Source organism: Heloderma suspectum, chromosome 17 (genome assembly GCF_057233095.1).
Source record: "Heloderma suspectum isolate Gila_16-S chromosome 17, 16-S_ref, whole genome shotgun sequence".
NCBI classification, from domain to species: domain Eukaryota; kingdom Metazoa; phylum Chordata; class Lepidosauria; order Squamata; family Helodermatidae; genus Heloderma; species Heloderma suspectum.
The window spans coordinates 1385760-1445824 of record NC_139474.1 but is presented as its reverse complement, the minus strand read 5'-3'; the positions used below and the strand labels follow the sequence as shown (position 1 = coordinate 1445824).

Below are 60065 nucleotides of genomic sequence, written 5' to 3'. Positions count from 1 at the left end.
GGGGGTCCCAGCGGGCAGAGCCAAGGTGACACGTCGCCTAGCAGGAAGATGTTCCTCTAACACCAGCAAGATAAAAACGTCAACAGAATGGTTACTTCTGCTTCACAGTTAAGGGTTCTGCAACACCCTTTCAGAGAACTACAGCCCATCCTGGAAGATGAACCCCCTCTTGGAGACGTGAGGCACCCCATGCTGGCTTGCAGGCAGCCAGCTAACCTGGAGCAGCTGCTGGCCAAGGACAAAGCCTCCTCACTGGACTCAGAGCAAGGGGCCAGACCATGCAGTAAGCCTTAAGGCCGATGGTGCTCACTGATACGCACCAGCGATCACATACGTGGGCCCGTGAGGCTATCTGCTGCACCCAGGGCAAACGTGGCCGCACAGCACCGAACATTGTGTATTTGATCTCTTGCATCAAGTGCCCAAAAGCGCTGAACAGGACTGTCGTAAAGATATCAAAGGGGCACAAATCAGACATCAAGCATAACTGCATCAATAACCGTGTCAATTAACACTTGAACCTCCCTGGGCACCCCGTCAAGGACCTCAGGGTGAGAGTTCTAAAGAAATTAAAACCAAGGGCTCACTTGGAACATGGGATAGCAGAACAGGAGACGATAAAGAAATTTGGTTGTGCTAATCAGGGACACAATAGGGACTGTGGTTTGACTGGTTTCTATTCACATTATAAAGACTCTTAATGCCCCTTGTGGTTCTTAACTGTTGCTTTGAGAGACTGGAATGCTTGCTGCAGTTCTGCCCTGCTCAACTGTCTTTTCAGACTCAAAACCTCCAGTTCCACTTACAGCAACTGATGAAGTGGGTTGTGACCCACGAACACGCATGCGAATTTATTAAAATACCTGAACAACTGTAACAGTTAGTCTATGTGTGTGCTATACTTAACCCTTGAACAAAGTGGCACAGTCATCCACAGCAGCAATACATTGCACAGAAAAGGGAAGCCGAGGCAAATTAACTTTAAGATCATGCTGGCAAAGCACAGGGGTGGTGCGGAGTGCGGAGATCCACACAGCAACACACAAAAGCAGTTTTCTCAATCTGCAGTAGCAACCCATTGCGCGGAAAAGGGAAACTGAGGCAAGTAACTTTCAGATTATCAGTGTGACTCGAAGGAATCCACACAGAAACACAAAAACACTCCTTTGGACCCATGTTTTTCTCTTCCAGCAGCAATCCACATTGCACAGAAAAGCAAACTTGAGAAAATAAAATACGGGGGAAACAGAGGGGAAAATATTCACACACACGTTTACACTCTCTCTCCCTTCTCTGCTGTTCAGACAAGTAAAGGAAGGCGGCCCCAGGCTCACCATCTGCTCCACGGCACTCTCTCCCTGTTCTCCTCTCCGTGAGAGCGACAAGCATGAAAAGAGCAAAAGGAACTGACCAGTGGACAGGCAGGCGATTCTCTTAAAATAATGGAGTGCTAATGCTGGGGGAACGTTCTGAGCATGTGCACCCACTGCACATGCTCAGTAGGCAAGCCAACAAGTTTGCAGTGGAGAACAGGAGAAGAGCAGCATTACTGAGGAAGCAAGTGTGGCAGTAAAGTCATTTGCTGGAGAGGGGGGTGGGGGTCTTTAAGGTCTGGGAGAACCAGGAGAGCATGACGCTCCTGCAAATAGCATAGGGCCGCCTCTGTTTAAATCTTGGTTCTGCCTTGAACTCACCAAGTTCTACGGGCAAGCCACACTGCCTGAGCCTCAGCCCTTCTCTCCGCAATGTCAGGATAACAAAGGTGGCCTGCCTTACCAGGTTACAGATTACAGCAAGAAAAAGTTGCGCATGAAGCCTTTGAATGCTCAAAAGGGGTCTTTCCTACATGAGGAAGTCCCAATCAGGAAATGCAGTCTGATCTGGGAAGAAGCTTTCTGGGAAACTACAGGTCTACGCATTGTTTCCCCTCCTGATAGAATAAGGCAGGGATCTTCATTGGCGAAAGGAGGTGGGGGTATGGTCTGATACAGGAGCACAACAATAAACCTCAAAATTTCAAAACAAATGTTTGCCTTGTGTTCTCAGCGTGCTGTCAAGGCAAGGGTGGAACCACTAGGACTTAATGTTTGGAGAGAAAGTTGCATAGAGACATCACACTATTTGAACAGCAGGGCTGCTGTTCAAACAAAGAGTTTTCTCACCAGAGCTTCTGAGTTTACAGGACAAGCTGCAGGGGTACAGTACGCATTGGCTGGCTCCTGTGACATCAAGAACTCCCCTCCGCTGACAACCCCAGAGCAGTTTTGCTACTCTTTTAAAATCAATTGTGTTTATTTAATGTTAATGTGATGAGTGAATAAATGCACAGGCAGCACTTTAAAAGATTCAAAAGGAAGAGAGACTGCCCGAAGTATGCTGGGCAAGATCACTGAGTCTGATTTCGGATGACTGGAATGTCTGCCTTGTTTACATTGCAAAGGTGCTTGAAAAATCTGCTCTGTCTTCTGTTTTAAAGTCACACAGACATGCAAGCCAAAGCGCTGGGGGGCTGAGGCCCATGTGGAAACCTGCCATCGTCTGCACATCTTCGTTCTAAGCGTCTGGCGTAGTACTGCGCTGGCTCACTGCAAGGAGGAAGACACTCCACTCATCAGGGATGGGGAACCTCCAGGCCGTGGGCCTAATGCAGCCTGTGAGGCTCCCCAATCCGGCCCAAGGCGCTCTCCCAGGCTTCCCATCCACCGGCACAATCTTCATCCCCGTCTTGGATTTCTCTGGGAGCTTTTGGTGTATCTACCAAGACTGTTCTCTTGATTGGCAGGCGGTGCAAGTGGGGAGGAAAAGAGCTGGGAGGTGCTCTAGGGGATGGCTTGTCACATAGAAGATGTTTCCATCTGGAGTGGGACAGTTAACCACACATACTTCCCAAGTGCCTCTTTGGAGCCCACGTGTGGCTGACTTCTCCTTACAATGATACATTTAGATAAGAACTTAAGAAGAGCCCTGCTGGATCAGACCAAGGGTCCATCTAGTCCAGCATTCTGTTCATACAGTGGCCAAACAGCTGTCGACCAGGAACCCACAAGCAGGACACGAGTGCAACAGTGCCCTCCCACGTATGTTCCCCAGGAACTGGTGTACATAGGCTCACTGCTTCTGGCACTGCAGGTAGCACATAGCCATCAGGACTAGTAGCCATTGATAGCCTTCTCCTTCTTGAATTTGTCTTAACTCCGTTCCAAGCCTCCAAATTGGTGGCCGTCACTACATCCTGTGGTAGTGAATTCCATAGTTTGACTCTGCGCTGTGTGAAGACGTCCTTCCTTTTATCTGTCCTGAATCTCCCACCAATCAGCTTCATAGGGTGACTCTGGGTTCTAGTATTTTGAGACAGAGAGAGAGAAATGTCTCCCTATCCACATTCTCCACACTAGGCATAATTTTGTACACCTCTATCATGTCTGCCCCCCCTCGCCTTTTTTCCAAGCTAAACAATCCCAACTGTTGTAACCTCGTCTCATCGGGGAGATGCTCCAGCCCCTTGATCATCTTAGCTGCCCTTTTCTGCACCTTTTCCAGCTCTACAATATGTTTTTTAGGTGTGGTGACGAGAACTGTCCACAGTATTCCAAGTGTGGCTGTACCATAGACTCGTATAAAGGCAGTATAATATTGGCAATTTTATTCTCAATTCCCTTCCTAATTATGTCTAATACGGAGTTTGCCTTTTTCACAGCGGCTGCACACTGGGCTGACATTTGCATCGAGCTGTCCATTAAAACCCCGAGATCTCTTTCTTGGTTGGTCACTGCTAGCTCAGATCTCATCAGGTTATACTTGAAGTTGGGATTTTTTGTCCCCACATGCATCACTTTACACCTGCTTACACTGAACTGCATTTGCCAATTAGATGCCCATTCTCCCAGTTTGGAGAGATTCTTTTGGAGCTCCTCACAATCCTGTTTTGTTTTAACCACCCCAAATAATTTGGTGTCATCCACCAACTTGGCCACTTCACTGCTCTCTCCTAATTCCAGATCATTTATGAACAGGTTGAAAAGCATTGGACCTAATACAGATCCTTGTGAGGCCCCGCTGTTTACATCCCTCCATGGTGAGAATGTACTATTTATTCCTTCTCTCAGCTTTCTGTTCTTTAACCAGTGGCTGATCCATAACTGGACCTCTCCTCTTATTCCATGACTGCTAAGTTTACTCAGGAATCTTTGGTGAGGGATTTTGTCCAAAGCCTTTTGGAAATCCAAGTAAACAATTCAGTTGGATGTGCCTGATCTCATCTGATCTCGGACGCTAAACAGGGTCAGCCCTGGTTAGAACTTGGGTGGGGGACTGCCTGGGAACCAGGCTTCCTGCACTGAGCAGCGGGTTGGACTCAATGGTCTTGCAGGCCCTTTCTGACCCTGTGATTCTATGATAATGTCTACCGGATCACGCCAGTCTACATGTTCATTGACTCTCACAGAGAACTCTAAAAGGTTAGTGCGACAGGACTTACCTTTGCGGAAGCCGTGTTGATTCTTTTTCAGCAGGGCTTGTCCTTCTATATGCTTACTAATTTTATCTCTAAAAATGCTTTCAACCAATTTCCTCAGAACAGAGGAGATAGATTTCCCTCTCCTTGAAATGCCACGATAGTTGCATTTGCCAGAATCTTTTAAGTTTTTGTTTGGAGACTAGGCTGGCCACTGTGCTGTGTTGATACTTTCAGACCCAAATGTTTCTTGGAGCTGCACCCAAATAATATCCCTGTTAGGAATGTTATATTTCTATTTTCTGGCATCACTGCCCTTATCATAACATTTATTTATTTATTTATTTATTTCATTTCTATGCCGCCCAATAACCGAAGCTCTCTGGGCGGTTCACAAAAATTGAAACCAAACAATACACAATAAAACAATTTAAAATATATAGAACATTAAAACCACAATATAACAATACAACCACAATAAAACCTAGCAGCAGTGCAAGAGTTTAAAATACAGATTTAAAACAGCAAAGATAAAAATTTAGAAAGCTAAAATGCTAAAATGCCTGGGAAAATAAAAAGGTCTTCACCTGGCGCCGAAAGGAATACAATGTAGGCGCCAGGCGAACCTCACTAGGGAGCTCATTCCATTGAAAACGACTTATCAGGACAGGGGTCCTCATGTTCTAGAATGATTTCCTTTACCGTTGAAACATTAGTGAACACTCTGTGGAGAGTAGCAGCGGAGTCTGTGGGGAGCGTCTTGGGCAGAGGGAGAAGAAATGAGGATGCCGATCAGGGTCTGGTGTTCAAGGGGAGCCTGGACTATTCACTTTGCTTTTCACATTGTTATGAGTCACTTTTCACATCAGCTAACAGTACATCTTTGGCATCACTTGAATTTCTAAACTGCAAAACTATCCTTTTGGAATGGCACTCCTCCCTCCCCATCCCAGAACTGCACATTATGTGTCCGGTTAGACATTTTTAAAAACACTGCATCATTGGGGACCCGTTACTCTCACCCCACCAGGGATTCAGGGTCAGAAAAAGAAGAGCCACATTTTGGGCTTATGCCCCCTTCTGAAAGCTGAACAGCAACACGCTGGTGGCTTTCCAAGCAAGGAGACCAGTGGGTCCCAAATATTCTGCTGCTCCAAGTGGCTGCACTGGTTGATCCCAGAGGTGTACTGTGGAAAAATGAGAAGGGGCTCTTTACTCAGCTGTCCCAGTGCTGTTGAGCACTTGGTCAGACATGAGCTGCCCCCCCCCCCTCTCTTGCAGATCTGCAGTGAGTTTAAAAATAAATCAGGCCCAGCCACCACACTGAAGCGCTCGGGCCCCAAGTGAGTCAGAGGATCTCTTCTTGGTCTGCCGGCTCTTTGAGGTGGTTTCCTTAGCGACGACAGGGAAACCCCACAGCATCTGGTTTTCGATACAGCACATCACATGCTTCCCTAGAAGCGTCATGTGTTTGGGGAAGGAGTTGGGGGCCGAGGGGGACACGACACTGTCGCCAGACACTCTTGCATTCATTCACAGGCAAATGAGCTGCCCGGCTTTGCATCCCCGCCCCCCCCCCGCCCCCGCTTTGTGCGGCCGGCCCTTAGATTCTGGGAAGGAATATGCCAGCAGCAGCCCCTCCTGCTGCTCCGACGAAGATGGGGCACAATCCAGCAGGACGTTCTCCTGCACAGGCCTCGGTGGCTGAGCGGGAGAGGCACAAGACCACAGCTGTGTGCCAGGGGCATGCTGTGTCATTTCCGCACTGATTTAAGGGCAGCTGCCCACACCCAGCATCTGACGGAGGGGCGCGTTTGAGTCACTCCCTCAAAGGCCTTGGCTTGGCCCCGGGGCGCCAGGGAAGGCGGAACTGGGGCTCCAGGAGCAGCCTCCCCACCCGGGGCCCTCCAGATGGGCTGGACTGCAACTCCCATCATTCCCAGCCAGCATGGCCAATGGCTGGGGAGGGGGGGATATGCAGTCAGACACATCTGGAGGGCGCCAGGTTGGGGGACGTTTCAGAGCTGGAAGGGGAGGGAGAGCAGGAGATGCATTTCCAGCCACGCACATGCATCCTGCTGCTCCCATCAGTTTTGGGCAACTCCTGGAAACGAATCGCCGCTCTCTGCCGTCACCTACCAACGGCGAGAGGAGCGCGCTGTGTTGCCCAAACACCTGAGCAAGCCGAGCAGGCCCAGACCCGCGTGCGGAGGCGGCGCAAGCTCCTCATTCATCCCCTTTCCTGCGGATTGCTCAGCTGATTGCCACCCTTCTCTCACACAGAGGCTGCCCGGAGGATCTTCCGCCACGTGTCCGGCGGGCTCCAGATGCAGCTGCCTGCACCCCCACGCACCCGATGCCTGCGGAGCTGCTTGGGAGCCGCCCACCCCCGCGACCAGACCATCGCCTGCCCCCCGAGAAGCCGGGCTGGGGAACCCCGTGCCGCCTGGCTCAAGGCTAGTGGGGCTCACCATCCAAATTAATACCACTGAGCGTCTGTATTGCGGGGGGGGGGGGTCAAGCGCTTCACACGCGTCGTCTTGGGACTCTGAAGATGCAGACGCCATCACCACACTGCTTGCTTTCTTCTTTTTCTCCCCCCCCCCCACCTGTTTATGGAAGAGATCTGGAGATCTGGGAAGCCTGCACAGTATTTGTGATCTTTTGGTTGAGCTAATAAAGGGATCAATGTGGACTGGAGGATCATCTGATTGTGAGCCTGGGGTCACCCGCCGTTCTCGTCGGCCTGCTGAGACGGGGCGAAAGGCCGGGCCTCGCGGGGGCGCCCCTGGGTCCAGGGCGGCGGGGAGGCTCTGACCAGCGGCGTCCGGCTTCGAAGCGGGCCGCCGAGGCTGCTTCTGGGCACGGCGCGCGCTCGCCACGCCGCCGCCGCCGCTGCTACGCTCCGCCCGCGCACAGCGCCGGGCGGCCGTGGGCCTCGCTGCGCGGAGGACGGCGCTCGCCTTGCGGGCTGTCGGGGGCGGCTGGTCCGCGGCTTGGCGCTGTCCGCTGCTCGGAAGGGGCCTGGTCCACCGCCCGCAGAAGGCCGGCGGCCGGGAGCGCAGGCAGGGCCGCGCGGGCCCGGCCAGCGAGCAGCAGCGCCCGGGCAGCAGGCGGCGCGGCAGGCAGGCGGCTCCCCGGGCCTCCGCTCCCCGCCGCGGCCGCTCGCCAGTTGCGCGGCAGCCGTCCGCCCCGCGCGCGCCCCCCGTCGAAACCCGCGCGCGCGCGGCCCGCGAGGCCCCTCGGCGCGGCTCACGCCGCAGCCCTCCGGCAGCAGCCCGCGCCGCGCCGCGGCCGAAGCAGCGGCGAGCAAGGCCGCCATCTAGCGGGGCCGGGCCTTCCCGGGAAGCCAGCGGCCAGGCGCGCGCGGGGGAGGCCTCCTTATTCGGGCCGGCGCCTAGTTCGCGATCTCGCGGGAAAACCTGCGCGCGACGCAGAGCGCTTCTTCGCGCGAGCTGCTCCCAAACAGACCCAGCGAGGGAAAATGCGTTTTCGGGGGAGGGTGGCGCGTGAGAAACAGATGCCCTCAACGAATATTAGGTGGGACGATTGCAGACCTGCTTCCCTCGTGCCGGGTTCGCCTGCTGCTCTTCTCCGCCCCCCCGCTTAGACTCAAAGCAGACAGTGACTAGGCCAGCGCCCGTCCTTCCGGGATGCACAGAGAGAGGGGCCGGGGCGCTCTGCGTTCAGGGAGCTACACTCTGGCAACCTCCTGCTCGGATTCCTGCAATGATGGTATGTGGGGCTGCCTTAAAAACCGGGCCAGAAACTTCGTTTGGTACAGAATATGGGTGCTAGAGGACAAACTGGGACAAGGTGGCATGAACCTATTACGCTGGTCCATCTTTGTCCATTTCGAGGCCTAATTCAAAGTGCTGGTTCTGATCTTTAAAGCCCTTTACGGTTTGAGAGCTCAGGATCTGAAGTTGCCACTTCAGACATGTACCTGCCCAGACCTCGCGATTGTCACCTGAGGCCTTTCTCTGAGTGCCCCCATCCGGCGAGGTATAGCAGGTGCTTCAAAGTCTCTTTCCCTCTGCTCTCCATTTAAAAGCGATTTCTTGATTTTATGGTGATGCTGCATTTTATTGCCTTCTGGTGCTTTTCTTGATTTTAATGTTCCCTGTGTATTCTTTTAAGCTGCCCAGAGAACTCTCGTTATAAGGTATATAAACTGATTCTCCAAAGGCCTCAACTCTTTCCCTGGAGATCCTTCAAATTTGAGAATGCCATGGATTAAGCCTGGGAACTGTTATCATTACTATATTATTATTATTAATGATTTATACAGTACATATGACACTTTCCTGAGTTTCATAAGCAAAAGGCATACAGGTCCCTGCCTCCAAGAAGCTTACGACTTAAAATCAGGGAAAGCAACAAAGGGGCAAACAAGGAGAGCAAGAGATGAACAAGAAGAAATGAATGCTGGGATACAAAGTGCAAGGTCTATCGCTAAGCGATGCCGGCTCCCCCAGCCCTGCTATCCTTTCACTGGGGAGACCTGGGACTGAACTTGGAACGTTCTGGGTGCCAACCAAGCACCCTAGCACTGAACGTCCTTACTATTTTACTGGAAGTACCCCCCACCCCCTCACCCCGGTCTACTTACTTTTGGAACACCTTTGCTAGCAATAACGTGCCTTTTAACAAACACTGGAAAAAATTCTCCTCATTAGAGAAGTCAAATTGTCCTTGGGGTGGAATGACGTCTTGCAGGCTAAATTAGAACTGTTGCAGCAGGAGGGCACTGAAAGCGGTGGGAGGAGCCCTTGAGCTGAGCCCCAGAACTCTTGTATGAAACCTGATTTCTTTCCCGTTGCCCCTTTCAAAGGTCCCCACTAATGCTCAACATGTGCCCCCCGCAAGGGGCCCGCAGATGCCCTCTTCCGCCCACTGCCAGCCAGAGCCTCTCTTTGACTGCTTCAGGGGAAGTTGGGGGCACTGGAGAGTTGTGCAGCAGGACCCTGTACAACTGTTTTCCCCCTCCCTTCACCCCCCCACAACATGGACTCTGGAACACCAAGGGTCCCCCTGCACGATCAATCGGTTACATGCTAAAAATGTGTGTTTGTTTCCTATGCACTGCTCTGGGTCTACATGTTTTCCCCCAAAGCTGGAATTTTGTGCAAGGAAGACTGCGTCCAGGTCTACGCTGCAAACCTGTCATGGTTTTATACCTGTTTGACTGTCATGACTTCCACCAAACAATGCCGGGATCTGGAGTTTGTGAGTCCTCCATTGAGAGTCCCCCACTACTCCCGCCAGCATCACCTGTGGATGGGACTATGAAAGGGGAGGGCATCTTCACCTGAGCACTGAGGTGAATGAAGGGCAGCAGGGACATTCGGTAAAGAAATTAACATATCACATTCTAACCACGACTGGTGCTTCAGGCAGGCAACTGAACATACCCGATGAATTTACTCGGCTGCTGAGACCATCGTTGGGGCCCTGCTTCAGGCAGCCGGCAGAATTTAGGGTGTGGCACTGGAGGGCATTTTGGGTGGTTGCACCCCATCTGTGGAACTCCCTCCCGCAAGAGGTCTGCTTGGCGCCTTTTTTGTTTTCTTTTGGGTGCCCCGTGAAGGCCACCTCGGGGCTTTTACAATTTAGTTTACATGTATTGCTGTTTGTTTTTCCCCCTTGGTGCCTAGCTTGGTTTGGCAGGTATGCTGCTGGGATGGTTTTAATTTGTGGTGACTTTTTCTTAACCTGCAACTTAGTGCTGTGTTTATATTTCTTCTGCTGCTTGAGGGTGTCCAGCACACCGCCGAATCAAGTCGTGTTGGATGGATTTCAGTTGCGGAGAGCTGAGGATGTGAACTAGGGACTTGGCACGTTTGGCCAGCCACTTAGATGCTTGCCCTGCTTGACCTGTTATATCCAGTGGGGGGGGGATGTCCAGACGGGTCCAGTGGGGGGGTGTCCAGATGAGTCCAGGAGGTTGCAAATGCGTAAAATACATCCCCTCTGAGAGAGGGGATGATAACAGCCTCTTTAAAAGAGGCAGTAACCAGGCTGCTCCTGAAGAAACCTAACCAGGACCCAGAAGATGAAAACAATGAGCGCCTGGTCACTACCATCCCCTTCCTGGGCAAGTGGTTGCTGACCAACTCCAGGCTCTATGGGATGAAACCGGTTTTCTAGATCCATTTCAGGCCTGGATTTGGAATGGAAACTGCCTTGGCTGACCTGTGGGGTGACCTTTGCCGCGACAGGGACCGGGGGAGTGCGACCCCGCTGGCTTTCTTGGAGCTCTCGGCACCTTTTGATACCACCGACCATGGCATCCTTCTGGATAGGCCGTCTCAGTTGGGATGTGTGGGCACTGTACTGCAGCTGTTCCGCTCCTATAATTGCAGTGCGTTATATATGGGCTACCTTGGAAAATGACCCTGAAACCCCCTTAGGGCAAACTGGGCAGCAGGATTGCTAACTGGGAGTGGCCAGTGTGATCAGATTATGCCAGTACCTTGCTGTCTGCACTGGCTGCCAGCCTGTTTCCGGGCCCAATTCAAAGTGCTGGTTTTAACCTTTAAAGCTCTAAACCGCTTCTGGCCAGATTATCTGAGGGAGCGTCTCCTCCCATATTTACCTGCCCAGACACCAAGGCGTCCCTCCTTCAGGTGCCCCCATCAAATGAGGCAAGGCGAATGGCTTCAAGCCTTTCTACATAAGGCTGTTAATCGCTGTATCAACTTTCAGTTTCATCGCAGAATTAAAATCTGAGCTCAATACAAAGAGGTTTTCCTTTTCTTCTTTTCTACCACATAACCTCTAGGTGGCACTGTGCTATAGTGGAATATCACAATTACACAAGTAGGAAAATAACTTTTCTTTCCCTTTCAGAAACAATACCCCATTTCCCCTGCTTTTAAAAAAAATGTAAGCATTGTTTTCAGTGCTTTTAGATTAGGGTGGGCAACATCGGGGAGTGGCAATGCCCCCCCCAAACCCACTGGGGGCCACTCCCCACTCCCACTGAAATTACCCCTGCCAAATTTGTTGCTGAATTTGCTGTGGTAGCAGCAGTGGAAGCAAAAATTGTATTGATTTAACAAGGAAACAAGATATGTGGAGACCATACACTTTGTTTGCAAGCAGAATTGCGCTCCCAGAAGTCTCCTGGGAACTGATTCCCACACACGCAGTTTCCTTGCAAAATTGCTGTGATTTTTGCCACTGCTGTGGTGGCAAATTTGGCAGGGCAGGGGTGGGGGCTACAAAAACTACCATGGGGGCCACATGCATATGCTGCTCACCCCATGTTTTAGGTTCATTGCACGTTTATTCCACTGCTGGTTTTGTTTGAGTTTTATGAGCTGTAGTGTTTTTACTCTTTGCTGCTGGCTTTACCTTGGTTTTTTATGTGCTGTTTTTATTCACATTTTGTTATTTGTATTTTACGCTTGTATGTATTGTACACTGCCCAGAAAACATGGGATATTGGGCGGTTTGAAAATGCAGCCAATAAGCAGATAAATGTATAAAGAAACAGACTTGTTCGGCTTTGTGATTTTAATAATTCTGCTCCGATGGCTTCTTGTTAGCCACCTTGAGCGCCATTCAGGAGAGAGGGCAGCATGCAGATGTTTTCCAAAATAACTGAACCACTGTTTGGGGGCGTGGACTTGGCCCATGTTTGCCAGTTGCTGACCCTTAATTTAAAGAGAACCTGTTCTGTGCTCCTACACACCATTCTGTGTGTGCTGGGGGGGAGGTGTGCGCTCATCTAAGCCACCCCTTGAGGAAACCGGGAACGCGCCGAGGTCTCTCCGCTTTCAGCCTGACGAATGAAACGGGATCGCAGGGGAGGCGCGTTCGCCAGGCCACCAATGGCAGCCGCGCCAAGCCCCGCAGGAAGCCCAGGCTGCAGCCAAAGGGTCTCCAGTAACCTCAGCCAAGGGAGTGGGAGAGCAAGCGCTGGCCCTGGCCTTGAATGTCATTAGCATGACGCTCCCTCCCTGCTGCTCAGGGGCTGAGTCACCCTCAAGCTGGCGGAGGGGAGAACAGTTCAATTCACGCCTTCCCCTGGGCCAGCGGAGTGTGCCCTGTGCTGCCAGATGGCCTTTTGTTTCCAAGGGGGAAACACCCCTTCAGTTCAGAGCGCTGGAGGCCGCCGCCAGGGCCAAGCAGGGCCCACGGGTGTGCTTTACAAACGTGCCAGATGGACTCGCGAAATCTAATGAAGGGCTGGGCGGACTTGTGGCTTCTGCTTTTTCAAAAGTACATTGCAAGTCCATGTGGTTGGAGTGAAAATGGGTGCTGTCTAAATTGTGCCCCCAGCCAGGTGAAGGCAATCAAGTGACCACAAATCTCAGCTGGTGAAGGTTTTTGTGGGGAGGATCCTCTTTTTCACTATGCAGAGGCTCACCTGTACAATCGGACACATTTTCAATCTTTGTGATTAGAAATATCTGAATAGAAACAAAATAACAGGTCTGGACTCATCCTTCTAACTTGCAGGTGAAGATATTTAATGCTTACGTGGCACATGCATTCTTTGATTTGCAGCTCGCTTGTTGCAAACTTTCTTTCTCTTCGGGAGGTGGGGGCTCTACAAGCCAGGAGGTGGAGCCAGGGAATGCCCCCCCCCCACCAGTTTGGCCTCTAGCCATTAACTAGCATTGTGGCATGGCCTTGCTTTGCTCACAACAGCAAGTTGATACTACAGGTAGAAATGCTCTCAATGCTCTCTGTGTGCAGGCACAATGGCAGCTGGCTGGATTTCTGCCTGTTGGCAGCTGTTAAAGGCACAGGAGCCTTATGAGTTCAAGTCTGTAACTTGGAGCAGCAGACCTGGCAAAAGCCATGGCAGACCGTATCTCCCAGCAGCAACTGATACACCAGGAAGGGAGAGGGACTGTGAGATGACAGCGCAATTTTCACCCACCATTTATAAATCAATAAGACCAAGTGGGTGTGATTCATAACAAGTGCCAAATGCACAGGACCTGTAAAAGAGCTCTGTCTGTCTGTCTGTCTGTCTGTCTGTCTGTCAGTCTCTCTTTCCCTCTGTCCTTCCCTCCTCACAAGAGCTGGGGTAAGCTAGATAGGCCCAGGTATTTCCTGGGCACAATTCTTCAGAAGCATTATCACTACCTCTATCCCCACCATGCTGTAATTCAATTTACAAGAGCTTCCTTCACTTCTGCCTAAGAAAACTGATATTCCCTGCCCTTATAACTTGCAGGTGATGCTTTTGAAATGCTTAAATCTGTTTTGTACCCTATTTTATTTCTAAATAGGGTTTATTTCTAAATCCAACAATTTATTTCTAAATAGGGCCAAGTGGATGGAAAAAACTCCTACCTGCTCCTGTGCCTTTAGGAGAAGTTTGACTGAAGCTTTTCATCACCTGGAATTCAGCCTCATCACTGCTGCAGATCAAACTGCTGCTTGGCAACCTTATTTCTCAAAAAACAAGGTGGGGTCAAATTTATCTGGAAGTTGCACCCTCTGCCCTGGAAAATGTCCCATCTAGGATTGGCTGTGGTTGTGGAAATGGGCTCTGCACATGCTCAGAGGCACTCTAGCATCATTTCACAGCCAGATCCAATTAAGCTCCAGATGTCCTGCAGTACAGCTTAGCCCAGCACCCATAACTGGATCTTGAGGAGGTGGTCCAGGCCAAGCTCACAGATAAGCTGAATTCCCTGTTCTCCACTCTGAGGTTTAAGCTACTGCTGAGAACTTCCACAATAATAAGAGTCTCTAAAGAAAACATCAGGACAGAAAGAACAGACTCAAGAAAGGACATTTGCTCAATATTGGGCATGCATACCAAAGACAACGCAATAAGTCCGCCTAGATGTGTTCCTTTCATAACTCATGGTTCCCTCATTTTCATGTTATGCTAAAAAAAAAAAAGACAACCTTATTTTGTTGATGTGTTCTTATCAAATTTATAGTGCCCCTGAGGAAGGATCTTCCGAAACACATTGGGCCTACCTAGATCCTTCCCCACCCCCATTCTGGAGTTTCCTCCCTTCTTTGTTCCTGTTTGTGGTGCCATCCCATTGTTGTTGTTTATTAGATGTGTCTTTATTTAACAAGTCTTAATGTTTTAATTATAACTTAAGTGTAAGCTGCTAGCCTCATTATTCTTCTGGGTTTAGCTCCATCTTCAGTTTCTAGAAGTTAAATCTCTAAGTGGCAGATGGATGTATCTGTCTTTAGAGCACATGCGTGTCAGTGCAGATAATTATTATTATTGTTATTATCGTTGTTGTTATTATTTCCCACCTTTTTCCCAATACTGGGACTCAAGGCAGCTTTACAACATTAAAATTTGTACAGTTAAAACCTGTAAATAGAAGTATACCAAAGTTAAAAATATAATTAAATCATCAGTAATATTAAAATTGTATATCAAAATGTTTAAAGACAAGAAATATAACCATCGTATCCACCCGTCATATTCTCACAGGTCCAGACGAGCTATCCCCAGAGGCCTGCTGGAACAAAAACGGTTTTTGCATGCCTGCAAAAGCGAACCCTGAGGCACTGCGCAGTGTGTGCACAGCCTGCCATTCCACACACACTGTGGCTGTGTGACACGTTCGGGATGCCTGACAACTTATTGTAGGACAATGATGTTTTCTAGTATATCTGTAAACCGAAGAACAAGCCCCCTCTTAGCTTTTAAGCCAAGGGAGGACATGAGGCAGGTGCTGAAGATGTGGCGCTTCCAGACAGAGCCCTCCTGGCACTGCCCATCAGGAGGCCGTGTGCAGCTGCTCCTCCTTTTTCTCTTTCATGGATGTTCTGCAGTAAGAAACAAGGTGGAAGTAGTGCTGGAAAAATGCAGGAGGATGTCGAGTAGAGACAAAGTTGTCTGGACCCCCTGGAAAATTCCACGAATGAGGCAGTGTGATACAAGCCTCATCTGGAAGCACCCATGAATAGTGCATAAGCCCGGCCCTGAAGGGGCTCCATCAAGGTGTCCTCGGAGAGGAGGTGAAGCTTGTGAAGGCCTTTTTTGGGTACTGCCGCCTTCAGGGGTGCATTTGGCGGCAATGTGAGAGAGGGCCTTCTCGGTGCCTGCTCCCAGGCTCAGGAACTCCCTGCCGAGGGATGCTAGGCTGACCCCTGCTCTGCTGTCCTTCCACCCACAGTCATTTCTATCCAGGAGGCCTTTGGTGCAGAAGAGGTTCTGTTGGGTTGGGTGCTGTTTTTATTCTGCTCTTGTTGTGTTTTTAACTGTGTCTTGCTGAATTTGGTTTCTTACTGTTTTAGTCAGGTTTTATTTATCTGTGGTTGTAAGCCGCTTTGAGCGCCATTTTCTGGGTCGAAAGGCAGGGTACAAATCAAATAAATAAGCGATCTCTGATATGAGGACCACGATACGCAAGCAAGTCCCTATTTTCCTTTCTGAAATGTTGAAGGGAAAGTCACCCTTGATGATCAGAGGTACCCCCTTGATTCTGAGGCTCTTGACTTTCAAGGCAAAGCAGAAATGTTCCTCAAACTCATCCTGGTCCATGATTGTTACTCTAAATTTCTCTCTCTCCCTCCCTCTCGTGAATGGAGCCAGGATTAGTTGCTGGACAAGCCCAGGGTGGGAGGGCTGTTTCCCTCTCCCTCCACACTCCACTCCAGCCGCCCCGCCCCCCACCCTACATCTCCTCCTTTGTGCTTCTTATGCCTTGGCATGCAAGAGAATTGAGGGCTCCCTTTGCTCTTGCAAAGCAGTCCGCGGGTGTCCCTCACAGGAACATGACACCACCACACTCCCCCACGGCCCGTCTAGACTATAACTGCACACACCTTTCTGCTGGTACAATGGCAGGGAGAGAGGGGGCACGCAGGCAGAGATGGGGGCATACATCTCCTCCTTGCCTTTATTCGTGTGTGTGTGTGGGGGGGGCTGCATGGGTGTCTTTGTTCCTCAACCCTTTCTAAACACCTGTCTTTAGCATATCCACCCTCCTAGCAGCTGGGCCTGAAATACCATGGGGATCAGATTTATCCTACAGACAGAGGGGCTGCCAAGGTTAATCCCTCCCCCCATGAGCTCAGCCTCTTTGGAACAATGGCCTTCCTCTCCTCTGCCTCTTCTCCATCCCTTGCTATGAAGCGCCTTCCCACCAATTATGCACCGCATCTGAGCAACTCAACCTGAATGAATAGAAACATATCAGGAGGAGAAGGCAACCTGGTGCCCCCCAGATGTTTTGGACTAGAACTCCCACAGGCTCTGACCATGGGCTGGCTGGGGCTGATGGGGGTTGTAGTCCACCACATTTGGGGGGCACCAAGTTGCCTGTCCCTGAAATACATTGATGGACCTGATGACTGGGCCTGTCTGAGTGGAGGCACAGTCCTAGGGCCCAGCTCTTCCTTCCGGAGGGCAGTGAGTCCTCCTGAGAGTAACTTCTTTTCGCTCCCTCCGACGAGCTTGTTTCCCAAACTTGAAGGGGTGTATTTGAGATTCACCAGATCAAGAGAGAATGCAACAGCTTTCAGGACAGACCCTGCTCAGTGACAGATGTGGAAAACCTCTACCAATTGTTTAGGGCTTCTAGAATTAATATATATGGGTAGTGGTCCCTGAAATCTCTCTCAAGCCAGACAGCCAAATATGGTATTAAAGAATATATATGTATTGCTCAAATAGTCTAAGAGAATAACAAGCTTTAGCTAAAATGAGGCAGATTATAAACATCCCTAAATACACACAAGTTAGAATCGCTAAAAGTATAATGAAAATAATAGCGAGCAGATTTTCAACATAGTAAAACCTAGGTTCCTCTCAATCTAACAGTCAGTATCAAAGTTTAATATTTACCTAAATGGAAGGCACTGTGGGCGAAGCCAGCCTAAGCACGTATGGCAGGTTTCTCGTTCTTCCAGGATCTCTCTCCCAAACAAATCAAACCTTGGTCTTTTATAGCCCCCATGAAGTCGATGACTTCATCCTCAGTTTCAGGCCTGGTCTTACCACTATTCCTATTGTTCTCAATGTAACCGGGCCTGCCATTAACACCAGTAACACCTAGATGAAGGTGTCCCTGCTAAACGAAGCAGCTTGCTGCTTCCAGTACCTGACCGACCCACTCATGGCAACCTTCTTTCTATTCCAAGAATACATTCCATTACTCATAGTTATCTCACAACACACACACACGGAACTAGTCACATCTGCAAAGTACAATACATTCTTATCAATTCCACACAGTACAATGAATATTCTGCTACACTCCTAGGTCACTCTTTGTCCAGCTGCTGGGTGTCGCTCTATAGCCCAACAATCCCCCCCCCCAATATTTATTCCCCTCCCTTCCAGTGCAGAATGATACATTGCCTAGCAATCTCAGGACACGATCCGAACAGCAGCTTTCATGTGGCTTGGAGGTGGCATTGGGATGGAAATCACACCAAGGAAGGGAGAAGGGTGAAGACCAAGACGCAAACGCCAGCCCTGTGGGACCAGGAGCTCCTTAAACATAGTTAGCCACGGCATCTGAATCAGTGCTTAGCACTGTCCTTTCATCCCCCGGCTTCGAACCATGGGCTGCAGGTTAACGTTCACCACGGTTTGTCCAGTTTGGGAAGTCAGGCCCAGAAACAGGGAGTTGGAGTGCGAGAGGGGAGGACAGAGCATGCCAAATGTTCAAACCAGGCCTCAGCCTTCCGAGACTGATTCAGTTTAAAAACGGATTTTCATGACTCCAGATTTTCTCCTCCCATGGCACACATAGCCAAGTAACGCAATGTATACACCAGGGAAAAAAATGCTTTCTTGGGGCAAATCACATTCATTCAGGTATATGAGCGCAGAGTCCCATGACTAGAATGGAACGTCATCAACTATTGTGACACAATTAGTCCCACTCTATCATGTCACACACAGCTTAATGTTGGTATAAATGTTAAATCAGAATGATGAATCTTCCCTTTTCTTTCTTTTTTAAAAAAGTTGTTCTCCACGCATGGGCAGATGTGCATTTACATTTCCCTGCTTGGGGAAATGTTTCCCTGCTTAACTCGACCTAAGCTGATGTTGTCAGTTAAATTGTTCTAAGTTTTAATTGTAAGTCACCTTTGGGCACCTATTTGGGCCAAAAGGCAACTCATAAATTAATACATTAATAAATGAATAAAAGCTTCCACATCTGCAAAAGTCCAATTCTGTAGACCATAAAGTCTGTAAATCCTGCCTTTTAAAATTTATCCATGCTTGCACAAATTGTTTGGAAGGTGTGTTTTTGTGTGCACCTCCCCCCCCTCGAAAAATTTACAAATTTGTGTGCATTTTGTTTTCCTTGTGAATGGATGGGGAAATAAGCATATAGCAGGTGAGGAAGTACAGTTGTACAGAGAATAGAAAATATAGATTGCAGGACAGAAGGAGCTGGTTGCTGGCTTCCTGATACAGACTTGGTTTCAAAATGCTGATGTCCCCAGTCCAGCTAAAGTTTGTCCCACTGCAATTCATAAAAAAGTTAGTTGTGACTAACTTAGTGAGACTTGGAGATAGTTCAGACATAATGCCAAAGCATAGTTCGCAATGTCAGAATATGATTAGCCATAATCTCTGAACCATCCACCATCTGACAAACTAGGGTCTGTGAGTGGCCAAACCAGGATAAAACCATGAAACCTTGGTTTAAAGCTTGTTTGCAAAACACAGTTTAAGCAAACTGTTCAGATTTCTATCTGAACCGATAAGCCCCTAGTTAGGAAATTGCTCCACCCCCAGAGGCTGCTCTTTGGGAGAGTATCTGGAGAATTCAGGAAAGCAGAGGAAGAGGGAAAACTACACAAACTATAGTTTGCCTGGAAGTGTAGGGCACAAATCATGGTTTGGAGACTTAACAATAGTGCAAACCACAGTTTGGTGGTAACCAGCTTGAGTCACAACTAACTGCCACTGGGTTAGTTAGAGACAAACGTTTAGCTGATTTTGAGCACAGAATCATGTAGCTATGTTAAGAAAGCTGTGCATAATGTGTACACTAGTGGCAGAATGTAGAGTTTAGCAAAGGATCTTGCCCACCCATCTCAAGCAATCACATATCCCCCAGTTTTGTCTGTTTTACAGGAGCAGTGAGATGTAAACAGGCTATACTGTAAATAACAACGGAATCCCTCTTGTTGCAGAAAGCTGGTGCCTGCCGTTTGTTTTCTACGCGCCGGTTCCACCCCTGGCACCATGCAGCCCTCTGGGGCTCCTCTGGTGTCAGCCTCTTAATAAGCTGTCTCTAATCCAGACTCCCAGCAGGGACAATTCTGTCTGTGAGCACACAAGATGCTCCTAAGAACCTCTGGCCTTGTGAGGACCATCAGGTGCCTACCTGAAGGAATAAGCTGACTTGCTCCGAATATGAGGGAGATGATGAACAGAGACTAGAATCCACAGAGCCAAAGATTACAAGGATCAGAGATGTGGCTAGCAGCCTCCCGCATTTCTGCAGCCCACAGCCTCAGGCACCCCCTCTCTCTCTGCTCCCCCTCCTTTGGCGCTCCTCCTCTTGCCCCTATTCCCATGGACCACCCAGGAGCCTTTCGATCTGGCCCTGCCCCACATCGCATCCCTGTGCCAGGTTGCAGGGAGAAAGGGCTCCTCCCAGATGCTCTGCCCACCCAAGCAGCCCATTGGTCTTGCCTGACCTGGGGACGCTCCCCATCAGGCCCGCCCGCCCACTGCCTTCCACCTTCGTTGCCTGCCTGCTGGATTGCCCTCTGAGACTTGTGCCTCCTGCTCCCTGGCTGGACCGCCTGTGGCCCAGCATCCTCAGGACCACTCCCTTTCCCAACCCTCCTCTCCTATACCGTCTCCCCCTGCCCCGCCATCTTTCTTTAACCCACCCCTTCTCTCTGCCCCTGGACCAGAGAGCTCAGCCATCAGCAGCCTTTGCTGGCTATGTCTGCCTTGCCCATCCTTCCAGTCCCTCCCCACTGTCTCGTGTTAGACTGTAAGCACCTCAGGGGAGGGCCTTTTCCCTTTTCCCCTTGGTTGTAAATGGCCACATACATGGAGGACATGGGAATATTATCTTCCTGCAATCATTGCGCACGGAAGGGGGATTGGAGAAAACCCATTCTTTAGTCACCTTAGGATGGTGCATGCATGTACAGGCAACATGTGTTGAGGGGCGAGTGGGATCACACCCATGGGCTCCACCCACCCACACACTCAACGTGACTTCGTGCATGCAAGCTGCGAGCACACGGACTCTCCACAGGGGACCAGGGACCCTGTTTTTGACGGGCTCCCTGGCAGCGCAGACAGAGTGCATGTGCGAAAACTTTGTGTGAGTGTGCTCCCCTCCACAGGCCACGCCAAAGGCAGATAGGGGACAGGGGAGGCACCCAGGGGCAACCCCAGTAACCCCGTTACACACATGAACACGCATGTAACCTGTGAGAGAGTTCAGGGGTAAGAAATCCACATTCCAGAGCGTGCACCCTTAAACACAGGCACCAAGCACCCATACTCTTTGGCTCCCACAACTGTGTCTTCCTTGACAGCAACTTTGTTTCCAGAACCATCTATCAAAGGACACCCACCCCCTGGCTGTCTTGAGCCTGAAACATGAGCTTACCTGCGATACAAAGAGGACGACATCCCCTGGGATTACCGTGCCGGCGCTGGCACCCGCACTCCCACCAGCTTTGTTGTTTTGGCACATGCGGCCCTCTCCTGTGGTCTCGGCAGCTGCCGGGGGCCTGGCCGGCCTGCGGGCTGCCTTCCGCAAAGACAGGGGCCGTGCACGCTGTGTGCCAGCAGCCAGGGAGCGGCGGCGGGCCTGCCCAGACAGTTGCTCATGTGCTGCTCCTCTCCTCATCCCGCGGAAGGTCCCTTCTCAGCATGGCCAATCTCAAAAGCAAAGGAAACCTCAGAACAGACCCTGCGTCCTGCTCCCTTCGGGCCCTGGCTGGCAAAAGAGAACCCCGCAGAAAAGAAATGTTCGGAGACTTGCATGTTCCTTGTCAGCCCATAAGTGCTGTTCTTGTTGTCGTTTCGCCTTTCGCAGAAGCCCGTCTGGTGGCTCACCGCGTGAAGCGCTGGACCACAGAGGGGAGTGATGCTGAGGGCCCAGAGAGGGCCGCGCTCAGAGCTCAGCCCTAGGCAGATGTTAAGCGGGAGCCAGGAGATGGGAGCCGGGAGGGAGCCAGCACTCAAGGCCAGGCTCAGAGCTGGGAGGGCAGAACCAGAGGAAACACCAAGGGCCAGATCCAGGAAAGATGATAGTTGGCCGGGCAAAGGCCGGGCCTGAACAAGAAGTCTTTCCTGGCCAGGAGGACTGAGGGGCAGCCCGGATGCACCAGGTAACTCCAGGACCCTCAAAGCTTGCGTTGCCGGGAGCGGCCCCACTAGAACTGATGTCAGCAACTGGCCACCTTGGACAGCGGCTAGGCCCATGTGTCCCAGCCAGGCCAACATCTTGCCTGACAAAGAGATCTGGGGATCTTGAAAGTTTGCACATTTTTGGTGCTCTTTTGGTGGGCCTAGTAAAGGTATTACAGCAGCCTGGATTTTGTAAATGTTCTTATAGTCAGCATTTCTATTTTATTTTTTAAAGGCGGCACTCTTCCTGCATGAGCCGAGTGGGGGTGGGGGAGGCCAGATGGCAGGAGGGATCCGGCAGATGGGGGCCCATCAGCAAGCACCATGCCGAGGGCCCCCACAAGCCTGCTGCTGGCTCCAGCCTAGGGAGCTGCACCGACGGATAGTCCTGGCAGTCCGTCACACAGGGCAGCTGCGTGCAGAGCTGTGGCTTGCCCACGTCTGGCCCCAGCAGCTCTTGATGCCACCCCCCGCAGTTGTCCTAAAGGCTGGGCAGAGAGGAGGGGTGCATGCAAAGTACAGAAGGCCCCACTGAGATCTCGGGATGTGTTCGAACGTCTCAACATGTGCCGGGGGAGTGTGTGCTGCGTTGGCAGCATCTCTGAGTCCCCTGATCTGTTGCAAGGGCCTGTGGGAGGTGATCTCGCTCAATACAGGGCTTAGCCTCATCAGAAGCAGGTAACTCAGCCTTCCCCAACCCGATCCAGATGTGTTGGACTGCAACTCCCATCATTCCCAGCCAGCTTGGTGAAGGCTGAGATAACTAGAGGGTGGAAAGGAGCATTGCCTGCCACCAACCCAGACGGAATGCGCACCAAGGAAGACCCAAGGCAGTGGTTCACTGGTGCTCGAAGGTGACCCCTGCATGGCTTGGACCAGCCACAATCTCTCAGCCTAACCTACCTTGCAGGGGTTGTTGTGACAATAAAAAGGAGGACAACGTATGCCATGCTCAGCTCCTTGCAGGAAGGCCAGCGGGGAATGTAACAAGAAATAAAAACAGCACAGACATCTGATTCCAAGGTTATCTTTGTTGCTGCAGTGGCTTCATTGCCTGCCTATCAGATAGCACCCGTCTGCATAAGCACTGGGCACCTCCAAAAAGAAAGATTAGGCAAGCAAGCCCAAAGCGGCTGGTTTCAGAAGCCCCAGACCTATTAAGGGGCCCTCCTGGGTTCTCGCTTAGCAGGCACAGGGCCAGTCCCAGCTAAAGGCTGTGCTCTCTTCCCACAGTTGTTGGCCATCTCCAACCTGGCCAAGCCCAAAGACCCCTGCAACAGCTTCTGGGACTCTGGGAGCCAATCTCAGTTCAGGCCCAGACCGCACGGGGTGAGAATGCATCATGCCCTCGACATTCTCTCGCTTCTCGTGCCCACCCCCCTCTCTGACCCAATGTTCAGGAAAGCTAGGGGGCCCTCATAGGCCATGCGGCCCATGCTCCCCAGAAAAGCTGGAGCCAGCTCTGCATCCCAGCCACCCACCCTCAGAATTACCCCTGGTCTACAAGCAAGATAGCTTTCCAAGATATGGTTTCCATGTTTGCCTTTTGTTAACGGAAAAGAAAGTGGCTTCAGACCACCGGTCACTCGGAGGAAATTCTAGAGAGAGGCCATGTCTTAATATGCACCATGTGCAACTCTTTAAATCTAGTATGACTTTGGCACTACAATATTGAATATGGATGTTGATGCAGTATAACAAGCACTTGCACGCGAAAGTAGTGCTTAAAGTTCTGCTTAACTGTTGAATGAAAAAACTAATAACATTAAAAAAAATTACCCCTCCTCCCTCTTCCGTTCATTTGCATCCGTCCCTTTGTCATCATTCAGTGACCCTGAAGATGCAGATGAATTTTGCAGATGAAGAATTAGTAGCCTTATCCTGGACCCTGCTGACTAGGATTCTAGAGCCCCAATGTTAGATCCAGTCCCCGGGTCAGTACCTGCTGTGAGTGCTGAGTTTTTGCAGCTGTGTGTCAGCCACAAATCCATAGAATGTGATAATGGGCACAGAATTCAGCTTCCTCAGGATTTCAGCATTTGTGTTTCGTTTGTTTATTATTATTTTTTAAAGCAACTTTCTGTTCCTTAAAACTGTGACTCTCCTATGGTGGTTTCTCCACAGCCACCAGGAGGGAGTGTATGGCCATGCAGAGATGTGAGGTTCCGTTTTCCAGATTCAAGTCCAAAATGTGTATATATGGCCAAATTGTCATTATATAGGGCTACATATATTATGCTATACTGCAGCTAAGGAAAAACACACACATTCAAGTTTGCAGGGCAATCAATGAGGGTTAAAAGGAAAGAAGCATTTCTTAAAAGCCAGCTGGAACAAGGGCCACGTCACACATTTCAGAGCACCAAACGTGGGTCTGCCAACAGGTATACACTCAGCTGGGAGCCGTGGCTAATCTTGGTTCCCTCTGCATATGTGTGCATGACACGTACGTATGTCCAGAAATGCATATTTGGCACATGCATGCATTACAGATTTATCAGGACACATCAGATATTTGATGTGTACCTTCCCTCCCCACCTGGTTGCCTCCCCTGATCTCAACATATGCATTGTATGTTCAATGGACCTGTAACTTTTACGTTATTCCATAAAGTGCCATGTATTTGGATGATGTAACAACAACAATACCTGTACAAACAGCTGCAGCACATACAGGTGCCTTTGGACCTCTTGTGAGAATGCCATCACTTTCCAGTACTGATCAGATCGGTATTGGCATTTGACGTCATTCTACACTAAACAGGTTGCCTGACCAAGCAATTTCAGATATCCAGAAGTGATATGCTGCATGCTATCCATGGAGACCCTTTGCTTCTTCTTTCAGGGGGGTTGCTGTGTTAGTCTGTTGCAGCAGAAACAGCAAAGAGCCTTGCTGCACCTGAAAGAAGTACAGATTTATCTGTTTATTTGTGCTTCTTTAAGGTGTCATAAGACCTTTGCTGGCTTTTCTATAACGTTTGGCACCAAGGCCAGCTGGGAAAAAAGGAAGCTTTTCTCCTTTCCTAAACCATCCAGGAAAAAAGTTGCACCCGGAGAGACAGAGAAAGAGAGAGTGAGTTACTCGTAACAGTGCCTTACCTCCTTGAATGAAAGAGTGTCTGCTTAAGCCCCTCGCAACGGCAGAATCAACAAGAAGGCAAGAGAGGATCTGCTGAAGAAAAAGCGCGTGAAATTTACAAGGCTGGTAGGTTCTTCTCAGTCAACAACATAACACTCTTAACTCTTTTTCCATCCCTCCCTCCTGATCTAGAGGAAGAAGCTGGTCAGGGTTGATCCAACCAGAAGCTGCAGCACACAGGGACTCTCAATGGGGGCCTTCCTTCCTTCTCCCTCTCTCTTTGTCCCTCATTCTCTCTCCCTCTCCTCCATGAGCTCATACAATCTCATTTCATGGGAAAGACATCTGTTTTGACTCAAAGAGGAGCGGAAAGGGGGAGCCTTCCAGCTACAACAAAAGGCCCTCCCACCCTTGAGTCACCCCCTCATTTCAATAAGAAAAAAATGTGTTGGCTTCTTCTCCCCCCCCCCCCGCGCTCCTGCCCCAACCCTTCCCAGATCTCTGCATTTGGAAAGAGGAGCAAACCTACACTTTGTTCCCTTTCTCCTCCACCCCCAACCCCACTCCTCCTTGTTCATGCTAGAAAGGCAACTGGTGGAGTTGGGAAAGACCAAGCCAGACTAGAGGGTCCCTTTCAGACTGGAATTGTTCTACAGTGGTCTTGCATGTTTCTCTCACATACTCACACACACACACGCACACACTCACCCATCATTTCTGGGCTCTCTGTTCCTCTGTGAATTTTGCCCATTACCACCACGTCTTCTGACAAAGGCTCAGAAAGGTTCAGAGGTGGGAGCATTTGTCTTCCTGTATAGCCTATTAGTTAGAAGAACTGCATAGGGAACCCACTGGCATATTGCAGGCTTGTTTCCTTGGAAAGGAGCTTGAACGCCCTCCGAAATCCCACACCAGTGGCAGATAGCTGTCATGTGCTGTAAGTGTAGGCATGAATAGGGTGGCCATGTGTCCTCTTTTTACAGAGGACAGCCCTCTACTTGAAGGGCTGCCAGAAGAGCATCCTCGATTTGAAGGCACTGTCTGTTTGAAAGGCTGTCCTGTTGAATCCCAGTCTAAAGACAAAGCATCGTCATCAGAGTATACTGCGCCTGGGCAGCACACTGAACAGTCAGTCAACAGGGCACCGGCTGACAGTCTTCCACACTATGCTGAGATGTACTGTATTTGTATTTAAATTATAATTATTTCTAAATTTGCATTTATACATATAAATCAGCATATGCAATTATTATGCAAATCATCTTTTTTGGATTAGTTTCCTCTTTTTTGGTGATTCATAGGCGGCCACCCTAAATCCACAGCATGGGCAGGGCTCATAACGCAATGACGTGACAGCCCACCGTGGGTTATTTAATCTTGAAATTTTTCTGACCCAAGCACCAAAATGTCTCGTGCCAGCTCTGCCTCTCCTTTACTTATCCCTGTCCTCCTCCTCACCTTTGCCTTGTCTTCTTGAAAGCAATCCCAGACATCAGCCCAGCTCTAGTCATAAATGAAGTGGGTACAGCAGGAAGAAAAGTGAATCACTACAAACTGGCTACTCACAGGTTAGGCTCAAAGTCAGTGGTTACGCTCCAGTTTTGTGTACAGTGATACCGATGCTGGTACCTCCCAATCACCAATGCATTTAATCAGGGAACGCCTAGATGCCCCCCCCCCCCAGCAGTGCTGTAGTGCTGGGAGTTGTGGTCCAATGCATCTGGGGAGAATCAGGTTGGAGAAGGCTGGAACAGGTGCACTATTGGAGAAGATGGTGCTAGACATGAGCTTAGATGTACTGATTTCCCTGTGGTACCAACCGCCCATGCTTCTTATGCCCTTGCAAACTGACCTGTTTGACTCCTTATGGGCCCTTTGCTTTTGAAGGGCAAAAGACAATACCGTGGGGCCACGGTGCCATTGGAAGCTACCGAAGACCAAGCCAGACCAGGAGTCCCTCTAGTCCCGGGGGGAGGGGACATGACACACGGGACCTGCTGGCCACCACACTGCCAAAATAGCACCATGTTGGCAGAGGGGGGAATCCCTCCTTTAAACGGAAAATCAGTGGTCTGCCACCAAACTTCAGTGGTGCAGCAGCGGTGGCAAAAATGCAGATGTTTGAAAGCAAAATAGCCCCTTTTGCTGCAGCCACCACTGAACTGCTGAAATTCAGTGGCAACCTGATTATCCTTTAAAAGGGATTTTTTCTCTTTGCTGCTGCATCACTGAATTTTGGCTGTGGGAGGCATCATGGCAAGTTGGGGCAGGGGTGTGGCCTCCCCTGGGGTCTGCGGGGGGCACACAATGTGGCACCCTGACCCCTGGAAGCTGCCCACCCCTGATCTAGCGCAACAGTGTCTACTCCAATTGGCATGGGGTTGCCAAGGTCCCAGGAAGAAAAAGCTCTTTCTCGGCCCTGCTACAGGAGATCCTTTTGTTCTAGCCACTGAGCTCTGGCCCTCCCATATAGAAAGCTTCGATTTGAAAGTAGGGCTTGGTTTTGGTGTGTGTGTGCTTTCACTGGTTAGAAGATATGAAGAGCCCAGCAGCTGCATCAGACCAAAGGTCCAATTCTGTTTCACATGGCAACCAACCAGATGCCTCCAGGCAGCCATGCAGACAACAGTCTTCTCCTCTTGAAGGTCTAGAGCAGGGGTGGCAGTGCGTGGCCCTCCAGATGTTTTGGCCTATCATCCTTCACCGTTGCTATGCTGGCTAGGCTGGTGGGAGTTGTAGGCTGAAACATCTGGAGGGCCACAAGTTGCTCACCTCTGTGTCTAATACATCATTCTTCCCCACCAATGCCAACTGACAGTGCTAAACACACACTGGCCCGAAGCGTGAGCCCTGGCAGATTGCTCAGAGTCAGGTGGTGTGCTGCGCAGATACACAGGAGGCTCAAACAAGTGGCAAAGTCAGGATTTGAGCTGAGAAGTCAGTGGTTGGAACCAGGCATATCTGAGGTATCACGGCCACCTCAGGCAGTCTGGTTGTCTGGTGGACAGGAAGACTCCTTCCAGCAACAACAGCTGCCCAGACTGTGCAAGCCAGCAGCCCTGAGTCTTTAGATTTGCTGATGGCACCGGACTGGCCCTCCCATAGCACTTGATTTCTCGGACCAAGGGGATTGTTGTTGTTGTTCAGTCGTGTCCGACTCTTCGTGACCCCGTGGACCATAGCACGCCAGGCCTTCCTGTCCTGCGCTCTCTCCTGGAGTGTGCTCAAGTTCATACCAACGGGATTAGGGGCTGCTATATGATCCAAACTAGACAATACATCAAATCCATGATTGTATTTTACATCTTTCTTTCTGTGTGTGTTTTCAAATAGCAGCTGCACGGGTCTCAAGATCAGGACTGGGATCATGATATGTGGAAAAGGGGGTAACATGCACTCCCACTAAAATGCCCCCTGAAGCGGGGGTGTTGTTGTCAGGACTGTGCCATGGGGGGGAAAGGTTAAACACCCTCCCTATATGTGTCATCCTCAATCCTGATTCCCCACCCTCATCCCTACGGCTGCTTTAAATAAACCATCAGATATATGAAATGCGACCACAAGTTTCATGTCTTGTCTGGCCTGGCCCTGAATCTCCCCGCTAGAAGCACTTACAGTTCTTCCCCCTCCTCCAGCCAACACACCCAGAGGTGCACAGAGCCGGCTCCTGACACCCAGCACCCCCAGTCCGAGACCTGTGGAGGGGGACTGGCAATGGGAGGGCAGACTGGGAGGGGGTGGAGATAAATAGGGAGAAGCACCTGCAGGGAGACCGGGCAGCCACACAAGCAAGGCCCCAAACTGGGTTTTATTTGGGCCTGACCAAGAAGCATCCCTCGCCAACGCCAGAGGGTAATCATGGGCTCCCTCCTTTGGAAGGGAAGCCTTGTGGGCCCCGAATGAACTTGCTGCCTCTCTTTCTCGGTGTGAAAGCAACCAAGAGTCTTACGGCACTGTAAAGACTAGCACATTTGTTATGGCGGAAGCTTTCATGGACACCGCCAAGGGGTTCGTGATTGGAGTCCCACATTGATCCGGACGAGTCTCTCGGTGGCAAATTGTATTATTGTTTTTCTAAAAACATGGTGGCCCCATTACCTCATGATGAAGTTAGTCTGGGGCCAAGGGGCGCGTGTGAGAGCGAGTGAGTTTGACGCAGACACCGGCCCTAGTCCCTTTCTGAAAGATCCTGAAGAGCAGCAGTTCTCGGAAGGTCCACACCGCGTGTTCACCACACTGGGCCCTTGCCCTCTAGATGACCATGGGAACGTTTAAAAGGAACCAACATTACAAGAATGCTCGGAACCAGAACGCAACATGGCACAGATGGGTGGCGTCCTAAGGGAAGAACGAGAAACAGGCCTTTTCTGTGGGGGCTTCCCGGCAAGGCTTTCGTGGCGCCCTGCCCCCTTCAAGGAATTCTACAGCGGGTCCAGACGACGTCGCCCTCCTCTCATACCCCCCCCCCTTTCCCCAGCACTTCTTCCATCTCTTGTCTTGCAGAACATCCACTACGGGCGGGAAAGGCGGAGGAGCTGCACGAGGCCTTCTCGTCGGTAGCGCCAGGAGCGCTCCGTGTGGAAGCAGCCCCAGCCTTTCCGTGAGGCGTTTACTTGAAGATGTGACGTGTCCGGGAATCGGCCGCTGGGGAAGAACCCGCCGCCTTCGCCGAAGCGGCACCGACGGGCGCCTCCCCGGCGGACGGCGCGGCCGCGCACCCGGCGCCGCGCTCTGCCCGCCCTCGCGTGGGCTGCACGCGCGGCGGGCTCTCCGGGGGAGGCGCGCGCCCCGCTGGGGCGCCTCCGCCGCGCGCGTGCCGAGGGGTGCTGCCCGGACCCCCTCGCTGCCCCTGCCCGCGCCAGGCCTCTCCGCGGGCCTCTGTGCCGAGGGGCCGCGAACGACGGCGCGCGCCCCTCCCGCCAGGGCCCGACTGCGCCGCGCCCGCCGGCCGGCTGGCCTCCCCCGGGCGGCCGCTTCCTCTGCGCTTCCCTCCTCGCGCCCCGACGCGCTTCCCTTTGTTTCCTTCCGCCTCTCGCCCCGTCCTCGCGCTCCCCCCCCCCGCTGCCCCGCGAGCGCGCGCGCTCGGTCCGCCGCAGCGGGGAGCGAGAAGGGGGTGTGTGCGCCAGCCCACGAGACTACATCCCCCATCAGCCCCCGGGCCTCTTCCGGAGTGTCAGTTTCACGCTGCAGCCAGGGAGTTTAAAACAAAAGAGGCCCCCCCGCCTGCTGCTGGGCGGCCGCGGTCGGCTCCCCTTCTCCTCCGCGCCTTCCTCGCCGCGCCTCCGCGGCCCCGCCGCTTTTCTGTTTCGCACGCGCGGGGGGCGGCGGCGGCGGCGGCTCGGTCGGTTTTCCGTTTGGCCGGATTTTTTCCTGCTGCTGCTGCTCTCTCCATCTCCACACCCCCTTCGGCAGCCAGGCGGGGTCTGGGAGAGCAGCGAGAGCATTTAAAAAGAAAGAGAGAGAGAGAGAAAGGGAGGAGGGAGGGAGGGAGGGAGGGAGGGAGAAAGAGGGGAGATCTTTGTGCGCCTCGTTCCACGCTGGGCAGAAGGATCGGGTTTCAGAGAGGGGACCGAGAGAGAACGGGAGACAGCTAGATCGGCAAGACCGAAGCGAGAGAAGGGGAGAGGAGCGGCGGGGAAAGGGGCTTGGCCAGCGGGGGAACGCGGGGAGGTGGGCGGGGGTCTCCCCCGCTGGTCTCCCCCCACCTCTCTGTGCCTCCCCCTCCTCTCCCGCAGGCTCTTTGTTCCCCTCCCCCTCCCCTCCCCTCCCCGGAGCAGCAGCAGCAGCAGCAGCCCAGGCAGCAGCAGCCCCTCATCACCATCCCGCCGCCGCCGCCGCGCCCCCCACCCCTCTCCCCCCAGCCTTTGTTAGCCATGCCTAGCCTGGTAGTGTCAGGGATAATGGAAAGGAACGGGGGCTTCGGGGATCTGGGCTGCTTCCCGGGGAGCAGCAAGGACAGGGCGCTGCTGGAGGATGACCGGGCGCTGCAGCTGGCCCTGGACCAGCTCTGCTTGCTGGGCTTGGGGGAGCCTTCGGCCGCCGCCGCCGCCGCGCCCTCCGCCGCCGCCGCCTCGGCCCTGGGGGGCGGGGGGGCGGCGGACGACAGCAGCAGCAACGGCGGCGGCGGCAACCAGCCGGCGCAGCCCCCTCCGCCGCAGCCGCCCCAGCAGCCCGCGCCGCCGCCGCCGCCGCCGCCGCCGCCAGCCTCAGCCCAGCAGCCGCAGCCCCCGCCGCAGGCGGCCCCCAAAGGCTCCGCGGCGGCGGCGGCGGCGATCCCCCCGCCGCCGCCGCCGCCGCCGCCCGCGCCTCCGGCCGGCGCCGCCGAGGCCGGCAAGCTCTGCGTCCTGTACAAAGAAGCCGAGCTGCGCCTCAAGAGCAGCTCCAACACCACCGAGTGCGTCCCGGTGCCCAGCTCCGAGCACGTGGCCGAGATCGTGGGCAGGCAAGGTGAGCGCCGCGCCGCGCCGCGCCGGGCCGGGCCGGGCCGGGCGCGCGGGGCGGGCGAGGGGCCGCGCTCGGCGCCCGCGTCGCCCATTGTCTGCGCCATGGCGCGCCGGCACGCCCGCCCGCCCGCCCGCCGTCGAGCCCCCTTCGTCGAGCCCCCCGTCTGCCGAGCCGCGCTTTCCTCCTTCGCCACGGGGTCTTTCTGCCTTCGCTCCCGCTGTCCGCCGCGCTCCTTTGTCCCGAGCCCCGCCGCTCGACCCCCCTTCCTCCCTTTGTGCCTCCGATGAGTCCGCTCCTGCTGCACTTGTTTTGCTGGCTTTCCAGCGCCCCGCTCCTCTTCCCTCCGCCACCTATTTCCAGCACTTCTCCCTTTCCTGCATCCCGTTTTCCGAGCCCTCCATCCCGCACCCCGCTTCTCCCCACCCCGCTTTCCTGCGACGGTGTTTTGCCCTTCTCGTTCTGTTCCCTTTCTTCTTCTCTCTCTCTCCCTCCCTCCCTCTCTCTCTCTCTCTCTCTCGACGTCTTCTGGCCTTTCAGCTTCTCCCGTACCCCCTTCTTCTCTTCCCCACCCTCGTGTTTCTTTAAGTCTTCCCTTACATCACCCCCTTTCCCTCTCCTCACCTCCATCCGCCCCCCCCAAAGTTAAAACTCTGCTGGCATCACAAAACCACCCGTTGTTTGCTCCTGCTGGGCTGCCTTAACTTCCCTTATGTTGTCCTGCGGTGGAAGAGGGGCCCGTGAACGAAACCGGTGTCCAGAGTTAAACGGTGTCTCCCCCCTTTCACTCACTCACTCACCTTGCAGCCTTCTATGCTTTGTACAAATAATTTCTAGGGCCATTTGCTAAATTTCCCATCCCACGCTTAAGATGAATAATAGCCACTCCGGGGGGTGGAAATGGGAGGTGGGGTCCTTCGCTATCAGGCATCATTTCCTAGCACAAAGTCAATGACTACCTTTCAAGAAAGGGTTGGAAATCCATGCTTTTTACTAGCCCCACCATGTGCCGTGGGTATAACACAGATCTGCGGCTCTTGCTCTCTTAACTGAATATAAAATAAAATTATTTTATAGGAGGGAAAATGGTACAAAGTTGGTCGATCTCATACACACACACACACACAGAGAGAGAGAGAGAGAGTTCAGCAATTGGAGATGCAAAAGCTGAAGTCTTAAGTCTCTGTGGGAACACGCCTGTTACTTTTAATTGCATCCAGATCTATATTTTGTGTCTCTGGTGTTGCAAATACTGTATTCTTCATCTTGAGGATTTGGTGCACGCACTCTTTTCAGTGGGCCAGTACTAGGGAAATCGTGGGAGAGGCTGAGAAAATCCCCCCTTTTGTTGGGTGCATTTCTGGAAGCAAAAGGGGGTGTGGTTCTCTGGACTGTAACAGTGGCTGTGGGGGGGGGGTACAGAAAGGAGGTGAGAGCTTGGAGCCTATGAAGGATTCAAGAACAGATTAATTAAAGTTGAACTCGTTATAGAATCATGTGATTGGGGAGGGGGAGAATGACCCTTGGAACAGCCTGGATTCTAAAATTCCTGCCTTGGCTTTATTTACGCACACTTTTCTTTCCTGTGGGTTTTTTGTTTTTTTTGTGTTTTTTAGCTTAATGCTTTTGTGTCCTTGCTGCATTATGGACAACAGCTGAGGGCCTTCAGAAAAAAAATGTATACACCCCCCCTGCATGTTTTAAGTCCTCTCTGTACCCCAGGATCAATCATCTTGAGAGGAGCTGTGGTGAGGAAGGTGGCCAGGAAATTGTCTCTGCCCTCCTCTCCATCAACAGAAGAATGCCAGAAAGAGCTAAAGTTACCTTGTTTAAAAAGCAGAGGGTTGCCACACAGAGCTGTTGTTGTTGTTGTTGTAAATAATTACCCCCATGCTGGTATCCTGACATCCTTGGAAATGTGGTTGCAATTCCCAATTTAGCTGTGCCATGTAAGGGAGACTTTTATGGTGCCTATGGGAAGAGGGTGGGGGAGAAAGGAAATTGGGGATCAGATTCTGTGACTGAATAATGCTGTTGAATTGTGGCAGGAGAATCAGAGTAGAGGAGTAAAGTCGGAATGATTCACTGTTAAGACCAGAAGCATGTTATTAGAACAATGGAACCGGAGATGGCGGGTCTTCCTCCCGTGAAGGAGTGCACTGTTGCGGGCTTTGGGGCCTGTGCTCCTGCAGCATGCAGAGGACCCTTTCCCCCTGCCCCCCATCCACGGGAAGCAACATCTTTCTGAGGCTGCATCAGCACTGACCTGGTTGTGAAGGCCCCCCGCCAACCTTCCCTCTGTTCCCAAAGTCACTTAGAGTTCATTCACAACCTCTGCAAAGAAAAATGAAGGAAGAGTGCACAGAATAGCACATGGAGGGGCTATGCATGCCACCACTGAAGGCATACACCTCCCTTCCACCTTGTTTTTCATTGTCCACACTGACACACAAATATGAGTCCTGTTTCTGCCCAGGCACACCACACTGGCGCAGGCAGAGAACTCGCAAGGTGCACTGCAGCGAAAGACAGGCCTCTCTTTGTTTAATTATGCCGGATTCTTGGGGGTGTGTGGAAAGGGTGGCTGGTTTGTTTTTTTTAAAGAAAGCAACCTTTTAAGCCAGATCTAAAATGGAAGTGTTGCATGGCTGCAAAACAAGATGCTGCTATTGTGTTCTCTGGGGTAACCCTGCTGACCCACGCTCGGCAGGCGAAGGGGGTGTGCGTTATCAGCATGGTGTACAGCAGCGCATTTAGAAAGGGCTGGCAGAGAAGAATGGCTGTTCCTCAGCAGGGGAGATGGAATTCCTCCCACTGGTTAGAACCCTAATAAATACGTAAGGGGCAGATCCTCCGTGCATGTGGATCGGCACTGTTCATATCTTCATTTTTGATTTCCCATGGAGATTGTTTTTTGGGGGATTGTTTTTTGCACTACCCAAAAACCTGGAACTCAAGAGACATGAATTGACAAGGCCCCAAATGGAAGTACTGGTGCCTGCATCACTTGGGAAAGGTTAGTTTCCTGAAGGCTTGCTCTGAAAAGGTCTCTGCAACATCCCCTCACCTCAACAAAGGAAGAGTTCCCGGCCCCATTGTTCTCTATGGGGCCTGCTCTTGGGTGTCTTTGGAAAATCCAACCAATCCGTTTTGCCAGATGCAGAGAACACTAGTTCTCTCTCAGACCCTTGTCAGTGCATCTCTCTTGAGTTCCAGGTTTTGGGGTAGTGTAAAAACGATCCCACTCCATGAGATACCAAAAAGAAAAAGGTTCGAACACTGCTGATGTACATACACTGAGGACCTAGCCATCAGATATTAATTATGATTCTAACCAGCGGGAGGAAACTCATCCCCCCTCTTGAGGAACAGCCATTCTTTTCTGTCAGCCTTTTCTAAGTGCATGATGTCGATAACACCCCCCCCCCTTCGCCTGTTGGGTGTGGGTCGACAGGGTTACTTCAGGGAACACAATAGCAGCATCTTGTTTTGCAACTATGCAACACTTCCATTTTGGATGTCTCTCCAGAACAGAGGATTTCTAGAGCATCCACATACTTGGGAATTTTACACTTCTTGGCAGGGTGTGTTCATAGGTACAAAAGGGGGCATGACTTAGCTGAGGGAGAAGATGGGGGCCTTTTGAAAACATCTTGGGGAAATAAAAATACAAATATTCTGCTTGCTCCAAATGAATGTTTGGCCTGCATTAATCCAGTCCCCATTTAAATACAAGCGTATGTTTCCTCTGGTTTAAGTCGCTTTCTTCAACAATCAAGGCACATTGGTGTATTGGCTAGAGAGTTGGACTGGGAGTCGGGAGATCCGGGTTTAGTCCCTGCTTGTCCATGGAAGCTCACTGGGTAACTTTGCGCCAGTCACAGACTCTCAGTCCAACCCACCTCACAGGGTTGTTGTGAGGATAAAATGGAGGAGGAGGATTATGTACGCCGTCTGGGGTTCCATAAGGAGGAAAAGAGGCAGGATATAAATGTAATAAATAAATAAAAATACCATGTATATTAAAGGGGGTGATTCAGTGACATTGCTAAAGACCCATTTTAATCAGCAGGGGCTACACTAGCATAATACCCACTGATTTTCCTCTAATGCCCTTCAAGGTATGGTGACAATATACATGATTTCAACCCCCCGCCCCACCGCCTACATCTTGGGCTATAGGAATAAAGTCAAGGAACCTCCACTCCAGAACATAAAATTGAAATTCAGGTTCAAATAAATGTGGCTCATGTAAAAATTGTTATCCTCCCTGCGCCCCCTCCTTTTTTTCCAGAGGTGTATAAGAATGGATCTGGTTTGCGGAAAGATGCCATGAGAAATTAAGTTGTGCTTGGACGGTATGCATGTTCTACGGGAACTATGTTCTAAAAAGAGCTGCGTGCATGCTCTTGACTTAATCACTGTGGAGCAAAACAACCTGGCTCTTCAAGTTACGGGGTTTTACAAGTGATGTAAGATCAGTTCATGTCCTGACCTCAGGCATCTGTCAAGGCTTCTTTATATAATTATTAATTATTTAATTATACATCTTGACCTCCAAGCCTAATTATTTAATTATATATGTTGATCTGCATCCTGAGGGCTCATGGGAGGGAATAGCACATAAGAAAAACACTACATAAGATAAAGATACCGAGATATAAAATACAGTATGCAAAAACAGATTTAATTAACCCTATACCTGGTTAAAAGTTCTGTTGAGAAAAACCAGGCCAAACAGGAAGGTTTCTGCAAAAAAATACTTAGGTGCAGGCTTTGGGTGCTTCCAGGTGAATCTTTTATCGGGCAATCACCCAGTGCCCAATTCTTATTCAAAGAATTCTGCTGGTGGGCTGGGCGCATGAGGTCCAGATGACTGTCTTCCACTTGTAAACCTCCTGTGTTTTCTCTCCACTTCTGAGTTTTTTCTTTCTGTAAAAAAATCTATTAAGGAGGAAAAGGGAGAAAAATAGCTGTACCACGTCTTTTGATTGGTAGCACTGGGAGCTGTCCGTCTGGAAGCACCCTTTGATGAGTCTCCAGAGAAAAACAATTCCACAGTAGTGGGACAGCTTCCACATGTCCTTTCTGTTTAGCTTTGGTGCATGGATAATGGGTGCACTGGGTTGGTCTGGAAACTTGTGATGGGATGTAAGGGAGAAGGCGGTGTCTAAGAGCTGTTAGGAGTTTCATGTGGTATAATCCAGTGTCACTTCAGAATGCAGCTGGTGAATCATGAGTGCTATCTCATGTAAAAATTCCCTGCCTGTGGAAATGTAGCACATAATGGAAAAAGGTTCCTTGCGTTCTCTTTGACATGCTAGTTTTCTATAGGCAGGGCGTGTTTTATTTTTACATTTCCAAACATTCAGTCATGAGATTCTCCCTACATTATGAAACAGCACAGCGCCCTTAGGAGTGTAGCACATGATTTTTCCGAATGCATAGATCATCTTGTAGATTCTGTGGGTTGGATCCAGACTTAGTCATGCTTATTAAAATCAATAGGACAAGGAAGTCATGACTAATGGCTCTGCTCTAAGCATGACTAAGTCTGGATACAACCTTGTAAGATTCGATGCCTCAGTAGCAAGGACTCTTGGAGCTATCATGAGAAGGGTCTTGTGGGTGCTGGATGCAAGAGGATGTCATGAAAGCGGCAATAGCTCCATCTACATAATGTTGATGATGTGACGATAGTATCATGTAACATAGGTAGGACTTTTCCTGCTAAAGTGGGTGAAGTTACATGGGAAGTCATCGCCCCACCCACCCAGCAGGAACCACATTGGGCAATGCAGTTACGCCCCTTGGCATCGAGGGCGAGAGCGGCAGAAGCCCTGCCCGCTCTGCATCACAGGGGAGCATCTGGCCAGAACGTGGGTGAAGCTTTAGCCAGGGCCTGCGCCTGGCTTTTGTCACATGCCCAAGTCGTTCACGTGCCGCTTCCCAAGTGTGACAGGAGCTACTTTCTCAGCAGTTGTGTCGTATGGCCATGAACCGGCCATAGCTGTCATTGTGGCACAAGTCACAGAAACTGCCCAGTCTGGCCCCAAACCAGAGGATATCCTGGGAGAAACCCCACTGAACACAGTGGGAGTTGCTTCTGAGTAAACATAAATAGGACTGACAGTGCTTCAGGGAAAATGTTTAACAAACCCCAGTTCAGGATTTGGGTATGTGGGATCTCATTTAACAGGGCAAAGGTTGGAAAAGATGGTCAACTGTAAACTTTATAGCGCTATGATCTGCTTCACACGTAATTTTTAAGTGTATGCTCAAGATTTTTTTTTTAAGTGTACACCAATAAATGCAGCCTCTTGAAAGATAACAAGCGCTAAAAAGCTGGTTTTTCTGAGAGCCGGTTGGGATGGAGACCCTCTAAGGCCCATCCTCCACATTCTGAGAATTCTGGGGGCCTCTTCATATAGTGAAGTAGCAACTCCCAGCTGACATTCAAGGGTTTGCCCTTCCCCCAAATCCTGTTCATCACTTGATAAACTACAAAATCAAGCGATGACTCGCATGTGTAAATGGGTCATCTCAGACAGAATTTTGCCTCACACCATCTGCAAACATAATCCTCAGCTGCCAGTCTTCAAGTGTACAGTAATCACATGGAAATTATGTTCACACATGTGTGAAGCAGGCATGTGCATGTGACACTTGTGTTGGCAAAGCTGGGTTTGTTGCACACACTTTGCATTCATCACATGTACACTTCCAACTGCAGTGGGGAACCTTTGGCCTGTGGGCTGGATTTGGCCCGCCAGCCCTCTATCCACCACGTTGCTTCTTGAGCAGGGGAGGGGAAAGGGGGGGTTAAACCTCCCCTCCCCATGACGCCCCCCATCTGTTTCCACTCAGGAAACAGCTGAGAAGCAGGGAGAGAGAGCTGTACGTGTGGGACTGACTGTGTATGAACAGGTATTAGGTGCGTGAATGAGAGAGAGTGAGAGAGAAGGCGGTGGCCTTACCCACTTCTAAATTTGGCCCTGGCCATTAGTGGCAAGCAGCCCCTGGAAGATTAGCCAAGAGGAAGGAACAGTAGCCCTCTGGCTGAAATTTTTTTCCCACCCCTGACTTGAAATATCCCAGGGGGAAGGTTGCACATTTAAAGTTGTGAACTGCCCAGAGAGTGTTGGCTACTGAGCAGTCTAGAAATGTAATTAATTAATTAATTAAAATAAATAACTGCAGAGGAAGCACTCAGAACAAGGCACGTTTGAACCACTTCTGCACCATACTTAATGTGTAACATCGTTCTTCACCCTTAGGTACATACCTAACGACACATCATGTGTGAAGAGTGCGAGGGGATTCTGAGGAAGAATTTGGAGGGAGGATTAGTTGGTCCTCCTCAGCCTCAACCAGGCTTCTGCTATGGCATGTTGCTACGTTAATTATCTTATCTCCAGTCCTTTCCGTGGCCCTTCTTCACACACACACACACAAACACCCCACCCTTATATTCAGTGCTCTTCCCGTTCTCTGCACAGCTGTGCCCTGAGGAGGTGTTGACAACAAGAGCCCGGGAACAATTTTGTCCTCACTGTTTTACTTCAGGTGGACGCACCGCTGCCTCAGATGCTGGGTCACAAATCTCCCTTCTGGGTGTTCTGAAGCGCCAAGCCTCTCAGCATCGCCCTCGAGACATGGAGGGCCTTAAGGGGCTCTGCTTCCTGGTTGGCTCTGTAGCATGTCTGTATCAGGAAACCTGACAGAAACCAGCTTTCCCTGAGGGGCTGGCCTCTTTCGTACATTCATCTGGGCAAAATGAACACGTGGGAGTGGGGTCAGGGTTGCACCCCCTGACCTCCACAAGTTCAGAAGTACTGTTTGCAGGAGCCTACGCATTTACATCTGAACACATGTTGAAATGATCCAGTACTCTGGAAAATGGAGGGTCCCCCAACCCTCCAATCATGTGTTCAGGAGCTTATATACATCCGGGTACAAGTCGGTAGGCTCCCTGCAAATGGTGCACTTGAAAAGGGCTCTTCTGATCCTCACAGGGGTTGTGGAAGAGGTTTCAGACAAGAAGCCCTATTGGGATCTTTCAAGGGTCTCCAAGGGATGCCCTGTGGCACACCTAGCACTCAAATGACGGAACTATTTCTGGAGCTGAGAAGCAGATGCCTTTAGTTGGGAAAAGGGGCAGCACGGGCAGTGGTCGCAGCAGCACAGCACGGCATTGGCCGCTCTCCTCTCCCCGCCCACCATGTCCTCATTTTCACACCAAGACCCGCCTTTAACGTTAATCTGCAACAAGGGGTCCACCTTTCATTCTTTTACTATACAAACTTCCCCTCGTCTCTCATGATGCCCCCTCACATCTCTTTCTCCTTGTCCCTCTTGTGCCCACTCCCTGTTTTTTAAGCCCATGACAAAGACAAGAGAAAATGACAGCTGTGCTTAGCTGCTGCCTCAAGTCTGGCAAGAGTTGGAGAGTAGAATACTGTACGCTGGTGGCTCAGGATAGCGCCAGGTTTGGGGGGTGGGCAGCAGGACGCAATGACTGGGCTTCGCCATGGTGTGGCTGTCGCCCGGAGAGCAGCAAGCAAGCCAACAGGGGGCAGGGAAGACAAGAAGCAGCCGCCAGTTGCTCGCTCACCTGCCTCCCCCTCGGTGGCTTGGTGGCAGGAATTGGGCGTGGGGGCCCCCGTGCGCGCCAGCACCCAAAGGGGCAGAGCAGCTGAGCAAGTGGGGGAGGTGGCAGCAGCTGCAGTTGCCCCTTGCTGCAGCCGAATGGGTGGGCAAGTGGGGCTGGAGGTCAGCAGTGGGGCGTCAAGAGTGTTGGCCACTGCCCAAGGATGCCTGCTCCCGAGCTTTGCCCAGTCAATGGCCTCCAGCCTTTTCAGACCTCGTTCCCACCTTCAGCCCCAGGTTGCAGCATGGGACCCACTTTGGTAGCCTGCTGCTATGCATGTTTACTTGGAAGGAAGTAGTTCAGTGGGACGCATGGGATTGTAGCCAGAATGTGCAAGTCCTTCTCTGTGTGCGTTCTACTTCCTTGTCTCTCTTCTTTCTTTTCTGCTCTGTCTTCTCTTAAAAACAAAACATCTCTGTTATTTATTTATTTATTTATTTATTTATTTTTCTATACCACCCCATAGCCAAAGCTCTCTGGGTGGTTTACAGAAGTTAAAACATTAAATACAATATAAAAAGTTTAAAAGCTATTTACATAAAAGCACACAGACAATATACACAAACAACATATAACTAAAAACGACTTTGAACTCTCAGTCATAACTAGGGACACATCCAGGACCAATTAAAACTCATCATGTGCTGCCAAATGCCTAGGAAAAGAGATAGGTCTTAACCTGGCACCAAAAAGATAATAATGTTGGCGCCAGGTGGACCTCATCAGGGAGCTTGTTCCACAGATGGGGGGCCACCACTGAGAAGGCCCTCTCCCCCGTTGCTGCCTTCTGAGCTTCCCTTGGAGGAGGCACTCGGAGGAGGACCTTAGATGCAGAGCAAAGCGTATGGATTGGTTCATTTCAGGAGAGGTGCTCCATCAGGTATTGCGGTCCCAAGCCATGTAGGGCTTTATAGGTTAGAACCAGCACCTTGAATTGAGCTTGGAATTGAGGCAGCCAGTGCAAGCGGGCCAGGGTCGGTCTTATATGTTCAGACCTTCTTGTCCCTGTTACCAATCTGCCTGCTGCATTTTGCACAAGCTGCAGCTTCCAAACCATCTTCAAAGGCAGCCCCACATAGAGCGCATTGCAGTAATCTAACTTGGAGATTACCAGAGCATAGACAACTGAAGCCAGGCTATCCCTGTCCAGGTGGGGCATAGCTAGTCCACCAACTGAAGGTGGTAGAAGGCACCCTGTGCCACTGAGGCCACCTGAGCCTCAAGTGACAAAGACGGTTCCAGGAGGACCCCCAAGCTATGGACCTGCTCCTTCAGGGGGAGTGCAACCCCACGCAGAACAGGTTGAGCACCCCCATCCAGTCAGCAGAACCACCCACCAACAGCATCTCAGTCTTGTCTGGATTGAGTTTCAGTTTATTAGCCCTCATCCAGTCCATTGTCGCAGACAGGCACTGATTCAGCACATCCACAGCCTCACCTGGAGATGAAAAGGAGAAATAGAGCTGCGGGTCATCAGCATACTGATGACAGCACACTCCAAAACTCCAGATGGTTTCATATAGATGTTGAACAGCATAGGGGACAAAGCGACCCCTGTGGAACCCCATAGAATCCATGGGGCCAAGCAGTGTTCCCCAAGCACCACCTTCTGGAGCCGGCCCTCCAAGTAGGAGCAAAACCACTGCAATGCAGTGCCTCCCACTCCCAGCTCAGAGAGCCATCTCAGAAAGATACCATGGTCGATGGTATCGAAAGCTGCCAAGAAATCAAGTAGAATCAACGGGGTCATATTCCCCCTGTCTTTCTCCCAACATAGGTCATAATCAGTCTCATCCAAGAGTGACTGGAGCTGGTTGGCAACCACTCGCTCAAGGACCTTGCCCAGGAATGGAACATTTACAACTGGTCTATAATGATTAAGGTTTTCCAGGTCTAGGCAGGATACCAAAATAAAAGCAAAGAACATGATATGGTCCAGCCTAGGCCAGAGAGTGACCCATTTGAGGGTACCAAACCACCAAACGAAGACCAATGCAATCAGTTATTAAGAACAGGTAACATGCCAGAGTTTGGCAGTATCTGTTTTCCCCTTCCCTAAACTTTATCCAGTTTTATGAAGTAAGGATTGTTAACCCTCTTCAGATCAAACCAGGCTGGCCTGGGGGCATGGGGGGGTGCAGTCTGGGGGAGCAGGCCCTAGGAATGAGCTCGAGGGTAGTGGCCTGTCATTTTTAGTGAATTGGGAGAGGCAGAAGACAGTGCAGAAAAGATCCTTCTAGATCAAAAAATAGAAATCAAATATCAATCAATCAATCAAAGCTGTCTATAACATTCAGGTTTTTTAATGAGGGGGTAACTGAGTGACAGCAACTGGTCAGTTGGTCAACCTAAATGGGAGTGAGATTGATAGTTTAATATAGAACTCCAGTGGAATTGACATTTTTGGTGGGGGGGAAAAGGCCTGGCCTCGAGGCATCTGTGCAGTGAATGGCTTGGCCCTCCAACCCATTTGCAACAAACCAGTGTTTTAAAACACTGGTATCATACAGGTATAGTCACCACAGAGCCAGATTGGCAGCAGCTGTTACATGAACACAGACTCAGTGGCAACCCTGGTTATTTTGCCTCTTGAGATGTGAATCTGCCAAATGTTCTATAAACAATCATCCTTGTTTGGGTCGCAGAGGTTGTGGTTTGATTTCCTGGAGAACATAAGGCCAGGGCTCTGCGTAGCCTGTGCTGCAAATATATATGATATGTATATCAAAATTCTGCACCACAGAATCCTGCAGTTCTGTGCCAAGAAAGGCTGCATTCTGCAATCTGACTGAGTTTTGCAAATTAAGTGACTGGCGCGATCCATTTTGCATGATTTATTTCGCAGTTTTACTGTTATGCATTCTGCTTCTACTAATCATGGGGAGGGGGAAGGAGCTATAGAGGACCCTGAAGCCTCCCAACCTCTTAGCACCGTAAATCTTATCCAGCAACTCCGTTGGCTCCCGCAGAAACTTGCTTTTAAAAAAGAGTGAGAGAGTGAGAGCACTCAGATACTTAGGACGCTTCTGCACCCAATACCGTATACAGCACTTTTGGAGAATCCTTGTGTGCAAATCCCATGGTGGTAAATCCCACGGTGAGGACTCTGTGAGAGAATCGGACCCAGTCTGTGCTCCAGCACGTCCTTTCGGCTTCGAAATCGCCCAAGGGAGGCTCCCCCGCTGAGGCGGCTCAGCTCCTCTGGTGGCTTTTCCCTGCGATGCCGAAGGACTTGAGCCAACGGAGACTGCCGACCCGACCCGAGTGGCTCTTAGCGACGCAAGCAAAACCGTACAGCAAGCAAGAACAGAGAAAAGGAGAAGCTGCTGAGAGGGCATGGAAAGGCTAGGAAGCCCAGCATCTCTCCGCTGCCGCGGCTGCCCAACGAACCTCGCCGCTGCAGATCAGCCGGCAGGGAATCTAGGGCAGTAGGGCATGCGGCTGCAAGGCTCAACTTAATTTGACTTCCTCCTTCCCTGTCCTTGCCCTCCCACCCCCCAATGCCTTTGTCTCCGGGCCCCTCCCCTACACTTCGCACCTGCCTGAGCCTCCTTCCCTGTTCTCTCCCCTTCCTGAGAGCACACAGAAAACACGTGTCTGGCGACCATCCGACAGCGACACACCCACTTGATTCTGTGTTATGTTCTGCTGCTCTTCAAGGTCTGCGCCTCACTGCTGCCTCTGCTGCCGGGGCTGCCGTTTCGAACGTAACAACAGCTTACGTTGGGAATGCAGTCGGCCACAGATGTCCTGATGGTCAGCTGGCCCTCTCTGATGCATGCTTGCTTTTTAAATCTCAGTTTTAAAAACAAAGCCTGCATTTAACACATCAATTGGTATATAACCTTTCTCTTTACATACCTGGAAGCTCTTTGTAGTCCTTTGCAATTGTATTTTTTACAGTATTTGTACCAGCACAATATAGTTTTTTTTTTCCCTGCATAAATATCCCTGTCATTCAGAAAAAAAATTTAAATAACTGCTATTCAGTCTGTGTTGCAAGCCAGGATTTAGGTTTTCAAAATGCCTGATTCTGTCTGGCCAAGTAAAGACATCTTTATTCCTCTTCACACATTACACTTCTGAGATCTGAGGTTTCTATTTCACTTCTGAGATCTCTATTTGAACACTTAAAAATGTGAGCCATGAATATGACAAACAGGTGTTTGAAAACTTGTCAATTGTATACGTACACTCCTTAAAACATGGAGTTGTATATGGCTTTCCTGCTGAAATCTGGGTTTGTTGCAGTGTGACACATGAAGCAATCCACAATGTAAATCAAGAAACAGATTTCTGCCCTCCTCACCTTAAAAAGAAAACTTTGTGGAAGTCATCTTGACAGAGTAGCCTTGGCCAGATTATAAGTGATAAGCTGTAACTGCTTTAAACCTGTTGACAACAAGATCTTTAGAGCGCTCATCCAGGGACCCTCTGTGCAACATGGGATCCCACCAATGATTTGTTTTGTTGATTATTTCTATGGACATCTGAAGCTCCCTAATGCCAAGCCAGGCCCATCTAGCTCAGTGCTGTCTCCTCTGATGGGTACTGACTCACCAGGGCCACAGAAAGAAGTCTTTCCTTTCCCTCTTACTACGATTCTTTGAACAGGAGATGCCAGAGACTGAAGCTAGGACCTTCTTCACCACCACAGCAAATGCTCTGCCCCTGAGCTGTGGCCCTATCAAACTGGTAGCATGCTCCCCATGTGTCTTCTTCTCTTCCTCTGTCCAATCTTGTCCTTGCTCTCCATCTTTGTACCTTATGGAATGCTTCCACTCCTGTTGTCCTTCCCACCTATCTACCCTAATTTCTGTCCAGAAGTCCTTGCTCCATGTTCCTCCCTTCTCAGAAGCGAGGTAGGTTGGGGCAGGGCCATTGTGGCACCCACTCTTTGGAACTCACTGCTCAGGGAAATCCACCTAGATAATTCCTTTGTTCTCCTTCCACAGACCCTTTTATGTACAAAAGCTGTCCCTGGTTACTTGCCATCAATGGTGGGTTTGTAATCTTGGTTTGGCTGGTGTGCTTTTAAAATGAGCTTTAGTCATGAGTTATATATAGATTGCACACCCTCTAACATGCCACAAATGAAAATAGGGATGTACCTTCATAATTATAACACCCTTGTTCTCACACCAAGGGTCACTGCATTACACATTTTCCTTACTGTACATTAAACTGATCATAATACTTTAGTTTTAGAGATTTAAGAATATTAAACAGAATGCTTAATCTCACAGTTGCTCTGGTTGCACTTATAAAATAGCTGCCACCGGCTGCTTGTGTCCATGTGCATGTATTGTCAGAACATGCATGTGCACTTGTTAAACTGCAACTACTGAGAATCCTAACTTCTAGAGACCAGGGAGGGCAGAGAAATACGCGACAGATTCAAATGGGTTCGGAGTTCTGTGAATCCAACCTATGGATTCCTCAGCAGACCGGCTTTTTCAAGTTGCATGGATTCCACAGACTTGCGGATCAGTTTTTTATTTGGCGTGGCTGGGATTTGCACAAGTGCGCATTAGCGCAAATGTGCATTTGCAAACAGGGATGAAATTCTCATACTTGCCATATATATATGATTCCATCAGTGAGTGGATGACGGAACAAAAGACAGCAGACAACCTGTGAAACACAGACAGAATAGATTTAATAACATCTGTACATCCCTACTAGAGACCCAACATCTTCCTTAAGGTCAAAATAGGGAGAGCAAGTACCAGAAAACAGGGGAAATAGGGACTGTTTGGAGTGCATTGCATTGTTTTTCGATATTTTATTTATTTATTTACAATACTTCTATACAGCTTCATATAATAAAATCTCTAAGTGGGTCAAACTAAAATGCACATATAATACAATATAAAATAATAATGAAAAACACACAGCAAAAACAACAATAAAACAGAGCAGTGTCATAATCTATTACCGGTCAGGGAAAGCTGTGTACAAATGCGTTTTTAGGAGGTGCTTGAAGCTTGCAAGTTGCCACAGGTTCTGCCTCTTGAACCACACATGGGAGAGTGTTCCAGGGGGTAAATGCCACTGCTGAGAGGGCCCAGTTGTGTTCTTTTACCTAGCAACATCCTGTTGGATGTGGAATGACCAATAAGGCCTCCTCCGAAGATCTCGCGGTGGAGGCGGTCAGCGGTATCCTGGTGCCGAGTTATTTGGGGCTTTGTCAACAACAAAACCTTGAGCATAGCGTGGGAGCTAATGTGTAGCCAGTGTACTTCTTTTAGCATAGGTATAGTGCGTGTGCACACACGTGCCAGGGCGGCCATTAGGCAGCAGCACGGACAGTACATCAATAGCATCCCCAATCTGCTTCTATGGCCCAACGCAAGGCACAGGACCTCATAGTCTCTCCCAGGATGGAGGGGTTTCTAGAGAGCAAGCTGGAACTTCTGTCATGGGGACTCTCCCACCACCAACCTTCTGGCCTGGCCTGATGCTGCACCATGTCTCCAGGTGGGCAAAGCTGGGTCAGTTGTACAGCACCCAGCTTGTCCACCCAGCTCTTGGTAACGCATGAGATATCTCCTATGGCATTCTGTCTTGAAGAGTTGCAAAGCAACTTATTGATTCATAAAGCTTGGTTCACTTGCTTACTTGGCTGCCCTGGAGCTGTTTCCTCTTCAGGCACCTGTATGCGCTGCTCTGCCAACTATGGTCTGAACTGTGGCTGTTAATTTGGTGCATGGATGCTCTTATCTTTTGGGGGGGGGGCTAGGAGAGCCAGCATGTCAGCATCTCCTAACTCTTCAGTTCCGGAATTCCAAATTAAATAAGCAATAACATCAGCCCAACAGTCTGTCGTCTTCGGAAGCCTTTAACAAGAGAGAATATAGGCAAGCGCATTCCCTAGTACTAATAGCTTGCAGGGATATGGCAGAGAGGCACGGAGCCATTCAGGAATCCACAAACTTTAGGTCACCAGGGTGCTGTCCCTTCCCAAAGGGGGAGGGAAACAGTCTTATACCTGACGTCACATTGAGTTATGGAGGATCTCAAAGTGCTTCAGTGTAATATGAAGTTATGGGCAGCTTCTGGCTCATCTCCAGTCTTGGGAGGAGGGCTGGAGCCTGTCCACGAGGCACTGCGCTGATGAGCCAATCGCAGCATGACTGCAGGGACAATTCCACACACACAGACCAGGCTTCAAACCTTGGAGGAGGGCTGGACTCCGCATTCTCTTTCCGGGGAGAGGGGTGCTCCCCACGGCACAAACTCACTTGTGCAGCCCTTGGCCAGTCTCTTTGCTAGTCGATAGAGGTCTGCTTCTCACTGAGATGGGTCAACCCGTGTTTAAAGCTGTGCCACTTTGGACTGCAAGTGGTGGGCCTACATGATGGAATCTTCCTCCATAGCAAATAACTAAACCCCTGCACATAAAAACTGCTGCGTGAAGCAGAAGGGTCTTAGCTCAGATTCCTCCGTGGCATGCTAGTTTTCTTTATGCAGGAAAGATTCTTGCTTTTTTGTTTTTGCATGGAGAAGAATTCGATCTCATGACCTCCAGTCTGAAGTGGTACAACTCAGACACAGGTTGACCACCTAAGTTCGAGCCAGACTTGATGAGGCCTGGCACTGCTCCATACTCAAGCCACATAGAAGGAAGGGGAGCCAGTTTTTAAACATGAAAGGTGCTCATAGGCAAGAGGAGTTGAATCATCACCTCACCCCAACAGCTTACCGCCCTGCAGCCTCCTTCCCCAAGTGCTTTTCTCTCTGGGCTCTCCTCCAGCATTGGAGGCTCACTGGCAGAAGCTGCAGGTGAGGAGAGTTCAGCTCCCCAGATCTGTGTGCTCCATTTGCTTTTAAAATCACGTATTTATTATTTTATTTATTATTTATTATATTTATTTATATCCCTCCTTTTCCACAGTACTGGGACTCAAGGCGTCCTTACAACGTTAAAACTTCTACAATTAAAACCTATGAACAGAAATATAAATACAACTGTACAAAAGTTAAAAATATAATTAAATCATCAATATTAAAATTGTAAAAATATTAAAACATTAAAAGACAACCACCAGAACAAAAATAATATCCATACGTCACATTTTCACAGGTCCAGACTAGTTATCCCCAAAGGCCTGCTGGAACAAAAATGTTTTTATATGCCTACGAAAACGTATCAAGGAGGGTTCCACTCTTGCCTCCCTGGGAAGGGAGTTCCAGAGCCTTGGGGCAGCCACCGAGAAGGCCCTCTCCCGCGTTCCCACCAGGCGTGCCTGTGATGATGGCGGGATGGCGAGAAGGGCTTCCCCTGAAGATCTCGGGGCACAAGTAGGCTCATAGGGGAGAATACGTACACACACAAACACACACTGGATAAATGTCTGGGGCAGTTCAGGGTTTAAACACATGACACTTGTCATTGCATCTAGATTGGCCCAAGAACCACGCCTAATATTGCAAGTTTTATGATCATTTGGGATATGCACGTGTGCGCGCACGCACACACACACACACGGCTTCTCTTGCTTGTGTGTGATTCTGGAATTCTGTTCTCCTTTTGGCATGCTTGAAATCAAACAGCTTTGCTTTATGGGTGGTTTTTCTTAATTGTAGCTGGAGATGAGAAGATTTAATTGTTTAGAAATGTGAAAATATCCCTGGGTTTCACTTGAGATGGAGAGTACATATACACTACCAACATGTATACATTTTATGCCAACTCAACCGTCTTGTTTTCTCCCAAAGAATCCTGGGAGTTGTAGTTTGGTAAAAGAGCTCAGAAAGTTTTGAAGAAATCCCAAACACTATTCTCAGAACTGCAGTCCCCTGGAAACTGGAAATTACTATTAAATCAGTATGTACCGCAGATATATTCTGAGTGTATAATGAGTAGGACAGGTGACAAAACCCAGTCACCAACCCAAACAATTCAGTCCAAATTCACAGCGGGGTAAAACAAGCTCAGAATCTATTGCATTACCAAAATTCAGTTATGTTAGTACTGTGTACCACATTGCAAGTGTGCAATTCTTTTTTCCAGTCTTCTGGGGAGGATTTCAGCACAGCAAACGTGCTTTGGCAAGTACTCTGCTATTATGAAGTCAATATCACAGTTTCCCACACTACTAATTCCACTTTGAGACAATTTCCTGGGACATGGCAAGCCACATTAATGACACAGTTGTGAGTATTCACCAGACCAGTCCCACAGGCCAAAATCCTCAGAAAAGTTACATTGTCTGGCTTTTGCCCATGCAAGGGGGTTGATTTGTATCCAGCATCAGTTCACCGCTGCTCAGCGTGCCGCTGCTCACTGTCTGTTTGGGCTGGGAGAATGGAATGGATTCTGCAGAGATGCCCACCTCGTGATTTCTACTTGCGACATTGCATTCCCCACCCGCTACCCTGCTTTAGCTCTGTTTCAGGCAAGGGTTCCCTCCATCTGCTTGCCTCTGCTGCACTCTTTGTCCTCCTTCTGGGCCAGTCACAGGTCCTCCCCCTCCCTGGCGGGCTGCCCCCTGCCTCCTTTTGTCCCTTCTTGGGTCCTCCTCCCCTTTTCCTCCTCTGCTTTCTCCTTGTCTGTCCCTTTTGCCTTTCAGTCTGTGTCTTCCCCGCCCCGCCCCCTCCCCGCATCCTTTCTCTCCCATCCTTCCATCATGGATCGCTGTTTGCTCCCTCCCCCAGCCTCTGAGTCCCTCCCCAGAGGGGCTTGTACAACAGCATTTGCCCGCAATTAGGGCCCCGACTTGCCTCGGTTTCCTTCCATCTGTTCCCAGCATGGGCTTCCCCCTTCCTTTGTCTCTTTGTCTCCATGACCCCTTTGTTTCACCTTCGCTATTACATTAGGCTCCATTTCTCCTCCTTCTTAGCCTCCTCTACCACTACCACCGCTACCATCCCTTAAAGCAGGGAGGGCCCAGATGTGTTAGCTAAACACATCTGGGAAGAACACTTCAGTGGCCAGCAGACTGGAGCAAGGAGCTGCAGAGTCATGACGTCTCGTAAATGGGCTGTAGGTGATGACGGCAGATTTTCACAAGGCAGATTCCACGCCCCAAAGAAAACCCTTTCTGTGCAGGGTTCACACACACACACACACACACACACACACACGTGCACACAGAGTTAGAGAGAGAGAGAGAGAGAGAGATTAGTCCATTAGGGACAGTATTTTTCCTCCCTTAACTATACTGCATTTGTATCCTCCAAAGCACAGACCGAGTTGGTTTCACTGGCTTTTTGCCATTTCTTGAGATCCAGAGTGGAATTTCTAAAAACACACCTCAAACCTTACTTGGGATGAATCATTTATCCCAGTTCCATGAAATTAGGGGAAGAAATAAATCAGTTTTGTTTTTGGGATGTTCCATCTTGGAAAATTAAACTGGATTTCTAGTGGGCATGGTGTAGCAGTTGCAGCATTGGGTTAGGGCTACAGAGAACCAGGTTCGAGTCCCCAAAGGTTGTTGTGAGGATGGGTTGGAGGTGAGAGCCATGCAGGCCACCTTGAGGTCCTTGGAGAAAAGAGAGGATATGCAGTAAATGTAACAAATAAATAAATAAGCTTGCCTGCGTCCCCAAAGTTCCTTTTATATTTATGGTCACACATGGAACAGCCACTTCCTTGAGACAAATTCAGATCACATCCAGGTGACCAGGAAGACGAAATGTCCAGAAGGCCGCCCAAACAAACGAGGCAGGCGTGCAGGGCAGACAGGCCAATGAAGGGTTGGGGCAGGGTAGCTAGTAACGGCCGTAAATTTATTTCCAAGGCTGAGTGCATTTAACATCTTACCTGCCCTGAGGATGGAACAGGATGATGATGGTGGGGTGTATTTTGACCCCGTCCACCTACAATGACCTCATGCTCCATCTTTTATCCTCACAACGACCCTGTGCGGTTAGGCTGAGAAACAGTGGCTCCTCCAAGGTCACCAAGCGAGCTTTGCAGCTGTGCAGGAACTAGACAGAAAGAAATAGAATAACGACCTTGTGTGAGGAACAACCCTCAGGCCAGAAGCAAAGGGGTTTATTCCCACACAGTATCTCCGGCTCCCTCTCTAACCATGGAGGGCGGTACAGCTCCACCTCCCTCGACCTCCTCCTTCCTCTAGCATTTCTTTGTGGGTCTCCAAACACATCCATTTCCTGGCTCCTCCTGCCTTGCTCACAAGGAGGCTTCCCTGAGGGTCAAGAGAACCAGCCGAGAGGGAACCTCATGTTTGCTGGCTCCATAGCAGGCCCTGCTGCTGCTTCCCTTGGGCTCCCCTTTCTGCTCAACCCCCCTTTCTTCCTCCTACATCTGGGGGCTTCAGCAAGGTGGGATGCTCCCTGAATTCTCACACACACACACACACCTTGCAGTAGTGACAGGGCTGAGCCAAAGATTTCTCATCGGTCAAAGCATAGTTATTGTGAGATGATCCTGAGACCATGAAATACCACACCAACAATGGTTGTTGTTTATTTTTAAATGCTGCCGTTCTGCTCTTCAGTCCCATTGGATTCTCTCTCAGAACAGTTTCCATTGGCTTTCCCCAACCTGGTGCCTCCAGGTGTGTTGGACTGCAGCTCCCATAATCCCATGCGCTCCAACACACCTGAAGGGCACCAGGTTGGGGAAGGCTGGTTCACACAGTATTAAGGTCATATAAACAGTGCAGCTAAAAATCATAGAACAGTTAACACACAGCTGGGCATCTCCTCTGCCAGTCAGTAGCCGCGTCTGGGAAGGCCAGGCTTCAGTGGCTGGCAAGGATGTAGCAGGCCAAAAGGAGAAGAGGCACGAAGGGATAAAAGCAGCCCAAACATGGGACTCAGTGGATGATGTGTGACCTGGCCAGGCACAACAAGCCGACTCAGCCGCAGAACCAACTTGCAGACAAGTGCAGAAAGGAATGGCCCTCAGGAGTATTATCAGGAGACTCAGCGGGGCAGCTTAGTAGCTCTTCTCAGGCCAGTCTTAGGATCTCTAGCAGGCTTGGTTCGCCTGGATCACCTGGCCCGGCCCCAGGAGGACGCCGGTCCTTGGCATGTGTGTCCTCCCACGCAGTGTCTGCCTTTCTGGCCAACAGCCCCCGGGGCGCAAAGAGTAGGGCATGGCACTCGCCCAGAGGGCTTCTCGTTTGAGCCCTGTGGCACCTGACAGCCAGCCAATCCTCACTTAATTGGGGAAGCGGTCTTGTTTGGAGGGGGCTGCTCGGGACTTTGGTGGGAAGGAACAAATCGCAGAATGCGCGTGCTTTATGACTGGAAAGGAGACGTGCAGCGTGAAGAGAAACAGAGCCACCTGCACAGAATTCCAGTGAAGATGGGCCTGGCGTTTCATGCCAAGATTGGGGACAAGCAAACCCTAGATGTCCTCAGCATCATAAATGCACAAGGCTGCCTTGCTCCATCCGACCAATAGAGCCCACCATCCATCCCCCACAGTGACCAGCCAGATGCTTCTGGGAAGCCCACAAGCACATCAGGAAAGCCACACCTGGGGTCCTTCCAACAGCTGGTATCCAGAGAAAGACTGCCTCTGGGCATGATGGCTTGATGTAGTTATCATGGCAAATGGTGAGTTGACAGAGCTGCCCTCCACGAGTCTGTGTAAGCGCCACGATGGCTCCAAGGTCAAGTTGCGGGAAACGGCACGCAGGCATGGGTGACCCTTGGCCTGATGCAGCACAGGCCAGCCTTCTCCAACCTGGTGCCCTCCAGATGTGTTAGACTGCAACTTCCATCATAGTGGCTGGGAATGATGGGAGTTGCAGTCTAACACATCTAGACAGCACCAGGTTGGGGAAGGCAGCTGTGAGCCCAAGTGTCTCCTTAAAGCAACCACATTGTGTGTCAGCAAATTCCTTAAGTTGTTATCTGAAGAAGTGCTTCCTTTTGGGTGGCTCTCAGTTATAACGTTACGGGACAAAGAGTTCTCTCTTTCCACTTTATCCACATCATGCATACTTCTATTAACCTCTTTCATGTCCCCCTTTAGCCATCTTTTTGCCAAACTAAAAATCCCCATATTGGAACCTTTCCCTCCTCCAGCTGCCAGATCCTTTGGTTGCCCTCTCCTGTATCTTTTCCAGCTCCACCATACCCTTTCTGAGATGCCAGAACGAGAACTGTACACTGTACACAGCCTCAATGTCTTTCAGATTTGGGCCTGAGCACTAATCCACTGCCTTTCTTTCTTCTCTGTTTTCAAAGGTTGCAAAATCAAAGCTCTGAGAGCAAAGACCAACACCTACATCAAGACTCCGGTGCGTGGTGAAGAACCTGTCTTCATGGTGACCGGACGGCGGGAGGACGTCGCCATGGCAAGGAGGGAAATCATTTCTGCAGCTGAGCACTTCTCCATGATCCGGGCCTCTCGGAACAAGGCCGGCACTGCCTTTGGCAGCGCCCCAACCTTGCCAGGACAAGTCACCATCCGGGTCCGGGTCCCATACCGTGTCGTTGGCTTAGTGGTGGGGCCCAAAGGAGCCACCATCAAGCGGATCCAGCAGCAGACCAATACCTACATCATCACGCCCAGTCGGGACCGGGACCCTGTCTTTGAGATCACAGGGGCACCGGGCAATGTGGAGCGAGCCCGGGAGGAAATTGAAACCCACATAGCTGTCCGGACAGGCAAGATCCTAGAATACAACAATGAGAATGACTTCCTGTCCAGCAGTCCAGACTCAAGCATGGAGAACCGTTACTCGGAGGCCTGGCGAGTCCACACTCCAGCCCCCGGCTGCAAACCCCTTTCCACCTTCCGTCAGAACAGCCTCGGCTGCATTGGGGACTGCTCTGTTGACCCTGCGTACGAGACGCCCCGGCTGAACGACCAAAATGATTTCAATTACAGTTACCTCTTCCCTAACTACGGTGTCAACAAACAAGATCTGTATTACGGGGTGCCGGAGTCTGGTGCTCCTTTGTGGGCCGGGCAGGAAAACACCAACCCTGTTTCAGTCCTCTTCTCCAAGCAGCAACGATCTAGCAATACAGGCGCCATTCATCCCAACTCACGTCGTTCCCCATCCTCATCTGTCCAAGAGCCTCCCCTCTCTGGGCTCCCTCGGAGGTCTCAGGGGGAGCCCTTGCAAGGGTTTTCCAAACTGGGCGCTTCTGCCGCCACCCGGACATCCCTCTCGAGCAGCCGGGAGTGCACGGTGTGCTTCGAAAGTGAGGTGACCGCAGCCCTGGTTCCATGCGGCCACAACCTCTTCTGCATGGAGTGTGCCGTGCGGATCTGTGAGCGGACCGACCCGGAATGCCCCGTCTGCCACGCAGCAGCCACTCAGGCCATTAGGATATTTTCTTAAAAAGAGAGAGACACAACATTTGGGGACATGGAGCGGGGACAGGGAGTGAGTGAGTGAGAGAAATTGCAGAATGAAACGCATCTGAAGAACAAACAAACAAATGAGAAAAAAGAAGATTGATTGATTTAAAGAAGAAAGAAATTATTTTAGGAGCAATGTATGTTATTTTTAAAAATAATGGTAATGATGGTAAGATTAAAATGGAGAAGCCAGAAATATTTGGGAAGACCATTGCTACACAATAGTCTGCGGTGTCATTTTTACACGGAGAACCCTTCACACATGCAAGTGATTCTCAAGCAACGCGGGAGGTGATGTGGTGACGTTTGGGAGAGGCCTGCAGCTCCTGAGAGAAGTCCTGATTGGACAGGCCATGGGGTATTTTCCCATCCCACAAACCCAGCCTTGGTCTTGGTCTGAACGTGGTCTGATGTGGCTGGGACTTGAACCTACCTGGTGGACAAAGCTCGGAAAGACGTTAAATCAGGAGGGTAAACAGGAAGGAATGAAAAGAGAGAAACCATCAGCCTCTGGGAACCTGATCATAGGAGGGCACAACTGTATTACCTCAAACATTTAAAAAGAAAAAGAAGCAGCTAAAGACCTTTATATTCTTTTTCCTCTATTTTTTTCCTAAGAAAAAAAATAAAATGAAATAAATAATATTAGAGCCAGTGAAGAGGGGAAAAGAGGGTTGGAAGAGCCCTTTAGGAAAATCCTCCTGGCCACTATTAAATTTTCATTTTGAGTCTTCTGAGCCACCACAAAGGTTTTCGAACTTTTCTTTTTCTTTTTCTATTTGAGCAGGGATTCATCTAATAAGAATCAGGAGTCACTAACAGGGTATTTCCAAAACAAAAGCAAAATTCCACATACACACAAATCAACCCTTCCAGTTTTCCATTCAAGGGGAAATTGTGAAGGTTGACCTCCATGTTTCTGCATTTTGCTCCTCATGCAATTTCATACACTTTCAAAGGTATATGCACACGCACACACAAAAAGAGAAGCTTTTTTCTTTCGTTCTCTTTTGATTTTAATAACAACAACAATTTCACACCAAAACCTAAGAAAGATGATCATGCAATACTGGCAAAACAGCCCACTTAAAACCAACCTACAACCCGACGGAAAGCAAAAAAATATATACAAATTAACATGTTTATATATAATTTTGTCGTCTTTTTAAACTGGACCAAAACTTTTGTTACTCAAAATCAAGTAAAGAGATAAAAAAGAGTATTTCCTTATGGACCAAAACCTCTTTTCACTTGTCCTCATCTGGATCTTCCTGAGGTTGCCTAGTTTTATATATTCTATTTTTTTCAGAATGAAGCAGACACATGCTCAAAAAAGGGGTGGGGGGAGAAAAAAATAATAATATTGAATTGCCTTGTTGAACATCTTTAATCATTTCAAGACATTTGACTCCTGCTTTTGTTACATCAGATACTTTGTCAAACTGTTGGGAATTGGAGAGACGAGCTCCTGAACTCGCCTCCACGCCAGTTCACACCCCAGCAACATAAAGTACGCAGGTTTGTTCAACCTGCTACCTGGATGCCAAATTGCCAAGAATGAAAGGGGTGGATCAAAACAACCAAGTCACTATATATATATATATGTGTGTGTGTGTGTGTGTGTGTGCGCGCGCATGTGTGTGTATGTACACACACACTCACTCACACATACTCCTTTTCCCATTTCCTGTTTTTACATTTGCTTACAATTCTTGGACCCTTATTTAGAAGGAAACTTTGAAACCAAGAAACTTTGCAACTTGTTAGAAATGGTTCTAGAAGGCAAGAGTTTCTGAATATTTTTGTCCTTGTATACTTTACAGGAGACTTATTTTTATCATAACTAAACATTCTTCCTGAGCATAATCTCTTTTTCTCTAGCCTGAATACCATCCTTTGACTTCTGTTGATTTGTCCTAGATGGTCCTCGATCATCTAATGACAGCGCTGGGTGTACTCTTGTGCTAAACAGAATTTCAAAATTCTACCCCAAATTTTGCAACCTTGTGTAAATTATTTTGCATAGCATAATGCACTCCTCTTAGCCTTGGGAAGAAGCACAGAGCTATGCGTAACACCAAAGCTCCATCCCTCAGCCACAGGAGATCTTGTTATGACTGCCTAGAGTCCATCCCACATGGCTTCTGAGACTAACACCTCAGATCCACTCATTTTCAAACCCTTCTTTGCCTCCTGATTTCTCACGATGCCAAATCCTGTCTGGATTCTGTGCGTGCGCAGTGCAATCACAGAAGCACAGAGAGTACATGCAGTCCTGCCCGCTGACCATTATTTATTTCGGCAAAAGCCCGAGCGGCATTCTGCCAAACATGACAACTGTTTATGATCCATGTTCCAAGGGAGGGAGCTGGGGCTGCAGGGTTTGGGAGTTTTCTAACTGTGACAAAATATATGTATTATCCAGGAGCTGAAAAAGCATGGGGCTGAGATAAAGGATGATCACCTCATAGGTTCTGCACTATTCACTGAAAAGATAATACTCTGCTAAAGGGGACACTGTCAGCTCAACTTTGGGCCTTCCCACCCATCCTAGAAGCTAAAGTGGATTAATTCTGTGTTGCAGTTTTATGCCAGCATCTGGGTGTGAAAACATCCCTGGGTCAAAATGATTTTCATTTTTTACATTCAAGTGAGCTTTGCAACACAAGCCATCTTTTCTCATTCCAAATTCTAGTATGCAGCTATGTCTTGATGGCGATCCCACATTTTGGTCTGGACTGAGTCAGCCACCATGAGAAATACGAATATTTCTGTGGCAAACCCAGATGAATGTTCTCCATGAGAGCAAAGGCTGACTGCTGCAAGGAGGACAATGTGGGGCTGGGTGGGATGGCCGTTGGCCTCTAGGTTTCCAGAGCTGGCAAAATGTCATAGAATCATAGAATAGTAGGGTTGGAAGGGCCATCGAGTCCAACCCCCTGCTCAATGCAGGAATCCAAGTCAGAGCATCCCTGACAGATGGCTTTATTACCCAAATTCATCCAGAGCTGCCCTGGTTTCCACGCTGCAGGGAAAGGGTGTGGCCTGCACCCTCCTGTCCTTGGCAGGTCTCCTGGGGCCAGCAAAACAATGTCCTATGCATTCCTTTTGAAAACCTGCAAAGACTTTACAATCTTAGTACCTGGTTTCATGAGTTTTTTTCAGATGCAAACCCATCATGGGTGCCATTAATTCTGACAGTCTCCCCTTTTTTCCTGAAAAAGGAAACATTATAATACTTGCTTTATTAAGTAGGATTGTCTTAATCCCAGTAGAAGTGGGGGAAAGGAAAGGAGGGCAGCAGAGAGAATTACATTGTCTTTTGGGAGAACGCAAGCAAGAGGTAACTAACAGATATCGATTTGATTCCATTTGAGGGGGGGCACCTTGCCGACTCCCATTTATGTAGATAAAAGAGGATGTTCAAAATATTTGGGCGAAGGAATCGAGGTGGGACGTGAATGACAGTGCTCTGTCCAACAGCGCTCCCCCGACGACGTTGCACCCCATGGGGGGTGGGGGGGTGGATATATTCTTTGGATTTAGTTGTTCTTGGCGGAGTGAAGTCTGTTTTGTAGTTAACGTGAGAAGGTTTTCAATCAATGTTTTATTATTTTATGCCGAGCAATGGTGGGAGAAGAACGAAGGAGGACTCCTTTTGTGGGGAAGTGTGTATCCGGGGTGGGGGGAAAATTTAGCTCTGGCCCTCTCGGGTGAGCAGGGAAAATGTGGAAGGATAGTGCGCGGGGGGCGGGGGGCATGTGGATCAATTCCTTTCCTCTGTTTTTCCCCATTGTCTCCTTATCAAGATGAAAATTTGAAACTGCCGTCCCCCCACCCCATACACACGCATGATGAAAAAAATTAGAATATTTCCCTCTTTTAAATATGAATGAGAACATAAAACCCAAACCAATATCCACACTTGCCAATTAGAAATGGAAGTGGTATGTATCCTGTCTCAGAACAAATGTTCGTGAGCTAGGCAGGTCTTACCTCCTGATTTCTTTTAAAGAAAAACAAATCTTTCTTTTAGTTCCAATAACCATTTATCTATCTATCTAATCTATATATACATATACATATATATTAAAAGAAAGCCTGATGTAGCAACTCTAGTTTAATAGCAGTATTTTAACTCCCATCTTTTAAAAAATATATAAATATATAAATATATATATTTCCTCCCACCTGCCCTCCTTGTTATTTTTTAATGTAGCAAGAAAGAGAAACAACCCAAGTTGCAGAACCTCAGTTGCAAAACCGAGAGCTACCTCTGGTCTGAGAGGGGGACTGCATACTGTTGGTGGGCGGGGAGTGAGGATTCTGTATGGGGCACCCACCCACACATGGAAGTTCCCTGCACTCCTTACAGCAGGGGGATGGGAATAAATTTGAGTAATTACTTTTTGTTTAATATATGTATATATAAAAATCTTAAAAGAAAAAAAGAAAAAATGCCCATGACCTTAATTTTTTGCTCTGACATGTATCTTCCTTGATAGGTATGTAGAGATGGCTTGTTGGTCTGATTCACCAGCAATAAAGGAGACAAAAATTGATGATAATGATATTTTTTTTTTAAGGCAACCCCTCCAGTATGATCGGATGAGCTCTTGGTAACCTGGGAACTTTAAATTCCAGTCTGTGCCAATCCCCAAATCTGCACTGAGGTTGCCAGGCTCCCCACCCCCTCACGGGAAAGACGTGTGGGGCCGTGGCCGCTCCACGAAGGGAGTTCAATGGCAGAACGTCCCAGGCCCAGGTCCTGCAGCATCTCCACAGCAGATGCCAGACAGCAAGGCCAGGAAGATCTTCTGCCCGAGATCCTGATGAGCAGCTGCCGGATGGTGCTCTGACTCAGTAGAAAGATGCCCTGTACAAGACGGGGCTGCACTGATATTATATGCAGCTTGAATTCTCCCTAGGCCTTACTGTTCCTACCATCGCCGCTACCTTGCGGCAAAGAGAAGAATGTGTGTCTTAAAAACTCCCATCAGCCACAGGGGCGTCTGCTCAGTTGATGGGGATCTCCCTTCCCACTTTGCTCTTACCAAATGGAAAAATGGAGTGAAAGCTGGTCCCTTTCCTCATTATGTTTGGCCTGTCTTCTGGAGAACAAAAACTGGGCATAGGGCATTTGGGAATTAAGAGACCCATTCCTGCAGTTTCATGGAACTGGGGCCAGAGCACCCTCACTAGGCTACAATTCCCAGGGTTCTTTAGGGGACGCCGTGACTGTTAAATTGATTGGTGCTGATATACCCTGAGAGTATAGGACTGGATCAAAATAGGGCCAACCTACCACTTAAGTGCCCATTGCTGCAAGAGATCTCTAATGTCTGCAAGAGAACTCTAATACATCGGCCTCCGACTGTACTTTCACACAGCCACATTTGCCTTTGCCTAGCCTGGCCAAATACAATTCCAAGCTTTGGCCAATGGCTTGTCGTTTGTACCCAATAAAACCTGCATCAGGATGGTGACTGGGTACCAAGGTTTGTCTGCAAAGGCACTTCTCTTTGCTGTGTTTTGTTGTGTTTGCAAAATGCAGGGTATAAGCAAGCAATGCAGAGTTCCTCTGCTGTCAAAAACTGGGGGGCTGAAAGATACGAACTGATGTGACTGTGCAAAGCCAGTGAGCTAAACATTTCTGGAAAGATAATTAAATGCAAGATTGATTCTGCTAGCAAAAACCCTTCAATGTGGGCAGGATGTGGTACCAAATACCAGTCAGCATTGTGATGGAACTGGAAATACTGACCTATCAATGGAGTTTGGGTTTCTTTTCATAGAGAATTTGAAATTCTGGAACCAAAGCTAGAGCTGTGACTTTGAGAA

The 60065-nt window shown here is 49.8% G+C and overlaps 1 protein-coding gene and 1 long non-coding RNA gene across 2 annotated transcripts; both read left to right on the top strand.

The window, feature by feature from the left end:
* Positions 1 to 7355: 7355 nt before the first annotated feature.
* Positions 7356 to 15807, top strand: LOC146334158 (uncharacterized). Its single transcript, XR_014786307.1, has 3 exons — positions 7356 to 8188; positions 13742 to 13883; positions 14886 to 15807. It is a non-coding gene; the product is annotated as an uncharacterized LOC146334158 (long non-coding RNA).
* Positions 15808 to 30704: 14897 nt separating this feature from the next.
* Positions 30705 to 54584, top strand: MEX3A (mex-3 RNA binding family member A). The gene is made up of 2 exons (XM_084824330.1): positions 30705 to 31278; positions 53099 to 54584. The coding sequence occupies exons 1-2, from the start codon at positions 30705 to 30707 to the stop codon at positions 54202 to 54204; spliced, it is 1680 nt and encodes a 559-aa protein (XP_084680456.1). The 3' UTR covers positions 54205 to 54584.
* Positions 54585 to 60065: the final 5481 nt, after the last annotated feature.

Excerpts from the sequence above, each read along its gene's own strand:
- MEX3A (XM_084824330.1), top strand. The coding sequence starts at position 30,705 with ATGCCTAGCCTGGTAGTGTCAGGGATAATGGAAAGGAACGGGGGCTTC. Across the intron at positions 31,279-53,098 it reads CGAGATCGTGGGCAGGCAAG|GTTGCAAAATCAAAGCTCTG; the intron begins GTGAGCGCCGCG and ends CTGTTTTCAAAG.